The sequence below is a fragment of the Leptodactylus fuscus genome, chromosome 1 (assembly GCF_031893055.1).
Source record: "Leptodactylus fuscus isolate aLepFus1 chromosome 1, aLepFus1.hap2, whole genome shotgun sequence".
In the NCBI taxonomy this organism is placed as follows: domain Eukaryota; kingdom Metazoa; phylum Chordata; class Amphibia; order Anura; family Leptodactylidae; genus Leptodactylus; species Leptodactylus fuscus.
In genome coordinates this window covers 338066307-338117729 of record NC_134265.1, presented here as the reverse complement: position 1 = coordinate 338117729, position 51423 = coordinate 338066307, and the positions used below count along the sequence as shown (strand labels likewise).

Here is a 51423-nt window from a genome sequence, read left to right as displayed (position 1 = left end):
GAAGCTGCTAGCAAAGTGAAACTGAAAAACACGCAGGTACATAGGATTACTGTTCTCATTAATGTCAGGCATTTGGGGTTATTAGTGTAGTCTTAGTAACTCCATGTGCCTCACATTAATAGGAATAAACCCCATCATGTCCCTCATATTAACCCCTGTGTGCCTCGGACATATGGAGGTAATAATAAAAGACCTCAATAATGAAGATACTTAATTATTACCTCCAAGTCTCTCACATATCAGTAACTCTTACACAAGGGTTAATGTGAGGGACATGATGGGGTTAATTGCTATTAATAAGAGGCACATGGACTTACTACACTGTTATGCACAGGGACAGACTTTATGTGGCTGCTCAAGAGTATCCTGTGCCCAAAAGTTACATGTACTGGCGGAAAATAACAAATCATACAATGTCGTATATCGAAGTATATTCACTTGAAATACTTCTGTCCCAAAGACACTATGTACAGTTTATAACAACACCGTATAGCAGCTGAAATACAAATTACATTCATCACAAAAGTCTCATGTATTCTCAGAATTACCGCAAAAACAACATACAAAGTTACATTTCATATCCCATACCTTATACACAGTACGAAAACCTTACCCGCGCCTGTTTACCCACTTACACAATCACTGCAGACGAAGTCGCGGGTACCAGCTAGTATTATATTTTTACCGTATACACTCGAGTATAAGCCAAATTTTTCAGCACATTTTCGGCTTATACTTGAGTCAAGAAAAAAAAAAATTATTTATTTTTTTTGGAGGGGGAGGGGGTGTCTATGGCCAGCCGCAATAGTAATGTATAGAATCTCCCATAAAATAGTGTAAAAAAAAAAAAAAAGTTGTAAATCCCTCCTTTCTCTAGAATACATATAAGGGTGCATTCACACTACGTATACTGAAGCTTATTCTGAACGTAAAACACGTTCAGAATAAGCGGCGTATAAAGCAGCTCCTTTCATTTCTATGGGAGCCGGCATACGAGCGCTCCCCATAGAAATGAATGGGCTGCTTCTTTCACTCCGAGCAGTCCCATTGAAGTGAATGGGAAGTGCCAGCGTGTACGGCAAGCTCTGCTGAGCGTGTTTTACGTTCAGAATAAGCTTCAGTATACGTAGTGTGAATGCACCCTAAAAGTAGAAAATGACTGTGAAACACAAACACATTAGGTATCCCTGTGTCTGACAGTGCCCGGTCTACTGAATATAGGGGAAGGGGTTAATAGGAGCACTGCAGATCCCCTATAGTCAGCCAGGCTGAATTCCAAGTGGGGGGAAAACCCAGTCCTCAAGATCAGGGAAGGGGCAGACAGACAACCAAAACACCCCCTCCCCTTCCCCAGCACCTTCTGCACCCAAAGACTCCGACCATTGTAATTTTTGAAATTTCCCAGTAGCTGCTGCATTTCCCCCCCTCGGCTTATACTCGAGTCAATAAGTTTTCCCAGTTTTTTTGTGGTAAAATTAGGGGCCTCGGCTTATATTCGGGTCGGCTTATACTCAAGTATATACGAGTATATGTATATAATTATTTAAGTCATTAATTTTATTTTATTTTTTTCCCTGAACAGGTAAAAAGAAAGGCCCTGACCACAAGGCAGAAGTGACTGTCCACAACCAGGCATGCTCCACACTTCACAATTAAATTCCATTTTTTATTCAGAAGAGAAACTTGCTCAAACATGAACTGCTTTCTACTTTTAACAAAAAAAAAAAAAAACCTGAAATGTAAAGTCTTCAACTAGCCCATGAAATTTTTAAGACTTTTTTTTTTTTTAATTTTATTTTTTGTTGATGTTGTTCGTTTCCATCTATATGGTTGCATTGGGTCTCCTTGACACAAAGTGTCTGCTGTATCCTGCTTTAGAAGACAAAGCCAGAAGGTGCCGTTTTCGACTCTCCATCCGGCTTCAGTCTCCCACGTTTTGACCCTGCACATAGGACTCGCTGCGTAAACAGATTTGTACTGTTTTCCGCTGGTGTACATAGAGGCAAGGCACAACCAGGGACAAGGGAACGCTGGTTGAAGGAATGTGTTTAACGAATCAATTAGAAACTGTTTTATGTAAAAAACGGAAAAAAAAAATAAAAAATTGTGCTGCAAGGCTACTTTTTACATAGATTAAAATGTACAGCCCCCCCGCCCCATGAGAAGATGGTATGCTCCGCTTGTCTCTCTGCACTAAATAGGAGAGGGTTTTACCATGTGTTTTTGGTTTTGTTTTTTTAAGCAGACATTTCATTGAACCTCATTCTTTCACTTCCTTTACCCCGGGTTAAGATTTAGCTAAATGTACATATGTTTTTGTTTTGTTTTTTTTTCTTTTTTACAACCATATATCACTTCTCGTAAACACCATTTTGATGAAACGTTCACGTTGGAATACTGTACTGGATAAGCAAGACAGCCCGGCATTTGATTTTATAATGTTGGTTGCCAGATTTTTAATAACAGTTTTAAAACTTTAAAAAAAAATCAAAAAAATTCCCTGTTTTTGTTTTGTAAGAAAATGGCTGCAATAGGCGGCTTTATACAGAAGACTTGGAAGTGGCGGTTCTATGGTTTTTAGGGGTTTTGCTGATCTGAGGTCCATGTTTCTTGTTTTGTCTCAGAATAATTTTTTTTTTCTGTTTTAGATAAGTGTGCACTCTGCATTTTGTCAAGGAGTTAGCGAACACTTCAGAGTGTTTCCCTCATTTTGCCCGTGCACCTTGTATGTATACACCATCATATTTAAGTTTTGTTGCATATAATAAACGCTTCTAGGTGTCACATTGTGTCCATTGGTTATTTTTGTTTTAATGTTTTGGATTTTTTTTTTTTATTTTGCATTCTCATCCTAGTCATGTCTATATTCATTAGAAAGGTCTTCTTAGAGTTTTAGTAATTGGGGGAGTTGAATATAATATATATTTGGTGATTTTGTTCTTTAGGTGAATCTAAGACCTGGTTCACATCTGAATTTGGGTCATTCCGTTCCCTTCTCCACATGAAAAATGTGGAGACAAAAGCGCTGGGAGCATCACGTTTCTCTCCACATTTTTCGTGCAGAAACCACACCAGCCCTATTATAGCCTATGGGGTGTGCGGGTTTCCTAAGGTAACCGCTTTTTTAAGTGAATTGTGAAACGGGTCTTAGAGAACCTGTCTGCTCTCCTGACATGTATGTCTTAGGGGGCGTTCATACTACCGTCAGTGTCCGATGCTATTGTCCGTGCAAAATCTTGTGCAGACATTAGCATCGGAGACTAGCTGTGTCCGTTACATTTTGCACTGATTTAATGGGACATCGGGTGCGTTCTTTTACTGTCCGTGTCTGTCCTTAAGTGACCGTTCACAAAGTTGTCCGATTTTTCAAGTGGACAGCAAAAACCTACATGTCGGGTTTTGTTGTCTGCTTGAAAAATCAAACATCTTTGTGAACGGACCGTTACGCTGGGTTCACACCAGCGTCTGGACTCCGTTATCAGGTTTCTGTCTTCTGCATGCGGAAGAAGGAAACCTGTCATGCCGAGTCCGGCCGTGAGCGTTTTATGTGCTCCGCGGCAAAACCATTGTTTTTTTAAACCGGACACAGAGTACTGCATGTCAGACTCTGTGTCCGGTTTAAAAAAAACGGTTTCGCCGCAGAGAGCATAAAACGCTCACGCCCGGACACTTTTCAAACCCATTCAAATGAATGGGATTGAAACATGCCGGCAGGTTTCAGTCTCCTGCCCCTGTTTTGTGCAGGAAACGGAAACCTTTAAAACTGAGTCCCGGGCGCAGATGTGAACGAGCCCTTAAGGACACCCACGGACCGTAAAAGAACGAACCCAATGTCCATTTAAATCAATGCAAAATGTCACGGGCACAGCTAGTGTTCGCTGCTAATGTCCGCACAAGATTTTGCACAGACATTAGCATCGGACACTAGCTGTGAGACACCGACTAGTGTGAACGCTCCCTTAGTAAATACTTGCATTTTTTGTAAATTTACAATTCTGGTGCATCTTTCTTTATGTCTGACTTGTGCTGTTCCTCTGTTACTCCTAGAAATTTAGGAATCAATTGATAACTGGGGGTGTGATGAGCCTACCAGGGCTGACAAGGAACAAGTTATTGACAGCAGATACAAAATCTGATTACGAATGACATAGTATGCAATTATTGATATTGTGTAATTTAATATATTGCTTGTTACATATTTACTTTCTTGAGAATTGAATCGCTAACTTTTTAGAGGATCTTTACTGCTTGTCCTATCAGCCATTTATAAAGGCAGAGTCATAGCTGGAGTTGGGATGTGGAATAATAAGGGAGACTGTCAGTGGTCCTGACTCCTTAGTCCTGGTCTTTGTACAGACTCGCGCTGTGTCAGAATGTGCACACAACACTTAGACCTGGTTCACATCTGCTTTCGGGTTTCCAAAACCTATATGCATTAAAAAGTGGTTGACTAAGGAAACCACACGGACCCCATAGACTATAATAAGGTTTGTGTGGGTTCCGCACGAAGCTTGTGCTGCTTGCAGGACTTTTCTCTCTGCATGTTTCATTCGGAAACCACACAGACCCCATTATAGTCTATGGGGTCTGCGGGTTTCCCAGGTAACCTCTTTTTAATGTGTATAGGTTTCCGTTTGGGGGTCACCAAGCCAACTCCCCAAACGCAGATGTGAACAGGCCTGAGACAAGGGGAATAGTAGTGCCCAGTTCATTCAGGAAGAGGAATAACCAAGAATTGGCACAACAGAAAAAGATGCTCCAGTTCTGGTTCATGTGGGGTACAAGTATTTCCCAAAACAGACATGACTGGTGATCGGACAGGTCCTCTTAAAGATTTATTTCCAGAAACAATGCCACACTTGGCTAGTATTGCAACTTGGCTGTGTTTACTTGAATGGGATTGAGCTGTAATACCATAGACAACCAATGGACGAGAGTGGCGCTGTGGTGTCATGGCTTTTTATATTATGCAAAAACAATGGGTAGTAGTAAATGAAATAACCATCTAGGAAATCCATGATATAAAGTATGTAGGTTTGTTTTTACGAACTGGACGTCTTCATTTTCAGAGATTGTGTGAAATGGCAAAAAGTATACCTCCAATTATAAATCCACTTTTCATAAATGAATATACGAAATGTTGTAATCTATCATATTGAAGGAATAAGCTTCCTCCTTATAAGGCTGCTCTCCACTGTCTATCTCTGTAGTAATGGTACCCTGTTTAGCCTAACACACAGAAGTCTATGGAGAACGGTTGCAGATGCATCGCCTCATTGTGTGCACCGGTAGAATCTTAAAGGTACGGCAGTGTCAGAAGAGTTTAGCAGCTGCAGTTGTGTGTCCTTTCCAGCAGCCCTTCCCTCTCCATAGACTTCTGTGTAGGAAGTAGCTTAGTCTGATAAGTGTAGACCGTAACATATGTATTATTCATTTATGAAAGGTGATTTTATCATTGGAGGTGCACCTTAAACAAAACGGGTGCTCTGTATCTTTCTTTGCACTCTAGAATTCTGCCATCAAAAAGTTGCCAGTTTAGTTCGACATATTGCCAGTGGGAGAAATTGTGTTCTAGTCGCAGTCCTAATATCGCAGCAGATCCATTGCTCTTAATATATTTGAGGCCAGACCTTTTCCAGCGCCTATCGATCCCAGCATGCACCTCTTACCATGACAGTACACTGTGCATGGTGACATTCTACCGCCCTGCTTCCAAAATTAGAGAATCTACAAGAGTAATGGATTGAGTAAACCCGCCTCAGAAATCCACGTGCACCATATACAGCACTTAACGTTCTTTACACCCATTCCTACTGTGTTGAGCCCAAACATCATCTGTACATGTAAGGATAAAATTGCACTTATAGGCTTGCACCTTTCTTATGCTCTCCTGAGAAGTGCCCATAGAGATGTGATGGTGAGCAGATGAGGAATCCTTTTATTGAAAGAAGTCCTTTATTTTGTGCTAGCTCCTTGTTATGCCTGCAGAGCAGTTCCCATGATGTATGGCCAGCGCACGCGGATATCTGCTGCTGTTCCAGTCTAACTGCTTGTACCATACACATTAGGGGAACGCCAACAGAGTCTGTTGATTTTGGCATAACTGGCAAAATGCCTTATGTGTATATTAGCCTTCTGACCCTCCCTCCATAGACGTCAGGTGAAGGAAGGATTGGCATGTTGCGTATTAGAACACCCAATCCTTTGTTCCTCCAGAGCAGGGATAGGGAACCTTCGGCTCTCCAGCTGCTGTGAAACTACAACTCCCAGCATGCTCCATTCACTTCCATGGGAGTTCCAAGAACAGCAGAGCAAGTGTGCATGCTGGGAGTTGTAGTTTTGCAACAGCTGGAGAGCCGTACGTTCCCTACCCCTGCTCTAGAGGATAAGCCGCCGCCAGAAGTATTTGGTAGTGTCTTGCTCCCCCCTTCCTATTGAAAACACATGCCCAATTTAACCAAGTGTGCATGTGTCTGGGAAGGGGTCAGGAGGAATCGCTGTCAGTTGAAGGAGCATTTGGCTCCCAGCTATTGAAAGTATATTGAAAGCCCCACGTTGCAGAAATGCAGCTTTTTTTTTTTTTTCTTTTTGTTTTTTTGGCCCAAAGCCAAGAGTGGATTGAGCAGAAGGTAGAAGTATAAGAACTTCCTATAGATTTCCTATTCCTTTTGTAGCCATTCTTCGCTTTGACTCAAAAAACCGCAACAAAAAAGCTACGCTTCGTAACGTGGGGCCTCTGCGTCAGTCCGGGTTCCTCCTCACCACCACTTAGCTTGTACTTGTGTTGCTTTTCCTTTTTCCTTGTGCCTTATCTCATGAAGCAATGTCCGTGATGGTGGTGGGGGAATGTATTCTGGATGATTCCCACCTTCGCTCTTATCCCATTGACTTAGTCTTTTTCAGTGAATAGAAAGAGCACAAAATGCACAACCAAAAAAAAAAAAAAAAAGTTCCTCAAAGTTTGTTGCATCTTATTGTTTCGCCTGTGTGTCCTGACTTCTTGCCCTTTCTGTCTTGCAGTCATGCTCTCCTGTCTAGTGTTATAGATTCGTTGGAGTCTACAAGATTTTACATGTTTGGGACAATGTGACTCTTTTACATTGGCCCATCAGAAAGTAAGAGATGTGAACTGAATATATATGACTGTAGATAGTCCTGTGTGTACTTGGCTCTGTACAGCATCATTTCTTTGCGTGTGCCCCGTTTCCAACTAATTTCTTATTTGTCTTCCTTACAACTCACAGTAATATTTTGAACCGCTCTTTAGTGAACACTATTTACACTGTATACTTTGTATCTCTCAATATTATCTCCTGAGGTTTTCTGGCCATTGTACACACTTAATAATGAATCCAGGTTCCTGCAGGGAAAATAGCCATTTCTTTTCCCTCCAAAGTGTACATACAGCTATTTAATAAAGTCCGCTCTCTTCTTAACATTGGCTTTGGATTTTTCTTTTAAGTGGTCACTGACTTTTCAGACAACTTGGTCTCGTTTTATAGAGTATGTGCTTCTGGATCAAAATGTAATGTACTTTAATTAAAAACATGTACAAAAACAAAAAAAAAAATGGCCTGCACATCCCAACCTTATACATTGATCTAGCGCTACTCAGCAAATTTTACAATACTGAACATGAGGTTCTTAGTCTACATATTGATCAATGTGCTTAAGCCCACTAGCCACTTCACAGTGATTCTATTCTACTGGGCACGGCGCTGCAAAGCGCCCGCCACAACCGCAACACAGCGCCCACAGAGCGAGCGACCCAGTGGTCCGGCAACACCCCTGCCACCAGACCAAGCCCCCAGACTCTGGGCCGCACCACAGGAGCAGCAGACACCACGCAGCACCACACCGTGTAAACACATCTCAAGAATACACCTTACCATATTGCCCCAGTCAGAGGACTGAGAGCTAGTAGGTGGGTTCCTTTTTGCAGTCTCCTGCCAATTAAAAACAGCTTGGCAAAATGGGGGAGTGCTGGTACCAAAGCAAAAATAAATGGTGAAGGAAGAAACTTACCATATGTGTACTAATCTGTTCATGCGGTGCTGTGTGGTGTCTGCTGCTCCTGTGGCGCTCTACCCGTGGGGCGTCGCAGCCCAGAGTCTGGGGGCTTGGTCTGGTGGCAGGAGTGTTGCCGGACCACTGGGTCGCTTGCCCTGCAGGTGCTGTGTTGCGGTTGTAGTGATCGCTGTTCAGCGCCGCGCCCAGTACAGTAGGGACCCACTATAAAGAGGTCGCCGTGAAGTGGCTAGTGGGCTTATGCACATTGATCAATATGTATACTAAGAACCTCAATAGAAAAAATTAGGAGGGCACTCACCCACATCGAGGCTCATCTTCATAAAAGACTTCTTTATTAAGGTAGAATTTCTTTAAAAACAGTTAGTGCATGGAGGGAAAACAGCAAGTAGCCTACTTGCCTATTTATGCTGTTTTCCCTCCATGCACTAACTGTTTTTAAAGAAATGCTACCTTAATACAGAAGTCTTTTATGAAGATGAGCCTCGATGTGGGTGAGTGCCCTCCTAATTTTTTCTATTACTGTTCCACTTTTCATACTGCTTTTTTGGGTTGTTGAGCACCCCCACGGCTCTTAAAATATATAAGGTTATGATCCTCTAATTCACCTCCAGTCTATTCGGACTTTTATTTGTATCTCAGCAGTGCCATCCTGCACATCTTTGTTTTTGGTTTTATACTAAGAACCTCATGTTCAGTATTGTAAGATTTGCTGAGAAGCGCTAGATCAATGTATAAGGTTGGGACGTGCGGCCCATGTCTTTCTCTTTTTGTACACATACTTTAATTAAAAATGTGGCTGCTTTCTGCCTGAAAATCTCCTCTAAAGTTCCTAAATGTCTCTTCTAGATCCTTTGCCGTTCACTCCCTGGTGCTAGCTGAGGTCCCTCCATAGATATATTTAGAATGAAGTGTTTTAAAGCAGGTGTGTTGTGGGTTCAGCAGGTGGCGATGCCTTGGCTGGAGGAGTGCCAGTTGTGCCAGCCCTTCACAAGCCAACATATCCAGAGTGTTTTGGGGTGTTGCATTGTTGTATTAGAGACTCTGTGTCTTTCCTATATGCAGTCCTAATTGACCTGGTTTGATGTGGATACAGCAGATGGTGCCTCATGCCAACAGTCACAGGAAGAAGCGCCACCTACTGGATCCACCGCATACCAGGAAGAGGGGAGGGACCGATTCTCCTTACATCCTGCACACACACCTGCAAGCCTTTGCTTTATGTATGGACTGAAAATTCAGTTTACAATGTAAGTAAAGTCTTCTATATACTTGTATCTACTTTTGGCTGCTTGTGTGGTGGTTATTCACAGACAACAAGCAGCTTTACCGATCGTGCTAATACATTTATTGTCCTGTGTGTTTTAGCTGCTTTTCTGCATGTTTTTGCAGTCCAGTGTTCCTGGAGCTCCTATACTATCGTCACTTGGGCTTTTCTCAGCTATATGTTCGGTATTGTACAGTTACTCCTAGCATTACATATAAAGACGGCAGTAATATCAGTGATGGATGGGAGGGGGGGCAGAATGCTTATTATTGTACATGTCCCATAACTTCAGATACAAGTGGTAAATATAATGCAGCCTTAGGCTAAGGCCCCACCGGTTGTCCCACAGCAAAAAAGCACAGTGGCAACGTATTGCGGTTCTTCCCGCAGCGCTTTGCACGAACTTTCTGCTTCAATTATACCTATAGGGAAACTGCCGCAGTTTGGAAATCAGGGCATGTCCTCTTTGCTTTATTTATTGCCAAGTGGGGATGGGATTCACTACAATCCCATCCACTTCGCTGTGACTGTAAAACGCTGTTTTTTTGTTGTATTTTTTTTTACACCATGTGGGGCCCCCGTCCTTAAAGGGGTATTCCCATAACGCTTGTTCACTAACCTGCAGGCTCTTGTGCTCTCTTCACTTCCTGCTTTTCTCAGCACATTGGTGGGTGGGGTTTCACTTGCACAGGATTGGTTGTAAATGAATTACCACAGTGTGAAGCTGATGTAGCAGAGCTGGATTTGAGTCAGTTTTCATTACATACAGAGGTAACGGACTCCCTATCTCAGCCCTTAGCAGCCAAATTCAATTAAACCGACTGATAAGAGCTCAGAAATCCCGGAGCTCTCACCTCCCCTATCTGAGAAGCTCCGCTAGTTATCAGACACAAACAGCTCAGAGCTTCTCCCCCTCCCTGAGAGCAGGCAGCTACATCACTTGACAAATGAGCAGATAATCCCAAGGGCCATAGAAACTGAGTGTAAACAATGAAGTGAATAAATTAAAATAGCGGCCAAACAAAGCAGTTTTGCTGAAGCAATGCATTTAGGAAAAGTCTTAAATCCACATGAACTAGCAGTATGGATCCTTGTGATGGGATAACCCCTTTAATGTGATTATTAGCAGCAGAAACTGATAGGACACCATGTATACAGTCATAGAACAGACTGCCCAGCAAGACCCTGCACATATTATTTCAACTTTGCATGAAACCTCAGGTACCCTTTAAGCTTTGTGAATGTACAGGTGACTCTTACATCTTTCAGATACTGAAACCTAAAAATAACCTTTCACCAACTCCAGTTCTTTGCATTGGCTCCATTGAGTCAAGCACAGTTACATTTTTTTTCCCCTCTAGCCCCCACCAATCCTGAGAAATCATTATAGTTGGCGTCAATGTCTGAAATGTCAAATAGACTCTTATGTCAAGTGGGTGGTATGACTCAGAGCCCCAATCGGAGACAATGTAAGAGTTCTCATTTACCATGGAAAGGGAGGGGGGTCTGAAGAGGTATAAAATTCAATGTCTTATTTTTTTTTCTTGCAATACAAATCACTAACTCTAAAATTCATAAAGACAAGATAACAATATTGTTCACAGTGACACATACGGCAAAGAGTTTCCAATGTGCATGGTGTCGTAGTATGCAACTTTGAAAATATGTATCTATGAAATCTGTATACACACCTTCTTCTATGGAAAATGGCATATGTGAAATATAGCAATTGTAAATCTCAGGAAAAAATGGCGTAAGCAAAAGATGGCACTTTACACAGATGGCAAGTCACACAGAGACAGTGGGTACGGAAAGTATTCAGAACCCGTTAAATTTTTTCACTCTGTTTCATAGCAGCCTTTTGCTAAAATCAAGAGTTCGTTTTATTTCTCATTAATGTGCAATCAGCACCCCGTCTTGACAGAAAAAACAAAAAACAAAAGCAGAAATGTAGATATTTTTGCAAATTTATTAAAAATGAAAAGCTGAACAATCACATGGTCATAAGTATTCAGGCCCTTTGCTGTGACACTCATATTTAACTCACACGCTGTCCATTCTCTTCTCATCCTCCTTGAGATGGTTCTGCTCCTTCATTGGAGTCCAGCTGTGTTTAAAGGGGCTCTATCAGCAAAATTATGCTATATGAGCCCCACATATGCGTGAATAGCCTTTAAAAAAGATTTAAAATAACACTCTAAAAATGAATATGCAAATGATACTTACCTGTGCACACTGGGCGGTCCTGCACGGTCCGACGTCATCTTGCTGTCACGCCGCCTTCTTCTTTCTTCTTCCAGCGACGCCCTCCTGTCCTGGCTCTTCCCCGCCTTGATCTTCTGTTCTTTAGGAATGAAGAGGTTCACAAGCAGGGATCTTAGAAATACTACAAAAATGGCCCTGGAGCCCAAAAAGACATACTGATAGGGAAAAATGTACATTGTGAGCTCTATGTGGGGCTCACAATCTACATTTAAAAAAAAAAAAAAAAAAAAATGGCCCCGGAGCGTGCGCAGTGCATTCAATACGGCATAACATTCCCCAGATACAATAACCATTGACCATTGGTCTGTGACCAACCTCAATAACTATGTAGCAAATCTCCCATAGAGTGGTACTGCAGTCTAATGGACCTCCACTCAGTAAATTGCAGATTTTATCCTCCCCCCCCCCCCAGGGGTGCTCATAAAATAGTTAAAAGAAAATAAAGTTTCTAAAAATCAATAAAAAACTAAGAATTCAAATCACACACCCCCTTTCCCTAGATGTGAAATAAAGATAAATAAACAGATTATACACTCACCGGCCACTTTATTAGGTACACCATGCTAGTAACGGGTTGGACCCCCTTTTGCCTTCAGAACTGCCTCAATTCTTCGTGGCATAGATACAACAAGGTGCTGGAAGCATTCCTCAGAGATTTTGGTCCATATTGACATGATGGCATCACACAGTTGCCGCAGATTTGTCGGCTGCACATCCATGATGCGAATCTCCCGTTCCACCACATCCCAAAGATGCTCCTCTATTGGATTGAGATCTGGTGACTGTGGAGGCCATTGGAGTACAGTGAACTCATTGTCATGTTCAAGAAACCAGTCTGAGATGATTCCAGCTTTATGACATGGCATTGCATTATCCTGCTGAAAGTAGCCATCAGATGTTGGGTACATTGTGGTCATAAAGGGATGGACATGGTCAGCAACAATACTCAGGTAGGCTTTGGCGTTGCAACGATGCTCAATTGGTACCAAGGGGCCCAAAGAGTGCCAAGAAAATATTCCCCACACCATGACACCACCACCACCAGCCTGAACCGTTGATACAAGGCAGGATGGATCCATGCTTTCATGTTGTTGACGCCAAATTCTGACCCTACCATCCGAATGTCGCAGCAGAAATAGAGACTCATCAGACCAGGCAACGTTTTTCCAATCTTCAATTGTCCAATTTCGATGAGCTTGTGCAAATTGTAGCCTGTTTCCTGTTCTTAGCTGAAAGGAGTGGCACCCGGTGTGGTCTTCTGCTGCTGTAGCCCATCTGCCTCAAAGTTCGACGTACTGTGCGTTCAGAGATGCTCTTCTGGCTACCTTGGTTGTAACGGGTGGCTATTTGAGTCACTGTTGCCTTTCTATCAGCTCGAACCAGTCTGGCCATTCTCCTCTGACCTCTGGCATCAACAACGCATTTCCGCCCACAGAACTGCCGCTCACTGGATGTTTTTTCTTTTTCGGACCATTCTCTGTAAACCCTAGAGATGGTTGTGCGTGAAAATCCCAGTAGATCAGCAGTTTCTGAAATACTCAGACCAGCCCTTCTGGCACCAACAACCATGCCACGTTCAAAGGCACTCAAATCACCTTTCTTCCCCATACTGATGCTCGGTTTGAACTGCAGGAGATTGTATTGACCATGTCTACATGCCTAAATGCACTGAGTTGCCGCCATGTGATTGGCTGATTAGAAATTAAGTGTTAACGAGCAGTTGGACAGGTGTACCTAATAAAGTGGCCGATGAGTGTACATCCCTGTGTCTAAAATCGCCCGGTCTACAAACAGTTCTTTGAGCTGGGACAGGAGTCATAATTATTTGCTTCACACATCCTTGTCCTACCACCCAACTATTGACTACAGTGAAGATCTGTCAATCATACCCGGTGGTGAGAGGAGAAAGTCTGCAATGAATATGTCGCGGCATGAAAGGGGCTGTGGGCTACCACTTTGATGGAGGGTGCGTGGCGGGACTTAATTGGGTTGTGCTGTTACGGACACTTATCCCCTAGTCACAGGACAGGAGGTAAGTGTTCAATCGCCAGGGCCCAACTGCCGTATCCCCCAGTGATCAGCAGAATGGGAGACCAAAAATCGCTCTTTGTATAAGCTGTAAGTGATCAGTGCTGCATTCACTTCTATGGAGCTGTAGGTGCTCCTAGAGGTTACAGTCCTGGGATCCCTATAAAAGTGAATAGAGTCCCCTGTTCTCCTAATCTATGGGGAAATTGGCAGTCAAGCCCCAGCGATCAGACACTTATTCCCTATGAGTGGCACACACTACAATACATACACTTATACATCTTGGCATGCTATCAATAACCACTTCCTGCAACACCCATAACTTTTTATATATATATATATATATATATATATATATATATATATATATATATATACTTCCGTGTATGGGCATGTATAAGGCATTTTTTTTTATGCTGAGCCAGATTTTTTTTTTATTTATTTTTTTTTGGGGGGGGGGTCTATGACTAGCCGCAATATTAATGTATAGAAACTCCCATAACATAGTGGGGGGAAAAGAAAAGGAGCTTTTAAAAAAATAAAAGTTGTAAATCCCTCCTTTCCCTAGAATACATATAAAAGTAGAAAATGACTGTGAAACACAAACACATTAGGTATCCCTGTGTCTGACAGTGCCCGGTCTACTGAGTATAGGGGATCTGCAGTGCTCCTGTTCCGTCAGGAAGGGGTTAATAGGAGCACTGCAGATCCCCTATATACAGCCAGGCTGAATTCCAAGTGGGGAAAAAAAACCTCAGTCCTCAAGTTCAGGGAAGGGGCAGACAGACAACCAAAACACCCCCTCTCCTTCCCCAGCACCAGCAACTACTGCACCCAAAAACTCCGACCATTTTAATTTTTTAAATTTTCCAGTAGCTGCTGCATTTCCCCCCTCGGCTTATACTCGAGTCAATAAGCCCAGTTTTTTGTGGTAAAATTAGGGGTCTCGTCTTATATTAGGGTTGGCTTATACTCGAGTATATACGGTAATACCATTTTGGGGAATGTCTGATGTTTTGATCACTTTTTAATACATATTTTATAGGAAGAAAAATGATGAAAACGACAATTTGACACTTTTGATTCCCCCCTTAAAATCTGCAATTTACTGAGTGGAGGTCCATTAGACTGCAGTACCACTCTATGGGAGATTTGCTACATAGTTATTGAGGTTGGTCACAGACCAATGGTCAATGGTTATTGTATCTGGGGAATGTTATGCCGTATTGAATGCACTGCGCACGCTCCGGGGCCATTTTTGTAGTAGTTCTAAGTTCTCCGCTCACGAACTTCTTCACTCCGAAAGAACAGAAGATCAAGGCGGGGAAGAGCCAGGACAGGAGGGCGTCGCTGGAAGAAGAAAGAAGAGGAAGGTGGGACAGCAAGATGATGTCAGACAGTGCAGGACCGCCCACCGTGCACAGGTAAGTATTATTTGCATATTCGTTTTTAGAGTATTATTTTAAAACTTTTTAAAGGCTATTCAGGCCTATGTGGGGCTCATACAACATAATTTTGCTGATAGAGCCCCTTTAAACACAGCTGGACTCCAATGAAGGAGCAGAACCATCTCAAGGAGGATGAGAAGAGAATGGACAGCGTGTGAGTTAAATATGAGTGTCACAGCAAAGGGCCTGAATACTTATAAACATGTCATTGTTCAGCTTTTCATTTTTAATAATTTTGCAAAAATATCTACATTTATGTTTGTTTGGTTTTTTTCTTTCTGTCAAGATGGGGTGCTGAGTGCACATTAATCCTACTAATATTATAAGTGTGAAAGTTTGTGTTTGGATGTTTGTGCGTTTGGATGTTTGTTCCTCAATCACGCTAAAACGCCTGGACGGATTTGCGTGCAATTTTCCACAAACATAGTTTTCCCTCAGGATTGAGTCGCAGGCTACTTTTAGTGCCACTAAACAACATGGCTTCCTAGCAGGAGACTCACAAAAGCAGGACTCCTAGCCCCAGCTATAGACTCACACACACTGCCTCGCCTTTCCTGCCACAAACTGCCTGCACACTCCTTACTGTCACCTCAGGAGTAGCCCTCACTCTACTCACTCACATTTACATATAGCTTTCCACTATACATACACAATACAACACATCACATTGTAATTACATGTATCTCCTATCACTGCTATATACAGTACCTGATACATATATCCTCCTGTACACAGGCTGTATATACTATATATTACATGTATCTCCTATCACTGCTATATACAGTACCTGATACATATATCCTCCTGTACACAGGCTGTATATACTATATAATTACATGTATCTCCTATCACTGCTATATACAGTGCCTGATACATATATACTCCTGTACACAGGCTGTATATACTATATAATTACATGTATTACCTATCACTGCTATATACAGTACCTGATACATATATACTCCTGTACATAGGCTGTATATACTATATAATTACATGTATTACCTATCACTGCTATATACAGTACCTGATACATATATACTCCTGTACATAGGCTGTATATACTATATATTACATGTATCTCCTATCACTGCTATATACAGTACCTGATACATATATACTCCTGTACACAGGCTGTATATACTATATATTACATGTATCTCCTATCACTGCTATATACAGTACCTGATACATATATACTCCTGTACACAGGCTGTATATACTATATAATTACATGTATTACCTATCACTGCTATATACAGTACCTGATACATATATACTTCTGTACACAAACTGTATATACTATATATTACATGTATCTCCTATCACTGCTATATACAGTACCTGATACATATATACTCCTGTACACAGGCTGTATATACTATATAATTACATGTATCTCCTATCACTGCTATATACAGTACCTGATACATATATACTCCTGTACACAGGCTGTATATACTATATAATTACATGTATTACCTATCACTGCTATATACAGTACCTGATACATATATACTCCTGTACACAGGCTGTATATACTATATAATTACATGTATTACCTATCACTGCTATATACAGTACCTGATACATATATACTCCTGTACACAGGCTGTATATACTATATATTACATGTATCTCCTATCACTGCTATATACAGTGCCTGATACCTATATACTCCTGTACACAGGCTGTATATACTATATATTACATGTATCTCCTATCACTGCTATATACAGTACCTGATACATATATACTCCTGTACACAGGCTGTATAACACATCGCATTGTCTGTATCACAACATACACAATATAACACATCAAATCACATTTGCTAGCCCACCAAACTTTTTAAAGCACTTTTACAGTTTCACACGTCTGTGTCCGCCCAATACTCAACTCACCGCAGACGAAGTCGCGGGTAAAAGCTAGTGAGAAATAAAACAAAATTCTTGAATTTAGCAAATGGCTGCAATGAAACAAAGAGTGAAAAATTTAACGGGTTCTGAATACTTTCCGTACCCACTGTCTCTGTGTGACTTGCCATCTTTTGCTTATGCCATAGTCCTCCTTAAATAGGCTCCAGCCAAAAACCGGAAGTCTCCCGGCCGACTCAGGAGGAGACCGGCAACCCCCGCACAATGCTGCAGACGTTCTGGTCTGCCTCTTGAGACCTGGAAGCCAGGGACTCGGGAGCACTGGCAGCCTCCGCAGGCTCTGGTCCTGCTCCTAACAATCCATAGTGCAAACTTAATGAATAAGGTGGTCCCACAGATGCTCAAATGGTGGCCAGGGAAATACTTGGAAATCTTGGTTGAGCTCTTCCAACCACTGTTGGACATTTCTGGCCATGTCACAAGTTTCATTGTCTTGGTGGAAGATTCCATAACACAAACGGGGTGGATGGATTTGTACCCAAATCAGTTCAGAATGCCTTCCACATGGAGGAGTGTGCCCAGGGAATGCCATTGAAGAATTCCCCAGACCATAACGCTGCTGTCACCAGCTCTCTTCCAGTAATAGTGGCACGGTGTTTGTTCTTCTGACACATCAATGTCCATCAGTTCGTTGAAACTGAAAATGTAGTGAGAGAGTGGAATAGGCTGCCACGGGAGGTGGTGGGAGCTCCATCAATGGAAATCTTCAAGCGGAATCTGGATAAACATATAGCTGGGATGATTTAGGAAAACCTGCACTCGCAGGGGGTTGGACCCGATGGCCCTTGAGGTCCCTTCCAACTCTACCATAAATAAAATAAATAAAAATAAATAAATAAAATAAAATGCGACTCATTAAAGAGAGTGGTGGTCTAATTCCAATACTGCCAGGCAAACTGAAGTGTTTTTTTTCAGATGCACTTTTGTTAGCATAGATGCAATGACCAGCCGTCTGCTTATATTCCTTGTTAGTGATTTCTCAGGTGCAGACACTGCGGTAAGTATATTTTATACCATTCTTCATATTTTACTATTATAAATTGTAATGATGTAATAAAATTCTAATTTTCAGCCCAGCAAACTTGAGTTAAAAGTCACCGAGGATCCAGATCTAGAAATCGTAGGGATACAGGTGGAGGTCTCCAGCCTGTACTTGTGTCACCCCCCTGAGCTCCAGTGTGTCAGTCAGTAATATCATCTACCATGTTACAGGTAAGTGCACATTATCACACTGTGTCAGAGGCTCCATAGCAGATCCTGTCATATGTCATGGGAAAATTATTGCTGAATGGTAATTCTGATTTATGAGGAGAAGCGAAGGGTCTGATATTTCTTTATTTTGCTTACTAATATAGCACCATCACATACCTCCCAACTTTCAAAGAACAGAAAGAGGGACAACTCGAGGGGGATATTAAACTGTGGAGTTAGCTGGCGGGGGACATTAAACTGGGGGCAACTAGAGGGGGGTCATTAAACTGGGGGCAACTAAATAGGGACATTAAATTGCGGCAACCGGAGGGGGACATTAACGTCCCCCTCCAGCTGTCCCAGTTTAATGTCCTCCTCCAGTTACCCCTATTTTAAAGTTATCTTCCAGATACCCCCCTGGGTTTAATGTCCCCCTCCAGTTGCCCACAGTTTAAGGACCCCTGCCCGCCTTCAGATGCCAGCAGAACCCAAAAGACCGTGTCTCCCTCAATGCCAACGGTATTCCAGGGACTCCTATACCACCCTAATCATCAATGCAATCCCCCAGACCCTCCAGGATAAAACATCACTCTCTTTTCATCCCCTCAACATTGCAGTCCCATGTAAATACATAACCCCTTCCCCTCAGCCTCCGCCCTCCGCCAACATGCAGTCCCATGCTACACAATACTAACACTTCCCTTCCAGTCCCACAAGACAGTCCTCACTGCTTTCTGTTCTTCCAGAGCTGAGATGAAAGAGACTCGCCCTCCTCAGCGAGGCCCCGCTCTCCGCTCCTGCTTCACCACTGTATTCAACTCATCTGCGTCCTCTCCCGATTGGGAGATATGCTATCATATTCCACACATGCCGTAACCGTGTCAGCAATATCTTCCCTGGGCACATTACTGCACCACTCAAAGTATACTAGAGTGACAGAGACGTTTGTCATAGGATAACCCATTGAAGCCAACAAGAAATAGTCATATACCTCAACTTCTGAAAAATTATATTGTTAGTCAGGCTTTTATATAAATCCACAAGATAGCAGCACCCAGTGGCGTAACTACCGGGGAGGCAGCTGCCACAGGGCCCGGGACATTAGGGGCCCAGCGACAGCTGCTACCGCAGCGTTTTTTTGTTTTTTTTTTTAATAGGCTGTTACCGGCTGGAGTAACTACATAAAGGCACATGTAAAGGAAAACTTTGGGCCTACCTGAAACATTCTGATATGTTCCATGACTGAGTTGCAATACTAAGCACAGCGCCGTACATTATAGTTAAGAGGCCACAGCCATATCATGGTTCCAGACAACTTGTTTAACAAGAATAAGGTCATGAAAATTTCTCTTTATAGTACAGTTGATCCCTGCAGTTTCTGATACCAGCTGCATCTGGCTCTCTGTTATTGTAGACTGTGCACTGAGCCATCTTAACTGAAGAAATACATACAGTTTTATCTTGGTGCTTTTCATGAAAATCAAATGTTTATTAAAAAATTCTGATAAAATTTAAGCATTTACGCACGCTTCCCATTGAAATCAATGGGCTCTGTTTTGAAGCGCCGCGCTTACGCCGTGTGAAGGGGCCCTAAAACAGCAGTTAGACATACGTAGACACGTATGACATTGGTGGACCCCAGTGACTATAATGGGGTCCGCCGGGTACCTGGCAGAGAAAAAAGGCCTTCACACATGACTTTTCTCTCTGCTGATTTTTCGCAGATTCTGCTCAGACTTCAGACTGATATGTATGGAGAGTGGATCCCCTGCAATTTGCAGCTAACAAGGCTATTCAAGATATGCCTTTTTTTGGAACTCCCATAGAAGTGAATGGAGCATGTTGGGAGTTTCACAGCAGATGGAGCGCCGAGGGTGGGTAAGCTGCTCTAGCCGATACAATAAAGGGGCTGTCCCATTATGGAAATGTATTCCCTATACACAGGACAGGGGATAAGGGTCAGATCACTGGGTCCCACAGGGATCAGGAGAATGGGGATTCGAAAGTCCCTCTAAGGCCTCCTTGTTAATTGACTGCCAGTGAGCTTGTGTGACCGTCACACCATTCACTTCTATGACGCTGCCAGGACTGTAATCTCCAGCAGCACCCGGAGCCCCATAGAAGTCAATGGAGAACTGGTTACACAAGGTCACCAGCCTTAGGGCTGAGGCCCCACATTGCGGAAACTCAGCTTTTTTTGGTTGGAGATTTTGTTAAGGTTTTTTGAGTTAAAGTCAGGAGCGGATTGAGCAGAAGGTATAAGTATATATATTTCCCATTCCTTTGGAAGCCATTCTTGGCTTTGGCTCAAAGAAACGCAGCAAAATCTCCAACAAAAAAAAGCTGTGTTTCCGCAATGTGCGGCCTTAGCCTTAAACGGACTTTCAGTCCCGCATCCTCCTGATCACTGAGGGACCTGAAACCCGGTGATCGGATACTTAACCCCTATCCACAGGACAGAGAGTGTCCATAACAGGACAAACCCTTTAAATAGATGTTTATACCTGTCAGAACACCCACAGATCAACAGATTTTTGTTTTGTTTTACATGACTGGTTCCCAGCAACTCTCTCATAGTAGCAATTATGGGTACTGCAGCTTGTCCTGTACAAATGTATGTAACTACTGTTAATAGACGGCAAGTGATCACCATAGCTCTTGGCATGTGAGCAATGCTGGAAGCCGTGGTCACGTAAAAACTGCAGATCTGCAGCAAGGAAGGCCAGACATTCACTCCTCCATCCATCTTATCTTAAAGGGATTTTCCCATAAAAAGTATGGGGATCATTTGCAGACCAGTGGGACTCCAACAACTCCATTCACTCAATGGAAGTACCAAAGATGGCCGAATGACAGCGCCCAGCTAGATCAGCGCTCCCGCTGAAATGAATGGTGCAATGTACATGCTACCTGACCCCAGAACCATTCACAATGGGAGCCAAAGTCTCTATCAGTAGTGGGGGTCTCAGTGGTTGACCCCCCACAAATCTGCAAGTTATCCCTTGTCCTATGGCTATGGGTCTCTGTGTAGCATAAAAGGGTACTATTCCGTTATCGGGCCAGCAGCAGCGCATTTCAGCACCAGCTTTCGGGACAGCAGTTCAGTTCAGCAGCGGGAATTACAATGACATCCGAGGACTGCTGGCCCGATGCTTGTGCCCAGTAGCCAGTACATCAATGACCCCCCCTCCATCTCCTCCTCCTTCCAGTGCTGCCCCCCAGCTCTCCTTACATCTACCCCGTACCCTCTCCCCGCCACATGACTAAGCCGATGCTGGCCCGATGATAGAGGCTGTGCTTGTGTGTAGTAGGCAGTACATCGATCGATGCCCTCATCCTCCTCTTCCTTCCAGTGCTGCCCCCCAGCTCTTCTTACATCTGCCCCGTACCCTCTCCCTGTAATAGGCCTCACCGTAAATCTTGAGCAATGAATGCTACTAGATAGCCGCCGGACGCTGCAGAAAGTTTGTCCCTCCGGCTCGCTGTAGCTCACCGTTCCTATAGTCGGCGTGTTTCTTGTCAGGGCCTGGATTGAGCCCCGGTGTCTTTCCTTTCGGTCTCGGTACTAGCGCTGAGGTGAGGCCTAGTCGTGTGGCGGGGAGAGGGTACGGGGAAGATGTAAGGAGAGCTGGGGGGCAGCACTGGCAGGAGGAGAAGGATGGGGGAGGGGGGTCATCGATGTACTGGTTACTGGGCACAAGCATCGGGCCAGCAGTCCTCGGATGTCATTGTAATTCCCGCTGCTGAACTGCTGCCCCGAAAGCTGCTGCTGAACTGCGCTGCTGCTGGCCCGATAACGGAATAGTACCCATAAAAGTGAACAGAGCCTAAGAGGCCAGCACCACAATCTCAAGGGAGCGCTATGAACACTGAGACTGGCTGCAAGCACCTAGCACTGCAAACATGGTCTGTCATAAATAAAAAGGGTTCAGAAAATAAGCTGCCCACAGCAACCAATGAGATAGCAGCTTGTGTTGTTCCAGGTGAAGGTTACAGAATGTAAGAAGCGCTCTGATTGGCTGCTTCAGACAGCTAGTCTTAGACATAGAATTCTTTCCAGGGCTGGCGTCACACGTCACGTGAGCAGGCCGGCGCGCAAGCAACCTATAGCGTCTCCAGGGCTGGCCCACGTGACGTCCCCTGGAGCCCTGTCAGGAAGTTCTTCCTGCGGCCGCTAGCGGTGCACTGCGCATGCCCCTGCCACCATTTTGCCGTGTAGTGTTGTGTCGGGGGCTCGTTCTCCGGGGCGGGGGAGGCTGAGGAATCAGGGCCCGGAGATCACTGCAGGAAGGCCGGAGCACTCGAGAGATTCATTCCGGCGTCACATCCATTGAAAAGGCAGATCGGCGCAAAGACAGCACCTGAGCAGACATGGCCAATATCGCAGCGCAGAGGATCAAGAGGGAGTTCAAAGAAGTGCTAAAAAGCGAGGAGGTGAGAGGGGGCTCCGGCTGTCCTGTCATCCTGCACGGCCACATCCAGTCATGGAGGAGAGACAGGGGGCAGCCTGATCATAGGCCCGGCACATGGAGGGGCTACCGGAGTCCTGGCTGCATGGGGCATGCTGGGACTGACACATCACTTACCAGATAGCAGTGACAGCCATGTATGTGCCCACATGGCATCTCACCACCCTGCCTTCAGTGTAATGGCGCCCTATGGCTATAGGTCACTAGGATATAAGAAATAATACCGCACTGTGTGTATATAACGCCGCCTTGTGTGTATATAACGCCGCACTGTGTGTCTATAACGCCGCACTGTGTGTCTATAACGCCGCACTGTGTGTCTATAACGCCGCACTGTGTGTCTATAACGCCGCACTGTGTGTCTATAACGCCGCACTGTGTGTCTATAACGCCGCACTGTGTGTCTATAACGCCGCACTGTGTGTCTATAACGCCGCACTGTGTGTCTATAACGCCGCACTGTGGGTATATAATAGCCATTGCAGGGAAATGACCCTGCCAACGTCCCAGATATGTCAGGAGGCGACATTTATGGATTAGTTTCTGTAGTTACGTGAAGGGGTTACCCTAATTTCTATAGGATAGGACATCAATCTTAGATCAGTAGGGATCTGACTGCCAGAACCCCCGCAGATCAGCCGTCACTTGCCGCACTTTTAATAGCAGCCTTATAGGGACGACTGCTGTACTCACTATACCGCGACTATAGGGAGTCTGTCACCAGGGTGAAGCATATTAAACCTGCAACACAGATAGGTCAGGCTTACGTGAATGTTACACTCCCCCCTCCCTTTGCCGAGAGATTAATTTATCTCACAATATGCAAATGAGCAGTCCGGAGCACCGAGGGCTGTTCTTTTGCTCCAAACTTCTCTAATACGTTGGAATCACGAGAACACAGGGCCACATGGGATTTCTGCAAAGCTCCCTGGCCCAGTACTAAGAGGCAGGGTGCTTAGAGCAATGTGGGGTAAACTAATTCGGAACCATAGAGCCGCCCTCAGTGCTCCAGATTTCTCATTTGCATATTGTGAAATAAATGAATATCTCAGCAATGGAGGCACAAATTTTCGTAGGGAAAAAGGTGGAACATTCAGGTGAGCCAAACTGATCCAACTGTATTGCTGGTTTTATTTGCTTCATCCTGGTGACAGATGAAAGTATTTCAGGTGATCACTGCAGCTGATCCACGGGGTTCTTACCAGTCGGACTCCTGCCAACCTAAAATTGGTGTCCAACCCCGAATCCCCTGGATCGTTGGACCCCCATTGATCATAAAGTGATGGGACCCTTTTAAAACTCCTAAAGGTTAGTGACTCAGCTTTCCGGACTCCTCAATGTCACACCTGCCTAGTCATGCAGCAGTGTATTGCCCGGGTTCTGGTTTGTCATCTAGATTACAGAATGATGTGACTATGGGAACGGTACAGTCATGGTGTGCCCTACCTGTAGAGTTTCCTTGCTGCTGCTTCTACTGTCTGTATACGTTCAGATAATGCAGACTTACTGTATAATGTCTTGTATACAGTAGCATTATATAGTGACTCTGGTGTTATTTAGGCACTACGTCTTTAAGAGTTTAGTGTCATGTGCCTGGAACTCCTCTATTGTCCCCGGACCGACTCTGACTCCTTCCTAAATAATATGCAAATCTATTCTCCAGGATGTAATTAGGAGAACAGTGCACTCTGTATGCTGCCATCTAGAGGGCAGCATCCGTAACATCATGCATGACTCAGTTAATAAGCCTACTGACATGATGCGGATTTAATTGCCAAATTAGTATTAGTCTCTCCCTAATGTGTATGATTATCCCCTGACCCTGGTCTATAGTCTCTCACTCTGCCAAATCAGTATCCCTGCGCTATGCTGAGGAGGCCCAATAGGCCGAAACAACGCTGTCCATAGCTGGGAATCTGTTCCTTTTGGAATAGAAATACTAATTTGGCAATAAACTCCGCATCATGTTAGTAGGCTTATTATCTGAGTCATGCATGATGTTGAGGAGGCTGCCCTCTAGAGGGCAGCATACAGAGTGCACTGTTCTCCTAATTACATCCTGGAGGATAGATTTGCATATTTTTTACCCAGAATCCCTAGCGGAGCAGGAATGACTTGTAAGTCTCCGTACTGCCTATGTAGGCACACACTCTCCCTGATGTGTACGATTATCCCCTGACCCTTCCTAAATGGCTGACCATCACTAAAGATTCTCTAAAAAGCCAGTGACTGATTCCTATGACAGTAACTATGTAACAAATTATACATCTAATTATACAATATTAATAATTCTATAGTATAATTCAAAAGTCACTCATATACATCCCCAGTAATCTGTAACACATGTATATGACTTTTTTTTTTTTTTTTTTAACCCCTACCCTGAGTCTGCCCTAAATCCTGGACAACAACTTGAAAGCAGTTTGAGTGTATATGAAATCTCACGCACCGGTCCGGAGTTACAGCCTGTTCCTCTAGAGTTGCGATCTGTTTGCTATTATTAGAAGCTCGTACAGACACAACCTCTTAACTGCGCTCCTATGATGAAAATCTATATCTGACTATTCCTACCAGATCACTGCCCAGCGGCTGCTGTAAGGATTACACTTCCTCAAGGAAATCAGTAGCGAATGTTGGGAGATTACAGCTCTGAAGCCTGCAGCGTTTGTGAATGCAGCACTGGTTTGTAATACAGGCTGTAACTCAAGTCATCTCTATACGTCTCTCTAGATTTTGTCTGTAAACTGTAGTAGGGTGTTATATTACCTGCAGCTCAGGACCTTGACATGTAGGAGTAAAGGGAGCATTGCTGAAAAGGTCATGTTTGTCAGTATGTCGCGTTCTTGTATTACGTGGGACTTACACACTCCGAACAGGACAAAATTGTTAGTAGATTGTAATACACACATTGCATTTCCAGATTGCCGCCCTTTTATACTGTTTGCTTTCCAGCATTGCTTCCAGGTATAGCGGGTAAAAAAAAACAAAACCCCTTGTACTTGCAGTTTTTCCCTCCTCGCTTGTACAAGTTAGTGACCATTTGCACAAGTCACTTTATTAACTTTTGTAGTGTTTCCTTTTTTCAAAAACTGCACCCAAATGTCAATGCATCTTAAAGTACACGTGCTAGCTTTCAGGCGTGCTTACCTATACACTTTTAGGTAAGGACTGAATGTTTGCTATCTCTTGGAGTGATCAATGGCTATGAAGCTATTTGTCCCTGCCTTCCTGTACATGGCTATAGCGCCGCACCGAGGCACAGACTCCTAGAATCACAATGACTATGATGCTGGGGGTTGGGGTCTGGGAAATATGGCTATCCACCAATGTGAAACCAGTCTTGGACGCGGGCTACTACATCTTATGTGGATTTTTTTTTTTTTTTTTGCTGACTTGAGTATAAGCCAAGGGGGGCCCTTTCAGCACAAAAATTGCTGAAAAATTCGGCTTATACTCGAATATAAACGGTACATAAAAAAAAAAAAAAGTCAGTTACCACACTGTATAATACTTGCCATTGGGGGCTCCTCAGTGGCCCACATAGTATAGGGCTCCTCAGCCTTGTTCAGGCGTCATAGATGCATTTTTACACATTGAAAGACCCCTCGTGCCTATTAATACACTTACGTTTTTTCCCAACATTTGAACGCCTAATCTCCGCCCTGCAGGGTGGTAGCTCTGCCCCCGTTGTTACATGCCAGTGTTAAATCGCTTTAATCAATTAGTGTCTATTAACCTGTTCCTCGCCAGTGGCGTAGAACAGGTTAACAGTTGCTGTAATCCGTACCTTTGCCAGCATCCGCTGTACTATTGTTGTGGATGTTGGCACTTCAGATATTGCGCCTGCACCGATGGAGAGCGGGTGCCGTATCCACTGGGTCTCTGCTGTTTTAGTGCCTGTAATCAGAATCTTCTGGTTTGACGGTCGGTTTCGGTGTTTTTCCTATTATTTGCTTATGTGCAGCTTATTGTAGACCTTGTAAACCCATTCATTTTCATTTTTTTAATAAAAATTTGAAACCTGAAGTTATTCTGCAGCTGGTTACCATTGGCGCGGTAGTCCCATCTGTAGCATATCACTGCAGATCTGTGGCAGAGTTACGATGGTTGGCCTTGGTGTTCAGCTGGGGGTTGTGCATTAGGTTTTTCTGATGGGGGGGAATAATATTTTGTGTTAACATCTCCTAAAAGGAAAAGATCTAAAGGGAGTCTGTCAGCAGTGACTTTGTGATCAAGCGAATTCTAGTACCTTGTACAGGTGATTCTGTTTTCACTTCTGGAGCCCTAATTTTATGTAAATTGTAGTGTTCTGCATATACAGATGAGGAGAAAAGTGCTTTGTAGGCATGCCTTACACCTGGTTCACATCCGTGTTTGGCAATCTGTTTGGGGAATGCGCATGGGGACTCCCCACCCCAAGCGGAATACCATACACGTTGGCAAACAGTGTGCAGTGAAAGAACACGGACCCTTTAGACTATAATGGGGTCCGTGTGCTCTCCACGCGGTGTCCACGCGGAACATGCAGACAGAAAAGTACTTCCTGATCTACTTTCATGTCCCCATGATTCTATGATTCTTGCGAGCATTCACTTGCCTGGGCTTCAGTCTCAGCACTTTTCCCATCATTTGCATATAGAACTGCAATTTACATGAACATTGGGTTCCAAATGCTGAATAACAGCGACATTTTTGGAAATTGTAGCATCACCTCTACAAAGTACTGGTATTAGGTTTCTACCCAATCCCCTGCTGACAGACTCCCTTTAACATTACTGATTTCTGTGCCATGTTATACATGTACCAAACATGGCCTCTGAGTGAAGTGCAGGAAATTTTCCACTTTTAACAATTTGACAGTTTCCTGTTGCTTACCTGCACTGTGTTTTGTTTTCTATGACTTTTAATGGTAAAATGAGAATTTTTTTTTTTTTTTTTTTTATTCCCAAAAGGTTTTCGTTAAAGGGGTATTCCAATGTCCCTTGCTCACCAGTCTTCGCTGCTGCAAAGACTTCTGACTTCCTGGTTTTCGATGTCAATTGGTGGGCGGGGTTTCATATGCAAAGCCATACTGTCCAACTACCTCCAGTTTAGCTCTGCCCCCAAATTAGCGTGTAGCTCCACCCACCACATAGCGTGATCCTATGGGACGACTGAAGGGCCTGTGATGTCCTCAAAGGTCCTAGAACACTTGGATTTAGCTTGTTCTATATAGAGTCAGCTAAATCCTAGTGAGCAGAGGGACCAGGTCCTTTAGCCCACTAGGATTTAGACTGTTTTATATAAGAAAGCAGCACTCATTCCCCCCCCCCCCCCCTCCTTTATCTGAGAGCAGGAAGCTAGGTCACATGTGTGGTACAAACACAGGCTCGCTCCGTGCACTTAGCCCCTCCCCCCTTAGAGCAGGCAGCTAGGTCACATGTGTGGTGCAGACACAGGAACAGCCACAGACACAGGATTCGGGTATTAAGTGTGTCTGGGTTTGACATCCTGTACAGATAAGCTCTTCTCAGCAGCTGACGCACAGAGAATGGAGCAGGAAGCGGACAGCGCTGTTCTCTGTGTAGTGGTGGAACTGAATCACTGCAGCTTGGCTTCCATAGGAGAATTCATCAATATTTTTAGCCGGGATAACCCCTTTAAATATATTTTGTCAGTGCTTATATATATATTAATGTCACAGACCCAGAGCTTAAGGCTATAGATATCCTGGAGATCTTGTTCAGAACCAGCATCACATATAACTCTATCTACCGTGTATCTTTGAATATAGCTAATGCCTAATAACTGTAGGTATATGTTGGAAAATACAGGATTTGGAACTGTCTAGGTCTATTAAGAACATCCCTGAAGAAGGTAACCGCCCTGTGGATGCAGAGAGTATCTATTCAGCAGGAAAAGCTGGTTGGTCCAGGAACACTTTCACTAGCCTTGATATTCTTATATACACATGACTATAGGATGAGTCACATGACCTGCTTCCTAGCCCAGTGCAGGTTTGCACTTGTCACTATATACTGTGCACATATAAGTTTTCATCTCTTTGTCCTGGAAGGAGACGACTATGCAAATAGCTGAAGCTGCTCACACTCTCGCTGAATGATTTTTTTCGAGGTAATTTCTACAAATTGTGCCGACATTTGCCAATTTGTGGTAATTGTTACCCTCATCGTGCCCGGGAGAACCAAGTAACCGTAACTAGGGCTGTGCAATTCATTGGATGAGATCTCGCCCACATCGATTATTCCAATTACTTTGTATCCTCCCTGCTATTGACCAAAGGATATGTCCCTCGCTGTACGCTATCCAGTCAGGATTGACTAAATGAAACCAGAATTTATTGGCCTATATATAAGGGACGTGGCTGTGCAAAAATGGGGGATAATCCTAAAACAGAGGTTCTTAAGCTTGTTTGAGGTACCGAGCCCAACAGTTTCATATGCACATTCACCGAACCCTTCTTTAGTGATAAATCAAATGTAATTCAAGACATAGGCATAGACATAGAAAGACATAGACAAATGTGATTCAAGACATAGGTATATGGGGTTTTTTCTTGTTTTTTTTTTTTTTTTACTGGTACACAAAATGAACCGTGCATAGGGCCTGTGTGTATATATATATGTATATATATATATATATATATATATATATATATATATATATATATATATATATGTATGTTCACATCTTCATCGGGCTCTCTGGTCTGCTGGGGGACCCAAGCAACAAAGAGTCACACCACTGTTCTAGCCATTAGACACGGACACCCAAGGACCCTATGGACTATAATGGGGGTCCACCTTTTCAAAACTGAAACCGGCAGAGAGAAAAGTCTTTCATGCAGGTTTTCTCTCTGATGATTTTTCTGAGGTTTCTGCAACAGAGTCTTCAACAGAGACTCCAGCACATTTTTGTGAACTGTAAGGGTGCATGCACACTACGTAACGCCGGGCGTGTATGAGAGCCGTACACGCCGGCGTTACAGCAGGGCTGCCGAACACTTCCCATTCACTTCAATGGGAGCGCTCGTAAACGCCGCTGTTACGAGCGCTCCCATTGAAGTGAATGGGAAGTGTTCGGCAGTCTGCTGTAATGCCGGCGTGTACGGCTCTCATACACGCCCGGCGTTACTCAGTGTGCATGCACCCTTACATAGGCCCGTTTCACGTCCGTATTCTGTTTGGGGGCACCCCCATGCCCCTCCCGCCCAGGAGGAAACTTATACGCATTAAAAGGATTCTACCATTAAAACACTTTTTTTTTTTTTTTTTTTTTTCTTGATTACACGTAGCTTTAAGAAAGGCTATTCTTCTACCTTTAGATGTATTCTCCACGTCCCCGTTCAGTAGAAATCCCGTTTTTTGTCGGTATGCAAATGAGCTCTCTCGCAGCACTGGGGGCGGTCCCCAGCACTCAAACAGCACTGGGAGCGTCCCCAATGCTGCGAGAGAAATCTCCAGCGACACTTCCATCTTCTTCAGGAACGTCCTCGTCACGTGTCGTTTTCCGGCGCATGCAGTGAAACTTGTAGGCCTCGGGTTGAGCCGACTGCGCTTGCCCGCGGCCACAAGAAACCACACCGACCCCATAGACTATAATGGGGTCTATGTGTTTTCTGCTTGGTGTCCGCATGAATAATGCGGAGAGAAAAGTACTTCAAGCAACATTTTCCCCTCCACATGTTTCATCCGGAATCCACATGGGGTCCGTGTGGTTTTGTAGTTAACTGCTTTTTAATGCGTATAGGTTTCTGTTCGGGGTCTCCAAGCAGACTGCCGAACGCAGATGTGAACTCGTCCTTAGCTATATAGATATATACAGTATGTGTGTGTGTATGGTTTAATTTTCCTGAAGCTATATGTATATGTGGTTGTGAAAGATCCTTCTTGTTCTACGGGCTGTAATAAGGCAATAGGTTCTTGTGAAACAGAACAGATCCCTTCTTTCAAACCCCAGAGTCAGCAAGTAGATTGTGTTATAGTTAGTAAACTGTTCCAGAAATGCTTATTCATCTAACTCATTGTAACCGAGAGGTAGAAAGTGAAAGCCTATGGTGAATCCCTGACCCCAGCCATGCACTCTGCGTGTGTGTGTGTGTATATGAGTGTGTGTGTATGAGTGTGTGTGTATATATATGTATGGTAGAACTCTGTTGAAGAATGTCCAAGAGAATCCAATCCATTTTGGTTAGAAACTACAGATATGTCTATTGGAATGACATATATCTTTAAAGGGGTTGTCCAAGGAATTAAACTTCCCTGACTTCCTCTGTTGTATTTTTTTCCATGCTGGATCCTAGTGTTTCAGGCTGGTTCTAAACCAGTGTCATGAGATCGGAACCAGTCCCCTCCCTCCTTTTTTTATTTCAAAGCTCATTTACTTGAGCTATGTGGTTGGGGGTTTGTTTCATTCAATCTTTACATCATTCAATAGCTGTTGCTCCTCTGTTTCTGGAACAGTTGGAATTTTTTCTCTAGTCCCCACCTTCCCTGAACAATCACTGCTGTTAGTTTTGGTCCCTGATATACTCTTTAATGTTCTGTACTGTCAGGAGGGCGGAGTCAGGCAGGAGCGGACAAGGGGTGTGACTCTGAGCTCTGACACTGGCTACCTCTGATTGGAGCTCTGAATCACACCCCCTGCATGACACCGCCCACCTGGCATTACAGAGCTTAAAGAGGTATTCCCATGACGCTTGTTCACTAACCTGCAGGCTGTTGTGCTCTCTTCACTTCCTGCTTTTCTCAGCACATAGGTGGGCGGGGTTTCACTTGCACAAGATTGGTTGTAAATGAATTGCCACAGCATGAAGCTGATGTAGCAGAGCTGGATTTGAGTCAATTTGCATTACATACAGAGGTAACGGACTCCCGATCTCAGCCCTTATCAGCCAAATTCCAAGTGGGGGGAAGAAAAAACAGTCCTCAAGCTCAGGGAAGGGGCAGACAGACAACCAAAACACCCCCTCCCCTTCCCCAGCACCTACTGCACCCAAAAACTCCGACCATTTGAATTTTTGATATTTTCCAGTAGCTGCTGCATTTCCCCCCCTCGGCTTATACTCGAGTCAATAAGTTTTCCCAGTTTTTTCGGTAAAATTAGGGGCCTCAGCTTATATTCTGGTTGGTTTATATGCGAGTATATACGGTACATTTGCAAAAAAAAGTTTATTGCTTTTAATTGTGTACAATATTAGATATAGTTATGTCACTGGGAAAACCCCATTAAATATTGATGCGCTTGTACTTTGTCGTTTTGGCCTCTTTGGCTCACCAGTCTATGCCTTTGGTGGTATTTGCTCTTATATTTGATAATTACTTTAATAAAGGTTAATTAAACATAATTATTGATGGCCAGTGCTCAATACTCTTCTGGATATGGGCAAAAATTCCCCCAGACTCCCCGAATTCTTGTAGTTAGCCTTCCCACAAGAGTGAAATTTGTTTTTACTGCCAGTGGGACCCCAACCCCATATTATATGAGAGCCCCTATAAGCGTAGTCGGTGTCCCAATGTTATTGTACTGTATACTAGTTACGCCAGGTTCTCACTAGCATCACCTCTCCTCTGTACTGGTCTATGGGAGGACCAGAACAACAAACAGCAGTAACGCACAGTCAGGTGGACACCATTGACTATAAAGGGGTCACTGTCACTTTAAAACGGAAACTAGCTGAGGACTTTTTCATCCACTGAATTTTAGGCAGGCACTGCAACCGAGACTCCAGCATAGATGTGAACACGGCCATACCCATCAAAATGAATTAGGGCACCCATGTGTTCCCATCAGGCTTTAGGACGGCACATAGGCTTCAGATATTTCATCTGTATTGCCTTCTGTGCCCGGATCCGTCCCATACAATGTTACTGAATAGAAGGGTTTTGTATCCAGCCGGAGAGACTCTTGTATCTGTTCTTGCCTCTTGGATACATCCAGATTTGTCTTCTTAGAAGAGCAGCTATTTTCGGCTTGCGGTCCAGGGATATTGTATATTACCTCACGTGAACTCTGGGTCAATGCTTTTGTACTTTAATGACTACAGATTCCTTATTCAGAACATGCGGCCTGTGCCGTGTGCCCTTCTCTGTGCCAGCTGCACCTGCTGACCTGCACAGCCCAGGGAATCGCATGATCCAGATGTTCGTGTTGCTCTCTCTTCTGCCATTACATCTGAGTGAACTTGCAGCTTTATGTACATTGTAGCACTAGATCCTTCTTGTTTTAGCCCTTTGTTAGTCCATCAATGCTTGCTTCCATCATTCAGGTGTTGCCCTGTATCTAGCTAGCACAGTGTTACATTATTGTATTGGCTCTCATGTGCAGACTGTGAATCTCTTCTGGTAAAATCCCTGTTCTTATACCTGTTATTTTTCTCTTTTAAAGACTAGCAAAAACCAAATCAAAGTAGACCTAGTAGATGAGAATTTCTCCGAGCTGAGAGGTGAAATTGCCGGCCCTCCAGACACACCGTATGAAGGTAAGTACAGCTATATAAATATTGTACCTGCTGATTTCTGTTTGGCAAGGGAATTAATCCATTTGACGTTATTTGTGTTCGGGGGGAAGGGGGGGGGGGTCTCTGCAGAGAAATATCTTGCTATGGCTAGGTGCTCGTAGTGTTTTATAACCAACATAATAAGCAGTGCCTCATTGGTGAGCGGTCGACTGCTGGAACCCCCATCAATAATGGCAATGGGGTCCATGTCCCTGTTTGCACGGAACAGCAAAGTATTCAGACTCTGCAAGCTTTGTATAAGCTATAGGGTAGGTACATATGTTAAGGCTGGGTTTGCACTGTGCTTTTTTGATGAAGAACTTCATGCAGTTTTTAATTGCAGTGATGCCAAGCTCACATAGGGACTCATTCACATTTTAGGTCCATGTGATTAACAGACAGCACCCCAACCTGCTATTTTGTGGGTTTTGTGCTATCCATGGTTGATCTGCTTTTCACATCACATCCAATATCTATGACACAGTTGTCATCCGGTTTTCATCCGGTACCACCTGCAAAAGGAACATGGCAAGGACGTGCAGTGAGGTGGAGCCGGACTTATCATCATCTACACCAGAAATCTTGTATAAATGTAGCTGGAAATCTACCACCGTTATGAACTGGCTTAGATTTTGCGTGCAGGGCCCAGAGGGGGGGGTTGCCTCGTTTATGAGGAGGTGGGTGCCTCCGTCAACAAGATTGGTGAACAAGGCGAGTCTTCATAAATCTGTCCCATTGACATCCATGAAAAATGAGGATGCCACGCGTACATGATGTGTGGATGTGGGAATAAAGCCTTAGACTTTTTTGATGCAGATTTTAAATCCAAAATTACTTGTGGAACAGAACAGGTGAGAACCTATGAAAAACAAATCATACTGGAAAACTTAGTTTGCTCTATGCTGCAGATATCGGGTCTGGCGCTTCTGCACATGACCGTCCATCTGACTTGTCTAGTCACACTCAGCTCAGAATCTGAAATACTTTTCTATAGGAGCTGAGTTCTGACTTCCATAGGAATGCATTGAGAGTCTACATTCTGACAGAGGAGTGCTACTTTATGGCAGAGGGATTCACTATAGACACCGCTTTCTCCTTTTTGGAGGAAGCCTTATCTGCATTCTTTTTTCCAGGCCTACATATAACAAAAACATTGCAACGCCTCTACTCTGTATACATTTTTATTAAAGTTTTTAAGCATAAGGCCTGGTTCACATCTGCGTTCGGTATTCCATTCGGGAAGTCCACTTCAGGATCCCCAGAATGGAATACCGAATGCATTGACAAGTGGTGAGCAATGAAAGCACATGGACCCCATAGACTATAATATGTTCCGTGCGGACACCAGACACATGGAGAGAAAAATACGTCATGAACTACTTTCCTGTCCGTATGACTCGTGTGGACACCGCATGGAAAACACACAGACCCCATTCTAGTCTATGGGGTCCGTGTGATTTCATTGCTCACCACTTGTCAATGTGTTTGGTATTCCATTTGGGGGTCCCCATGCAGACATACCGAATGCAGATGTGAACCGGGCCTAAGAACACAAAGGAAACAATAGTTACAAATGAACTGTAACAGGACAATATAGATCCCTATAAACTCCACCATTCAGTGCCGTTCGCTCGGCAGTATCGGAGCCATGATAGTCGTTCATCTATATTCATTGAAAGCAGAGCCGTTGTCATCACTAGAATATTGAATGGCTGTTAATGTTGTATAAGGCGTGCGGCTCCTATGTACACCGCTGGAAGTGAAGCCGGGATGAGATGACAAGTACTGGGGGACCGCCGCCATATCTTGTGTGGGGTCGCCATGCTACTCATAGTACCCGTCCTCTCCTCCTTGTTTGCTCATGGCTGCAGGAGGAAAGTCCCTCTCATTCCACTACATGGGAGGTGACTGGTCTCCTAGTCGGTAAATACAAGTACATAGAACACATACAATACGGCCTTCACTGCCGCATAAGAGAAAGTGAAATATGTGCTGTACATTTTGATGTTTTCCCTGGGCGTGTTCCCTGTGCATGGCATGCTTCTTACAGGCTTCTGTTATCATCTCGCTCCGGACTTTATTTCCAGTATTTCTGATGTTCTGTGTGATTCATCTAGTTCTGAGCTCTTTTCTTTGTGGAGAGAGCTGATGTCATCCTATTGTTTTCTCCATATGCCGCACTTCGGTAGCAACCAGCTCTGCCCGTGAATCTCACCACTAAGTATTTGGTCTGTGGATCACTGATTACATTTAATGCCATTTTTCAAGCGGACAGCAAAAACCTACATGTCGGGTTTTGCTGTCCGCTTGAGAAATCGGACATCTTTGTGAATGGACACTTAAAGACAGACACGGACGGTAAAAGAACGCACCCGATGTCCCATTAAATCAATGCAAAATGTAGCAGATACAGCTAACGTCCGCGCAAGATTTTGCGCGGACATTAGCATCGGACACCGACGGTAGTGTGAACGCCCCCTAAGATGGAAGATTTCTACTAAAGTTACATTTTGATTCTTCCCCATCACGTGACATAGTGCTAGTTGATTAATTGAGATTAATTGGGCATTTTACCGTGATTACAATTAATTAGGATTATTTAGGCCACGCCCCTTTAAAGCTATGTCCCTTTTACAGTATGTGTTCAATTCGAAATGTCTATTCTATTCTGTGAGTATAAGTGGAGACCCAGGGGAGATGATCAAACATAAATAAGTGTTGCCCACCTCTCCTGGGCTCCAGAGTGACCCCTATGACTGATGTCCGGGACCACTGAGGCTGTGACATTGTGACGCTGCATGACCCCTGACACCCAGTCGCTGGCCTCAGCAGTCCCTGACAAGTCCAGAAGAGAAGATGGAGTCGCTCTGGAGTGAGTAACAGGTAGTTTAGGAGTGAAGGTGACCTTATCCAAGGAACAGACCACAGCAGGGAGTCTCCAGCCAGTCTTACTACATGCCACAGAACTGCAAGGAACACATTTGTAACTTGAGATAACAGCGCCAAGGGAAGGAGGAAGTGTTTTTGGATAGTTTTTGTACTTTTCTATATTTAGTGTTCCAGTAAATGGGGCTTCCCACTGAACACATTATCACCGATGCATATCCTCTGTCTGGGGGTTGGGGGTCCCTGATAATGGCTAGTAAATAAACGTCGCCCCCTGTCTTCTGCTGTTAGTTGCTGCAGGGCATGCAGACTTAGAATCCCCATACGGAAGTATACAGCCACACGTGGGTTTTACAGAATGGAGAATTGTACGTACATACTTTATATTTTCCATTCCTTTTGAAGCTGCTCCTGGTTTTTGCTCAAGTAGACGCAGCAAAATCTGCAACAAAGGAGAGTCAATGGCGGCTTCCTCCATAGCGTCACATTGTCCATAGAGCCTGCCACATCTTCTACACATCACACAGCTGTCGCTTGCTTTCTAGTAGTAGGCCTGCATCCAATGGCTTCTGACTACTTCTTTAGCTTACTTAAGATGGTTTACTTTCTTTTACCGGCTGTTCCCTCCTCATCTGACACCCTTGCCAGTGACTTCTATTATTCAGGTACACCTTACTTATCTTGTAGAGTAGTGGCGGAGGCCTTCTGTAGAAATGCATTCACTCTTATTCTCTACCACACAAATCTGTACCATAGATGTGGGCACTGAAAGCTTCTCCAGTTACTCAGGTTTACTTCTTTCATGTCTGCTGCCATGTACTGTACTCCTTACATCTCCACCGCCTTGCCTGACGGGCCAAGTCTACCAAAGTGGTAGCCTCTCCTGCATGCAGGTGCAAAGCAAGGGCATCCTCCTCCTTCACAACCATATCCTCGAATGAGACAAACCCCTTTAAGATGACCATATTGTCCTGTGCAAGAGTTCTAGGCAGGCATGGAAAAAAAAATTCTGCAAAATAATGTTTTCAGAAATAGAAGGGATAAAGGGGAGTCTGTCAGCAGAATCAAACATATCAACCAAGCCCTGCAGATAGATAGGTTAGGGCAGGGATAGGGAACCTTCAGCACTCCAGCTTCTGTGCAACTACAACTCCCAGCATGCTCCATTCATTTCCATGGGATTTCCAAGAACAGCAGAGCAAGTATGCATGCTGGGAGTTGTAGTTTTGCAACAGCTGGAGAGCCGTACGTTCCCTACCCTTGGGTTAGGGTGTCTCTATTTGCCTAGATATCGCTGTTTTTCCTATATGTGAATAAACATGTTTGGCGCAACAAGGGAGTTGCCATTCCTGTAAAGAGGTAAGTGACAGCACCGCCATTGCTGCAAAAGGCTTATTTGCATATTGTCACACAAAGCAGTATTTTGGCAATGGAGGCAACAATTCGCACGGTTAGGTTGGGGTCACCTGAATCCGTCTATCTGCAGGGCTGGGCTCTGGTTGCAGAATTAATAAAATGAAGTGAATGAAGAAAAAGGTCAATCTAAATTAAATCCATCAATATTTGCTGAGATCAGTCCCTTGCCTTCCATCAGTTCTTCTCGATACATCTGCAAACAGTTTTTGAAGGAACTCGGCAGGGAGATTGTTCCGCCATCTTGGAGAACTAAGCCCAGATCATCTGTAGATGTAGGTTTGTCCAATCTGTCTGTCTCTTCATGTAATCCCAGACAGACTGGATGACGCTGAGATCAGGGCTCTATTGCGGTAGTATCATCATTTCCAGGACTCCAAAGGGCAAAGGTCACACCAAATATTGATTTCACTTTATTTGGAAATTCTTCCGCTTAGCAATGCCATTGTCTTCATTCTGTCTCAGGCTGAGAGCAAATGGCTGAAAAATGTAGTGTAGATATGTGAATAGTGTGCCCTGACTTTTACGGGGGTAATCCCATTTTACCATTTATGGGTCCACGTAGGATTTGCCATAAATACCAGCAGCTACATCAAGAGCTGAGGTCCCCTGACCCCTTGTCTCATGTCTACTGTGAAGGAAGAGATGGCCACATGTACACAGATCTCTCTATTCATTTATTCTGAAGTTCAGAAAATGGCTCAGAAGACCGCCTAAAATATTGTTATTCCTGTACAAGTCCGTGTAGAGACCTGCACCGTGACCACAGCCCGGGGGTCAGTGGTCCCCTGTTCTTGTGATAGATGCAAGTCCTACTTCTGGGATCTGCATCCACTGATATTTCTGGTATATCCTACAGCCATTAATATCCAGAAGAGATTACTGCTGATAAAACTAAACTACAATCCTGCTGTCTTAGCCCAATGTCTTATCATGGAAACCCCTCCCCAGAAGCGCACACTTCAGTGTAATAGTGAATGCATTTAGAGAGTCCAGCTTGCTGACAGTATCTACCTGTCCTGTAGTGGCAGACCCCTGGCCTTTGTAGTTTGATGAAAGACCCTTCCCTGTATATATCTAATGCATGTATGTCTACTATACATCTGTCAATGGCTTTACATCTAGATTTTGACAATAGTATTATCTGGTGTCCTGTTCATGATGTAGTGAAAAGTTCTGCAACTTCTTAATATACTACACTATGTGATCAAAAGTATCCGGCCACCTGGCTGAGAATGACTTACAAGTTGGTGGCGCCCCCCATCGGTAATGCTGGATACAATATGGTGTTGGCCCACCCTTAGCCTTGATGACAGCTTCCACTCTCGCAGGCAGACGTTCAATCAGGTGCTGGAAGGTTTCTTGGGGAATGGCAGCCCATTCTTCACGGAGTGCTGCACTGAGGAGAGGTATCCATGTAGGTCGGTGAGGCCTGGCACCCAGTCGGCGTTCCAAAACATCCCAAAGGTGTTCTATAGGATTCAAGTCAGGACTGTGTGCAGGCCAGTCCATTACAGAGATGTTATTGTGGTGTAACCACTCCGCCACAGGCCGTGCAGTATGAACAGGTGCTCCATCGTGTTGTAAGATGCAATCGCCATCCCCGAATTGCTCTTCAACAGTGGGAAGCAAGAAGGTGTTTAATACATCAATGTAGGCCTGTGCTGTGATAGTGCCACGCAAAACAACAAGGGGTGCAAGCCCCCTCCATTACCGGTGGAGGGCACCACCAACTTGTAAGTCATTTTCAGCCGGATGTCTGGATACTTTTCATCACATAGTGTATGTATTATAATTGCTCTTCATGTTTCAGATCTCTGCTTTCTGTCAGTGAATAGTCAGGCCCCATGCACACACCGTGAAAACAGAACAGGTGGCACATAGATTGTTATCCGTGTGCTGTCCATGATTTGCACTCACCCATACACTTGAATGAATAGGAAGTTTGTTAAAATAAAAAAAAAAAATTATGGATGGTGCAGGACCTTCCCCATATTTTGTGTCTCTGTTCTGTGGCCCAGACGCACAAATACTGCCAGGAAATCAAAAGTTCTTCTAAAATTTAGTTCTACTTTATCTCCCGCAGCAAGAAAAATAAGGTGAAGAAATTCATCTGTGAATGCAGATGGGGTTGCACTGATGTGCTAAAATGCATCTGAATTCCGTTGTGTGAATAGGGCTGAAGGGTATTTAGTTTCTGTGTGTAAAGAATATTTCCATTTGATGATGACACATGGAGACCTCAGAACTGATGAGGAATTGAAGCACAACATCTATGGAGAAGTTCTAGAACTTGTCATGAAATAATAGTCAGTCCTGGGTTACGTGATATATACTTGTACTAGACGTACGGGATGGTTATTGTAGTGATGTATCCGCTTTTCTTCTCTTACAGGTGGGCGGTATCAGTTAGAAATTAAAATCCCAGAAACATACCCTTTTAATCCACCAAAGGTAAGAAGATGCTGGAATTGTTTGTTTTTGTTTTTTTGTGGCGTTTTCTTGAGCCAAAGCCAAGAGTGGCTACAGATGGAATCGGAATTATATAGAAAGCTCTTATACTTCTAACTTCTGCTTAATCTAGTCCTGGCTTTGGCTCAAACTGCAACAAAATCTGCAACAACAAAAAGCTGCGTTCCCGCAACGTGGGCCTCAGTCTAAAGGGTAGACAGCGGGCCTTGGTATGAATCCACTTTTCAGGGGTACGTCCGTTTCCTGCACTATCCAGCCAGAAGCAGATAGTGGCCAGGCACTGTTACTGTTTAAGGCCTCATTCACACAGCAGTAGTCTGGTCATTGTATTTGTAGGCCAAACCTTGGAGTGCACGCACATACAGAAAAAGTAGAATGGTTGGAATTTCACTTATTCTGTGTTTTGGTTTCACTTCTGGTTTTAGCTTACAAATACTGATGCAAAATACTGACCAGAGTATTACCATCTGAATGAGGCCTTAAAGGGTTTGTCCAGGAACGTGGAGGCCTTTTTCCAAAAGCAGCAGCACCCCTGTCTGAGTCGTGTTTGGTGTTGCACCTCAGTTTCACTCAAGTGAATGAAGCTGGTCTGTAATGCTAGATGCAACCCCTGGACAGTATTTGGGGGGCTGGTGTTACAGACTAATAGTCTGTAAAACAAAAAAGTCTGAATGAAAAAATGTAAATGACTGGATGTGTATGCTGTGTGTGAAACATCTAGACTCCATACACAATGAAATGCAGAAGTCGCCTCTTTGAGAATGGTAGCACCTGGTTGCCAATTGATATATAAACTTCTGGGAGGAATAACAGGAATGGCACAATACAATTCTAATTAAAAATAAAAAAGTAAAAATCCCGTGGAATTGGTTTTCACCATTTAAAGTATTTACTAAAGAGAACATGTCAGACATGGCCACCAATTTATTTATTTATTTATTTATTTTTTTTAAGCCGTGCAACCCATTGTGGCCTGATACCTTTACAGCAGGGATCAGCAACCACAATAATCCAGCTGTTGTGAAACTACACCTCCCAGCATGCATGCATGTTCTCAGTATTGGCACAGAGGTGACCGGAACATACTGGGGGTTGTAGACTGTTGTCCTGTGTTAGGCTGGTCTTACACGGCCGTAATGTAAGTCTACAATTGAGGGTTTTCAATTGCAGACACATTATATTTAATACTCTTACATCACCGGATATTTTATCCATGGTGTGGCCGGGCCGCAACGGTGGTCTTCAATTTATAGGACATGTCCGTAATGGCCGTGAATTGCGACACAGCACGGACTCGCCCATAGAACTCTATGGGAGAGTGTGGCAGGACACACATCTGCAAAGTCTATGTTGCCGATCAGCAACTTGCGGACCGTACATTCAATACGGTCATGTAAGACCAGCCTTAGGGGGGCAGCTGATATTAGGGGATCTTACCATGGCAATTCACTGTATATACAATTTCACACAAATAAATATATAAGATAAAATGTCATGTCCTCTGGGTCTCGGTTTCCTTGTTCCTCCAGGATTTGTTCAGAACCTTCATTTTTGTGTTTAGAGAAAACCTTTTATTGGTGAGGGACCTGGCTGCAGCTCATGTATCTGTATGGCCAGACGTAGAAGATGCAGTAGATGCCGAGACCTTGAAACATCTATTTGCAGGAGGTTGAATGTGGTTACATTGCTGTACTAATGGGACGTCTCTATTTCAGGTGCGGTTTATTACTAAAATTTGGCATCCAAATATTAGTTCAGTTACGGGAGCCATCTGTTTGGATATATTGAAGGATCAATGGTAAGACCTGGATAAAGGCTTGTTACATGTTTATTATGGAGAAAGTGGTTTGGGTCTTAATCTTGACACTCTTGTAGCACTCATCCCCTTAACCTGTGGACTTGGGTATACATGTGTTTTGTAAGGGTTGTCCCTTTATCAACACACTGTCCATAGGTTAAGGGGATGAGTGTCACCTTGCTGGGGGTCCCCCAGGGACCTGGAGAATGGGCAGCTCAATGGCTCAGTGTTTATCACTGTTGCTTTGCGGTGACAATGTCTGTAAAGCTGCAATGGCTTAGCACAACCACTATACAGTGTAAGAATCCTTGTGGCTCTATACACTGTGTAGATATCACATGAGCAGTGCGGGTGCTGGGTGTTTGACCCCCATTGACTGGACACTGATGCCCTATCCTAAGGACAGGCCATCATTATCTGGTCGTAGATAACCCTTCTAAGGTATAAGTAATATGTGTATTACTCTACTAACTTGTTACTCTTCTGTCATCCCCAGGGCAGCGGCCATGACATTAAGGACAGTGTTGTTATCATTGCAAGCTTTGTTGGCTGCAGCAGAACCAGACGACCCGCAGGACGCAGTGGTGGCTAACCAGGTGAGACTATTACCATAGATGATAACTCCTTAGATAATAGATAAATACACAATGTGCAAATTGTTGTTTGGTTTGGGTTTTTTTGTCATTTCATCTCCTAGAAAAAAGGAATCCAAAAACGATTCTTTGTCATGCAGAAACCCCAAATTGAATGGCCTTGTCCTATAACAACAAGCGTTAATGCCCAAATTATCAACGTCTTCCTTATACCCTTTAATTCCCTTGCTGACTCTGTTTTTGTTTTTTTTCCCCTAGTACAAGCAAAATCCAGACATGTTTAAACAGACAGCTCGGCTGTGGGCACATGTATACGCAGGCGCACCAGTCACTAGTCCAGAATACACAAGAAAAATAGAAAATCTTTGTGCTATGGGCTTCGATAGAGTAAGTATTGTGTTTGGTACAGTTGCCTTCCTGTTATATATGCAGTCCTGACTGAGCTGTAGTAACTTGGCCTGGCCACTACAGTGTACAGAGCTGTGTCTTCTGGTCAGCACGGCTCTGTACACTGTGTGCTACTTCTATTAGTGTGCGTGCCAGGTGTCCTACCCCTTACCAGTCTGATATTGATGCCCTTAGTATAGGTCATCAATATCTAAGCCTCAGAAAAGCCCTTCAATGATATCCTTTATTTTAAAGGAAGTGTACAAATGTGTGAATACTTACCATTATGGCTGTATTGCAGAATAAAAATCCACTTGATTCGGATTTGAAAATTAGGTGGCAAGTACGGTTGAGCGATCGTGTTCGGAAAAGATCAGATCGGTGATCGAGAAAATTTCACGATTGCGATCTGAATTCCAAACACAATCTTTTTAGGTGGGATTGAGATCAGTGATTATTTCCCACAATGCTTTGCTACTGGCCAAGCATTGTGGGAAAAGCTAACAATGTTAGCCTTCTCACTGAGTATACGCTCCACTCATTCTGAGCAGAGTGTATACTCAGTGTGAAGGCTGCGCTGCGGTTCCATAGGAATGAATGGAAGCAGTCGGCACACAGCCTTAACCCCCTGCGCGCCGGCTGCGTCCATTCATTCTAATGGGAGACTAGCTAACATCTCTAGTAGCTACTTACCTGCAGAGATGGCTGGTCCATTGCCCGGTGTTCTTGTTCTTTTTCGCCTCGCTGCCCCCGCCTCCCAGGTTAGTGTTAAAGAGCTAGGAAGAAGGCGGGGCTTGTGGCTTAGGAGAGTGTGGGAAGGTACAGGGCAGGGAGACGTGACGTATCCCCTCCCAGTACCCACCCACACTCTCCTAACCGGGTAGGCAGGGGGCAGCAAGGCGAAGGAGGAGAACACCGGGCACCGGACCAGCCATCTCTGTAGGTAAGTGGACACCAGGGGGGACTAAGTAGCCAGAGGATTAAAAAAAAATCCCTACACAGCGTGGATTCTAACAATTGAACGCTTTAATTGTTAGAATCCATGCTGTATAGTGAATAGAATTGTTTTTAAAATCCAATCTCCGATTAGTAAAAAAAAATCCCATTGACTTGCATTGGGATCGGAATTGGGATTGAGATCGGGTTCGAATGAAAAATGATCAGAAATTGGATTTCAAAATCGATCCTGAAAAGTCAAGATCGGCTCAACCCTAGTGGCAAGTACATATAAAGGATGTCTCATTTTCTCCTTTATTTGATGGCTGCAGCTTTTGCCTTCTATCTGGGCAATTTATCAAAAATTACCGAAACCAAACTTAAACCGATTTTGTTCCCGTTTGTTATTTCGGTTCGGATATTACAATAGTTGCTAGGTTCTACCTTCTATTTTATTATGACCGAACTTGTCCGAATCGGAACTTCTATTCTTATATTGTGGGGTCTCTTCAGCGGAGGCGCAGGGAGGCGATCACCTCCTATGGGCTCCAGCTCGACTTCGTTTTTCTTTGGCACTACTGACTGAAATCAGTGACCACTGAGCCCTGCCGTCACACATTGCATGACCCATGTGACCACTGAGGCCTCGAGTCACAGTCCTCAGTGGTCCCTGGCATAAATTAGATGGCAGGAAATGATGCCGGAGCCCAGAAGAGATGAGCAATACTGTTTGTTTGATCACTTCCCCGCCAGACCAGAGTATAGAGCTGTTTCGATTCGGAAGTGTTTTTCGCGAGCATTGTCCAACACTTTTGTGTACTATAAAATGGGTGTGGTTTAACAGATCGTTACATAAATCATTAATTATAATTAAGGTAAAATATCCAATTAATTTCGACTTTGATTTGGGTCATAATTACCCAGCCCTAATTTAAAGAGGACCTTTCACCACCTGGGGCACATGCGGTTTTATATACTGTGTGCTGAATTCACGAATGAGCGCCCCCTCCCCTCCTGATAGTACTCGTCTATGGACGAGTACTGGGATGGCGTTCCTCCCCGCTCTCACAGTACAGCGCTTCTGAGGGTGAAGAGCTACGGTACCGGCACCGATAACTCTTCACCTGGGGAAACGATCGTAAAAGCCGACAGTGCGCTGATTTCAGCGCTCTGACTGCTTTATAGCGGTATATAAAACCGCATGTGCCCGAGGTGGTGAGCCAGCACTTACTAGCACATTGCCACATGTAGTATTTTCTAAGGTCTGTGTAAGCCTCACTTGTCTCTTTGCTTCCTCTTACAGAATGCAGTAATAGCTGCTTTGTCATCAAAGGCATGGGATGTAGAGACTGCAACAGAACTTCTGCTGAGTAACTGAGAGAAATCATCTGGTCCCCGCTCGCCCCTTCCCAAGAGCTCGACATCTGTTATTTTTAAGAATCTGCATAAAAGAGGAAAGAATCGAAACACAAAAATAAAACCGCACTCCTGCGTGACAATGCTATTTAGGCCATACTGGAGACTGATGGGGGAATGCTCTGTAAATAAAGCTAATTAAACATGTAAATTAAATGACAACCAAACTAAGGGGAGGGGTATGAGTATCATTTTTTTTTTCTTAATTATTGTGAAAAAAAAACCTAATCTTGGAGCTGAACCAATGGAAAAAAAATATGCATTTCTGTTTTCCTATGTGACCAAGAGAGGCACAATGCCCCGAGTGGTTCTGTTTTTTGTTTCTCTCCCCCCATGTTTTGGTCTCCTGTATCAGAGGGGACGTGTCAGCAGGCTCATTCTTTGGGGTTCTAGGCCTTCATTTTGCCAGTCACTGTCTACCGTACTGCTAGTACCAGCCATCCCTTGTGTCTGTGGACTTGCATGCATGCACAACATTGGGTTACATTGATTTGTCCAAACTCTTCATTTGTAATATATTTGGTACTTGTTTTGTTTTTTTTCCTTTCCTTTTCTTTCTCGGGGTACTCGAGACATGAGAAGTAAGGTTTCTCCAAACCAGGCATAGGCGTGTTGTGGTGTGCCCGGTGTTACTCGATAGATGTCAGGTAGAGCGAGAGAATGACGTTTGTCCTCCACACACTCGATTATATTGGCTTTATTTTAACCTCCACACAACAATTTTTGGAAAATGGATGAAAATGATAATGAAAGGAGCCAACCAATGGGAAAGCAAATGAAGATTAAAAATGGCTGCAATAGTTAATGTCCTTTTAAAGGAGTTCTCTGGGATCAGGATATCCATGGTGGGGGTCTGACTCTTAGGGGGCGTTCACACTACCGTCGGTGTCCGACAGCTAGTGTCCGCTGCTAATGTCCGTGCAAAATCTTGTGCAGACATTAGTATCAGACACTAGCTGTGTCCATGACATTTTGCATTGATTTTAAATGGACATCGGGTGCGTTCTTTTACTGTCCGTACCCAAAGATGTCCGACTTTTCAAGTGGACAGCAAAACCAGACATGTAGGTTTTTATTGTCCGCTTGAGAAGTCGGACATCTTTGGGAACGGACAGTTAAGGACAGGCACGGAGTGCAAAAGAACGCACCCGATGTCCATTTAAATCCATGCAAAATGTAACGGACACAGCTAGTGTCCGCTGCTAATGTCCGCACAAGATTTTGCGCGGACACTAGCTGTCGGACACTGACGGTAGTGTGAACGCTCCCTTGGCTGTTGCACTTTGCTCCGGCTTCCTGCAAGGCTCTATTCAGATGATGAATGTGCAGAACAGCTGTAAAATCGCTATTTTGCATCCACAGGGCACAAGGTTTCATAGATCCCTCATAGATTTGAGTCTATTGAGGGATCTATGAATATGGAAAAATAAGAGATTCGATCGATCTGTGTGACTATCCTTTGTGTGCATAGAGCTTTAGTAGCAGCCGTGCGGGGTATTGCCGATACCCTGTAAAGAAGCTACTATACAGATTGGTGCTCTGACCCATCACCCCTGCAATCTATCCTGATCCTGCCACTTGTTTTCTTAGACTAGTTCCACTTGGGCAACCAATTTCATTGTCTTGTTATCGCTCCCGTGTGTCTTAAAAAAAATTAAATAAATTGTTAATTTTTTGGATTAAAAAAATCTTTGGTTTTGTGCCTACCTCTGCTATATAGACCTGTGTGTCTCCAGGTTTAGGCCGATCCTACAGTCCTACTCTTCCATCTGCTACCTCTTTAGCCCTTCCTAAGACTTGATAGATTAGCATGAAGTGGTTACAGATAGAAGTATGAGGTTTCGCCATAGGGGCGCACAGGACTGCAGTAGATTTTTCACATTGAATTTTTATTTATTTTTTAAGATATATTGGAACAAGAACAAATGATTGTCTGCACAAGGTGGTAATTGCACAGTATTGTCTGTATAATGAATGAGATTGAGAGGTGCAAAAGCAAAGGGTTCAGGCAAAAATCTGCACCGATTTTTAAATGAATGTATAGCTCTGGCGGCTATAGGCAATATTACCTTGTACGTATCATGAATTATTTCAGATCTATCTAACAGTCGTCGTAAATCCAACAGTACAACTTCATCTTGGCACCCTGGCGGCCACCTGTACCCTGACACTCTGTTCTGCTTAGTTATCACAGAAGGAGCTTGAGATATCTTAAAGATGCTCCTTTAAATGTTTTCTATCTCTAGCGCTCCCGGCAGTAGAGGGCATGTCCAAAAAGATATTCCCCACAATATTCTAGTAAAAAAAATAGATCATAAATGCCTGAACAGAGATGAGATGCAATACTAGGAACAGGTGTTGGTGCTGGGTTTTTTTTTTTTGCATTTTTAGTTTTTTGTTTGTTTTTTTTTTAAATTGTGGACAAGCCCTTTAAGGGAGCAGTCCCACCGTCTTTACAGAAGTCTCTGCTGTTTGGATCCCAGCAATGGGTGAATAAAGAAAGAAAAATGTCCTTGTATGTTCTCCTGTGATCTCAGACGAGAGCACAGGCCTTCATTCAGACTTTGCTAGCACTTCAGGAACCAATTCTTGCAATTTAGCAGAACTTTTCATGAACTGGTTTCAAGTCGTTGAGAACTGTATAATACCCTGTAATAGCTTGATCTGTATTGAGGTTCTCATCGCCCCTTCCTTACCCTGAGAATGCCTAGGCCGTGTGTCCGGTGGCTGATTTGCTTACTCATCTCTTGGCCTTTCTAGAACATGTCACCAAGTGCTCCAAAAAAGTTTATAAATAAATAATAAAAGCGGAAAACATTGTACCGGATGTATATTTTTTCTTTTCTGCACATTTTCTAGGTCTGTGCCATTTTCAGTAGCCCGAATGTTTAAGCTATGGAAATCTTGTTATTTGCATACCTGTGGTACATTCCACATCGTCTGACAAAGGTTTGGTATGTTTGGAATAGTTCAACAAATAAAGTTAAAATGAAGAAAAAAAAAAATCTGAAAAAGAAACTTTTAAACCTTAACTTGTCTGTGTATTTGTCATCAAATGTTTTGTGTTCCAAGCAGAGATCTGAGACGCTAGGCCTCTTATCTTTAAGATGATCTTACCTTGTCTCTTATACACTGTCTACCATTAAGTATTTGGATAGAAATAACATTCATATTCAATAGTTGGTAGAACCTCCATGAGCGGCAATTACAGCCTCAGCCCTCCGGGGCTTTCCACAAGTCCTTGTATGTCGACTAGTGGTCTTGGAGAAGACAGGTAAGGTCTTTCACCCATTTTGGACAGCTGCTGCACCCCTTAGACCAGAGGTAGGGAACGTACAGCTCTCCAGCTGTTGCAAAACTACAACTCCCAGCATGCATACTGGCTCTGCTGTTCTTGGAACTCCCATGAAGTGAGTGGAGCATGCTGGGAGTTGTAGTTTCACAGCAGCTGGAGAGCCGAAGGTTCCCTACCCCTGCCTTAGACGATCTAACTCATCCCAGAGGTGCTTGATAGGGTGCAACTCTGGGCAGGCCAGACCAGTCGGTTAACCTGATTGTCACTGTACCAAGCCATGGTTGACCTCGCTACATGACAGCTGGCGTTGTCATCATTGGTCCAACCCATAGAACCGCCATAATGTAGGAAGCACACTGTTATCTAAAATAGCACAATAGGCGTCGGCGTTGAGTTTACCATGCACTGGGACCAAGGTGTGACGTATATTATGACCACAGATCTCTTCATTTGCGTGGGTGTCCAAATACTTACTGGTAGACAATGTGTAAAAATGCTAGCACTGTGGTCTCCATCATTCGGATCCACCAGGAAACCTAAATGACAGCTAAACCAGCGGTTACACCAGGACACCATTGACTCTAATGGGGACCACTGGGTGTCTGCAATTTATAAACAGAAAGCAGCGGAAAGAAAAGTTCCCCGTGCAGGACTTTTCTCTCCGCCTATTTTTGGTGGTTTCTGCGATGGGCTCTCCAGTGGAGGCTGCAAAAGATGTGAATCCAGCCACAGTGAGTCGAGAGTATTATGGTATGGCTGGGTTGGGCAACACTTGTTTCTTCTCAATACCATAGGTGTAAATGCATGTTATCTAATAGTATAGCATGGCTTCCCAAGATCCCAGCGTGTTCCCACTCATACATCAGTGATTTTACATCTTGTTGTTATGCCCTTGTTTTAAAGGATATGGACATCTTTAAATGTGTTTTTTTTTATTATTTAATTGCATGTAATTTGGACTACAAATAACTTTAGTAGAGAATTTCTTTTTTTAAGGCCAGAACCACACATTGAAAAAAAGCAGCATTTTGACCAGCAAAAAAACCCTGCGCTTTACTGTACCTACAATGTTGGTGGGTTTGTACCTAATCCCATCCACACATTGCAGAAAAAATCTGCAGTGGAAAATCTGTATTTTTGAAAATCGCAGCATGTCAATTGTACCTGTGGAAATGCTGGTGTTGTCAGTCTAAGAGCAGAAAGTCCACAGAAGTAGATGCCACACGTTTCCACTGTGGTTTTGGGTTTTTGTTTTTTTGCTGTATTTCACTACATGTGGCCTAAGCCCTAACTCAGCTCAGGAGATGAGCAGCCACCATGGCCCCTGGGATTCCATTGTCCTATACAGCTCTGTTTGTGGGTATTAACCCTTCAGAGATATCACATCAGCATAGGGTTGTCCCCCCTGAAGCAAGATCAGGGGAAGTGATCCATTACAATGACAGCCAAGAGCCTATGGAAGGTCCCCAGGGGTTTTGTTAATTTAGGCCTATTACATGTCTATTCCACTCGAAATTCCATTTGCAAAAATAACTCGGTGTGAACATTCCCTGGTGATTGGTGTACTGTATGGGCAGTAATGGGAGTAATGTGCGGAGGTGTAAATGTACATGAATTACACACGTTATAATCCTGGACTAGATCCTTGAGGGGTTTTTTTGTTGTTAGGAATGAAGTCCAATGATGTGGAGAAGCTGGACGTCTAAAATATCTAAACCCTCATTTATTAGTATGAGCCCCCAAAACAAAGATCATTTCATTTACTACCATTAAGAGTAACTGAAGACTTGGAAAAAAATAGAAAAAAAATATAAATCTGACTTTAACTTTAAATCTGTTCCCTAGTGACAAGTACATATATATATATATATATATATATATATATATATATACAGTCCTATGAAAAAGTTTGGGCACCCCTATTAATCTTAATCATTTTTAGTTCTAAATATTTTGGTGTTTATAACAGCCATTTCAGTTTGATATATCTAATAACTGATGGACACAGTAATATTTCAGGATTGAAATGAGGTTTATTGTACTAACAGAAAATGCGCAATATGCATTAAACCAAAATTTGACCGGTGCAAAAGTATGGGCACCTCAACAGAAAAGTGACATTAATATTTAGTACATCCTCCTTTTGCCTCTAGTCGCTTCCTGTAGCTTTTAATCAGTTCCTGGATCCTGGATGAAGGGATTTTGGACCATTCCTCTTTACAAAACAATTCAAGTTCAGTTCAGTGTGATGGTGGCCGAGCATGGACAGCCCGCTTCACATCATCCCACAGATGTTCAATGATATTCAGGTCTGGGGACTGGGATGGTCATTCCAGAACATTGTAATTGTTCCTCTGCATGAATGCCTGAGTTGATTTGGAGCGGTGTTTTGGATCATTGTCTTGCTGAAATATCCATCCCCGGCGTAACTTCAACTTCATCACTGATTCTTGAACATTATTCTCAAGAATCTGCGGATGCTGAGTGGAATCCATGCGACCCTCAACTTTAACAAGATTCCCGATGCCGGCATTGGCCACACAGCCCCAAAGCATGATGGAACCTCCACCAAATTTTACAGTGGGTAGCATGTGTTTTTCTTGGAATGCTGTTTTCTTGGATGCCATGCATAACGCCTTTTTGTATGACCAAACAACTCAATCTTTGTTTCATCAGTCCACAGGACCTTCATCCAAAATGAAGCTGGCTTGTCCAAATGTGCTTTTTCATACCTCAGGCGACTCTGTTTGTGGCGTGATTGCAGAAACGGCTTCTCTCTCATCACTCTCCCATACAGCTTCTCCTTGTGCAAAGTGCGCTGTATAGTTGACCGATGCACAGTGACACCATCTGCAGCAAGATGATGCTGCAGCTCTTTGGAGGTGGTCTGTGGATTGTCCTTGACTGTTCTCACCATTCTCCTTCTCTGCCTTTCTGATATTTTTCTTGGCCTGCCACTTCTGGGCTTAACAAGAACTGTCCCTGTGCTCTTCCATTTCCTTACTATGTTCCTCACAGTGGAAACTGACAGGTTAAATCTCTGAGACAACTTTTTGTATCCTTCCCCTGAACAACTATGTTGAACAATCTTTGTTT

At 43.7% G+C, this 51423-nt stretch overlaps 2 protein-coding genes across 2 annotated transcripts in view; both read left to right on the top strand.

The window, feature by feature from the left end:
* Positions 1-2864, top strand: part of PDS5A (PDS5 cohesin associated factor A) — a 63105-nt gene extending 60241 nt beyond the window's left edge. The window contains exon 33 of the mRNA XM_075261386.1: positions 1583-2864. Coding sequence (XP_075117487.1) covers positions 1583-1586 — 4 coding nt within the window. The 3' untranslated portion in view covers positions 1587-2864. The remainder of the gene's footprint in view (positions 1-1582) is intronic.
* Positions 2865-22354: 19490 nt separating this feature from the next.
* Positions 22355-48064, top strand: UBE2K (ubiquitin conjugating enzyme E2 K). Its single transcript, XM_075261385.1, has 7 exons — positions 22355-22598; positions 33020-33113; positions 39826-39884; positions 41618-41700; positions 42197-42296; positions 42552-42680; positions 44920-48064. The coding sequence occupies exons 1-7, from the start codon at positions 22536-22538 to the stop codon at positions 44992-44994; spliced, it is 603 nt and encodes a 200-aa protein (XP_075117486.1). The 5' UTR covers positions 22355-22535; the 3' UTR covers positions 44995-48064.
* Positions 48065-51423: the final 3359 nt, after the last annotated feature.

Coding starts and splice junctions, on each gene's coding strand:
- UBE2K (XM_075261385.1), top strand. CDS start 22,536: ATGGCCAATATCGCAGCGCAGAGGATCAAGAGGGAGTTCAAAGAAGTG. Junction 22,599..33,019: donor AAGTGCTAAAAAGCGAGGAG/GTGAGAGGGGGC, acceptor TCTCTTTTAAAG/ACTAGCAAAAACCAAATCAA. Junction 42,681..44,919: donor GTGCTATGGGCTTCGATAGA/GTAAGTATTGTG, acceptor TTCCTCTTACAG/AATGCAGTAATAGCTGCTTT.